Source organism: Salvelinus fontinalis, unplaced genomic scaffold (genome assembly GCF_029448725.1).
Source record: "Salvelinus fontinalis isolate EN_2023a unplaced genomic scaffold, ASM2944872v1 scaffold_0397, whole genome shotgun sequence".
In the NCBI taxonomy this organism is placed as follows: Eukaryota; Metazoa; Chordata; class Actinopteri; order Salmoniformes; family Salmonidae; genus Salvelinus; species Salvelinus fontinalis.
The window spans coordinates 17,211-89,299 of record NW_026600606.1 but is presented as its reverse complement, the minus strand read 5'-3'; the positions used below and the strand labels follow the sequence as shown (position 1 = coordinate 89,299).

General features: G+C 41.7%; 3 protein-coding genes and 1 long non-coding RNA gene across 4 annotated transcripts; 3 read left to right on the top strand and 1 right to left on the bottom strand.

The window, feature by feature from the left end:
• The first annotated feature begins 31,483 nt into the window (after positions 1 to 31,483).
• On the top strand, positions 31,484 to 33,856 carry LOC129845895 (sodium/potassium/calcium exchanger 5-like). Its single transcript, XM_055913818.1, has 2 exons — positions 31,484 to 31,611; positions 33,117 to 33,856. The coding sequence occupies exons 1-2, from the start codon at positions 31,539 to 31,541 to the stop codon at positions 33,437 to 33,439; spliced, it is 396 nt and encodes a 131-aa protein (XP_055769793.1). The 5' UTR covers positions 31,484 to 31,538; the 3' UTR covers positions 33,440 to 33,856.
• Positions 33,857 to 36,435: 2,579 nt separating this feature from the next.
• myef2 (myelin expression factor 2) lies at positions 36,436 to 53,020 on the bottom strand. Its single transcript, XM_055913819.1, has 17 exons — positions 52,839 to 53,020; positions 51,327 to 51,727; positions 50,459 to 50,511; positions 49,494 to 49,501; positions 48,041 to 48,134; positions 47,506 to 47,703; positions 47,010 to 47,163; positions 45,478 to 45,527; positions 45,067 to 45,127; positions 44,775 to 44,876; positions 44,326 to 44,370; positions 44,158 to 44,217; positions 38,351 to 38,455; positions 37,676 to 37,735; positions 37,330 to 37,478; positions 37,017 to 37,068; positions 36,436 to 36,812 (listed from the first exon to the last, which is right to left on the bottom strand). Exons 1-17 carry the CDS (start codon positions 52,922 to 52,924, stop codon positions 36,649 to 36,651), a joined length of 1,842 nt encoding a protein of 613 aa, XP_055769794.1. The 5' UTR covers positions 52,925 to 53,020; the 3' UTR covers positions 36,436 to 36,648.
• Positions 53,021 to 53,029: 9 nt separating this feature from the next.
• LOC129845890 (sericin-1-like) lies at positions 53,030 to 54,569 on the top strand. Its single transcript, XM_055913815.1, has 2 exons — positions 53,030 to 53,047; positions 54,189 to 54,569. Exons 1-2 carry the CDS (start codon positions 53,030 to 53,032, stop codon positions 54,567 to 54,569), a joined length of 399 nt encoding a protein of 132 aa, XP_055769790.1.
• A 14,059-nt stretch (positions 54,570 to 68,628) lies between these two features.
• On the top strand, positions 68,629 to 70,665 carry LOC129845891 (uncharacterized). The gene is made up of 2 exons (XR_008758140.1): positions 68,629 to 69,233; positions 69,504 to 70,665. It is a non-coding gene; the product is annotated as an uncharacterized LOC129845891 (long non-coding RNA).
• Positions 70,666 to 72,089: the final 1,424 nt, after the last annotated feature.

Below are 72,089 nucleotides of genomic sequence, written 5' to 3'. Positions count from 1 at the left end.
TTATCTCTACCTACATCATGTGTGTTATATCTACCTGTATCATGTGTGTTATATCTACCTGCATCATGTGTGTTATCTCTACCTGCATCATGTGTGTTATATCTACCTGTATCCTGTGTGTTATCTCTACCTGTATCCTGTGTGTTATCTCTACCTGTATCATGTGTGTTATATCTACCTACATCATGTGTGTTATATCTACCTACATCATGTGTGTTATATCTACCTACATCATGTGTGTTATATCTACCTGCATCATGTGTGTTATATCTACCTGTATCATGTGTGTTATCTCTACCTGTATCCTGTGTGTTATATCTACCTGTATCATGTGTGTTATCTCTACCTGTACCCTTTGTGTTATATCTACCTGTATCATGTGTGTTATATCTACCTGTATCCTGTGTGTTATCTCTACCTGTATCATGTGTGTTATATCTACCTACATCATGTGTGTTATATCTACCTGCATCATGTGTGTTATATCTACCTGTATCATGTGTGTTATCTCTACCTGTATCCTGTGTGTTATATCTACCTGTATCATGTGTGTTATCTCTACCTGTACCCTTTGTGTTATATCTACCTGTATCATGTGTGTTATATCTACCTGTATCCTGTGTGTTATCTCTACCTGTATCATGTGTGTTATATCTACCTACATCATGTGTGTTTTATCTACCTGTATCATGTGTGTTATATCTACCTACATCATTTGTGTTATATCTACCTACATCATGTGTGTTATATCTACCTGTATCATGTGTGTTTTATCTACCTGTATCATGTGTGTTTTATCTACCTGTATCATGTGTGTTATATCTACCTGTATCATGTGTGTTATATCTACCTGTATCATGTGTGTTATATCTACCTGTATCATGTGTGTTATATCTACCTGTATCATGTGTGTTTTATCTACCTGTATCATGTGTGTTATATCTACCTACATCATGTGTGTTATATCTACCTACATCATGTGTGTTATCTCTACCTGTATCCTGTGTGTTATATCTACCTGTATCCTGTGTGTTTTATCTACCTGTATCCTGTGTGTTATCTCTACCTGTATCATGTGTGTTATCTCTACCTGTATCATGTGTGTTATATCTACCTGTATCATGTGTGTTATCTCTACCTGTATCATGTGTGTTTTATCTACCTACATCATGTGTGTTATCAATCAATTTTTCAATTTTATTTTATATAGCCCTTCGTACATCAGATAATATCTCGAAGTGCTGTACAGAAACCCAGCCTAAAACCCCAAACAGCTAGAATGCAGGTGTAGAAGCACGGTGGCTAGGAAAAACTCCCTAGAAAGGCCAAAACCTAGGAAGAAACCTAGAGAGGAACCAGGCTATGAGGGGTGGCCAGTCCTCTTCTGGCTGTGCCGGGTGGAGATTATAACAGAACTATGCCAAGATGTTCAAAAATGTTCATAAGTGACAAGCATGGTCAAATAATAATCATGAATAATTTTCAGTTGGCTTTTCATAGCTGATCATTAAGAGTTGAAAAACAACAGGTCTGGGACAGGTGGCGGTTCCATAACCGCAGGCAGAACAGCTGAAACTGGAATAGCAGCAAGGCCAGGCGGACTGGGGACAGCAAGGAGTCACCACGGGCGGCAGTCCCGACGCATGGTCCTAGGGCCCAGGTCCTCCGAGAGAAAGAAAGAGAGAAGGAGAAAATTAGAGAGAGCCAAGATTTTCAAAATGTTCATAAATGACAAGCATGGTCAAATAATAATCAGGAATAAATCTCAGTTGGCTTTTCATAGCCGATCATTAAGAGTTGAAAACAGCAGGTCTGGGACAGGTAGGGGTTCCATAACCGCAGGCAGAAGAGTTGAAACTGGAATAGCAGCAAGGCCAGGCGGACTGGGGGCAGCAAGGAGTCACCACGGCCGGTAGTCCCGACGTATGGTCCTAGGGCTCAGGTCCTCCGAGAGAAAGAGAGAAGGAGAAAATTAGAGAGAGCCAAGATTTTCAAAATGTTCATAAATGACAAGCATGGTCAAATAATAATCAGGAATAAATCTGTTGGCTTTTCATAGCCGATCATTAAGAGTTGAAAACAGCAGGTCTGGGACAGGTAGGGGTTTCGTAACCGCAGGCAGAAACAGTTGAAACTGGAATAGCAGCAAGGCCGGGCGGACTGGGGACAGCAAGGTGTCAGCATGCCCGGTAGTCCTGACGTATGGTCCTAGGGCTCAGGTTCTCAGAGAGAAAGAGAGAACGAGAGAATTAGAGAGAGCATACTTAAATTCACCCAGGACACTGGATAAGACAGGAGAAGTATTCCAGGTATAACCAACTGACCCCAGCCCCCCGACACATAAACTACTGCAGCATAAATACTGGAGGCTGAGACAGGAGTGGTCAGGAGACACTGTGGCCCCATCCGAAGAAACCCCCGGACAGGGCCAAACAGGAAGGATATAACCCCACCCACTCTGCCAAAGCACAGCCCCCACACCACTAGAGGGATATCCTCAACCACCAACTTACAATCCTGAGACAAGGCCGAGTATAGCCCACAAAGGTCTCCACCACAGCACAACCAAGGGGGGGCGCCAACCCAGACAGGAAGTTCACGTCAGTAACTCAACCCACTCAAGTGACGCACCCCTCCTAGGGACGGCATGAAAGAGCACCAGCAAGCCAGTGACTCAGCCCCAGTAACAGGGTTAGAGGCAGAGAATCCCAGTGGAGAGAGGGGAACCGGCCCTGGAGAGACAGCAAGGGCGGTTCGTTGCTCCAGAGCCTTTCCGTTCACCTTCACACTCCTGGGCCAGACTACACTCAATCATATGACCTACTGAAGAGATAAGTCTTCAGTAAAGACTTAAAGGTTGAGACTGAGTCTGCGTCTCTCACATGGGTAGGCAGACTGTTCCATAAAAATGGAGATCTATAGGAGAAAGCCCTGCCTCCAGCTGTTTGCTTAGAAATTTTAGGGACAATTAGGAGGCCTGCGTCTTGTGACCGTAGCGTACGTGTAGGTATGTACGGCAGGACCAACTCGGAAAGATAGGTAGGAGCAAGCCCATGTAACGCTTTAAAGGTTAACAGTAAAACCTTGAAATCAGCCCTTGCCTTAACGGGAAGCCAGTGTAGGGAAGCTAGCACTGGAGTAATATGATCAAATTTCTTGGTTCTAGTCAGGATTCTAGCAGCCGTATTTAGCACTAACTGAAGTTTATTTAGTGCTTTATCCGGGTAGCCGGAAAGTAGAGCATTGCAGTAGTCTAACCTAGAAGTAACAAATGCATGGATTAATTTTTCTGCATCATTTTTGGACAGAAAATTTCTGATTTTTGCAATGTTACGTAGATGGAAAAAAGCTGTCCTTGAAACAGTCTTGATATGTTCGTCAAAAGAGAGATCAGGGTCAAGAGTAACGCCGAGGTCCTTCACAGTTTTATTTGAGACGACTTTACAACCATCAAGATGAATTGTCAGATTTAACAGAAGATCTCTTTGTTTCTTGGGACCTAGAACAAGCATCTCTGTTTTGTCCGAGTTTAAAAGTAGAAAGTTTTCAGCCATCCACTTCCTTATGTCTGAAACACAGGCTTCTAGCGAGGGCAATTTTGGGGCTTCACCATGTTTCATTGAAATGTACAGCTGTGTGTCATCCGCATAGCAGTGAAAGTTAACATTATGTTTTCGAATAACATCCCCAAGAGGTAAAATATATAGTGAAAACAATAGTGGTCCTAAAACGGAACCTTGAGGAACACCGAAATGTACAGTTGATTTGTCAGAGGACAGACCATTCACAGAGACAAACTGATATCTTTCCGACAGGTAAGATCTAAACCAGGCCAGAACTTGTCCGTGTAGACCAATTTGGGTTTCCAGTCTCTCCAAAAGAATGTGGTGATCGATGGTGTCAAAGGCAGCACTAAGGTCTAGTAGCACGAGGACAGATGCAGAGCCTCGGTCTGACGCCATTAAAAGGTCATTTACCACCTTCACAAGTGCAGTCTCAGTGCTATGATGGGGTCTAAAACCAGACTGAAGCATTTCGTATACATTGTTTGTCTTCAGAAAGGCAGTGAGTTGCTGCGCAACAGCTTTTTCTAAAATTTTTGAGAGGAATGGAAGATTCGATATAGGCCGATAGTTTTTTATATTTTCCGGGTCAAGGTTTGGCTTTTTCAAGAGAGGCTTTATCACTGCCACTTTTAGTGAGTTTGGTACACATCCGGTGGATAGAGAGCTGTTTATTATGTTCAACATAGGAGGGCCAAGCACAGGAAGCAGCTCATTCAGCAGTTTAGTTATATCTACCTGTATCATGTGTGTTATCGCTACCTGTATCATGTGTGTTATATCTACCTACATCATGTGTGTTATATCTACCTACATCATGTGTGTTATCTCTACCTGTATCATGTGTGTTATATCTACCTGTATCATGTGTGTTATCTACCTGTATCCTGTGTGTTTTATCTACCTGTGTCCTGTGTGTTTTATCTACCTGTATCATGTGTGTTATATCTACCTGTATCATGTGTGTTATCTCTACCTGTATCATGTGTGTTATATCTACCTGTATCCTGTGTGTTATATCTACCTGTATCATGTGTGTTATATCTACCTGTATCCTGTGTGTTATATCTACCTGTATCCTGTGTGTTTTATCTACCTGTATCATGTGTGTTATCTCTACCTGTATCCTGTGTGTTATATCTACCTACATCATGTGTGCTATCTCTACCTGTATCATGTGTGTTATATCTACCTGTATCCTGTGTGTTATCTCTACCTGTATCATGTGTGTTATATCTACCAGTATCATGTGTGTTATATCTACCTTTATCATGTGTGTTATCTCTACCTGCATCATGTGTGTTATATCTACCTACATCATGTGTGTTATCTCTACCTGTGTCCTGTGTGTTATCTCTACCTGTAACCTGTGTGTTATCTCTACCTGTATCATGTGTGTTATATCTACCTGTATCATGTGTGTTATCTCTACCTGTATCATGTGTGTTTTATCTACCTACATCATGTGTGTTATATCTACCTACATCATGTGTGTTATCTCTACCTGTATCATGTGTGTTTTATCTACCTACATCATGTGTGTTATATCTACCTACATCATGTGTGTTATATCTACCTGTATCCTGTGTGTTATATCTACCTACATCATGTGTGTTATATCTACCTGTATCATGTGTGTTATATCTACCTACATCATGTGTGTTATATCTACCTGTAACCTGTGTGTTATATCTACCTGTATCATATGTGTTATCTCTACCTGTATCCTGTGTGTTATATCTACCTGCATCATGTGTGTTATATCTACCTGTATCATGTGTGTTATCTCTACCTACATCATGTGTGTTATATCTACCTGTATCATGTGTGTTATATCTACCTGTATCATGTGTGTTATCTCTACCTGTATCCTGTGTGTTATATCTACCTGTATCATGTGTGTTATATCTACCTGTATCCTGTGTGTTATCTCTACCTGTATCATGTGTGTTATATCTACCTACATTATGTGTGTTTTATCTACCTGTATCATGTGTGTTATATCTACCTACATCATTTGTGTTATATCTACCTACATCATGTGTGTTATATCTACCTGTATCATGTGTGTTTTATCTACCTGTATCATGTGTGTTTTATCTACCTGTATCATGTGTGTTATATCTACCTGTATCATGTGTGTTATATCTACCTGTATCATGTGTGTTATATCTACCTGTATCATGTGTGTTATATCTACCTGTATCATGTGTGTTTTATCTACCTGTATCATGTGTGTTATATCTACCTACATCATGTGTGTTATATCTACCTACATCATGTGTGTTATCTCTACCTGTATCCTGTGTGTTATATCTACCTGTATCCTGTGTGTTTTATCTACCTGTATCCTGTGTGTTATCTCTACCTGTATCATGTGTGTTATCTCTACCTGTATCCTGTGTGTTATATCTACCTGTATCCTGTGTGTTTTATCTACCTGTATCCTGTGTGTTATCTCTACCTGTATCATGTGTGTTATATCTACCTACATCATTTGTGTTATATCTACCTACATCATGTGTGTTATATCTACCTGTATCATGTGTGTTTTATCTACCTGTATCATGTGTGTTTTATCTACCTGTATCCTGTGTGTTATATCTACCTGTATCATGTGTGTTATCTCTACCTGTATCATGTGTGTTTTATCTACCTACATCATATGTGTTATCTCTACCTACATCATGTGTGTTATATCTACCTGTATCATGTGTGTTATATCTACCTGCATCATGTGTGTTATCTCTACCTGCATCATGTGTGTTATCTCTACCTGTATCCTGTGTGTTATCTCTACCTGTATCCTGTGTGTTATCCCTGTATCATGTGTGTTATATCTACCTGTATCATGTGTGTTATCTCTACCTGTATCATGTGTGTTATCTCTACCTGTATCATGTGTGTTTTCTCTACCTGTATCCTGTGTGTTATCTCTACCTATATCCTGTGTGTTATCTCTACCTACATCATGTGTGTTATATCTACCTGTATCATGTGTGTTATATCTACCTGTATCATGTGTGTTTTATCTACCTGCATCGTGTGTTATCTCTACCTGCATCATGTGTGTTATATCTACCTGTATCCTGTGTGTTATCTCTACCTGTATCCTGTGTGTTATCTCTACCTGTATCATGTGTGTTATATCTACCTACATCATGTGTGTTATATCTACCTACATCATGTGTGTTATATCTACCTACATCATGTGTGTTATATCTACCTGCATCATGTGTGTTATATCTACCTGTATCATGTGTGTTATCTCTACCTGTATCCTGTGTGTTATATCTACCTGTATCATGTGTGTTATCTCTACCTGTACCCTTTGTGTTATATCTACCTGTATCATGTGTGTTATATCTACCTGTATCCTGTGTGTTATCTCTACCTGTATCATGTGTGTTATATCTACCTACATCATGTGTGTTTTATCTACCTGTATCATGTGTGTTATATCTACCTACATCATTTGTGTTATATCTACCTACATCATGTGTGTTATATCTACCTGTATCATGTGTGTTTTATCTACCTGTATCATGTGTGTTTTATCTACCTGTATCATGTGTGTTATATCTACCTGTATCATGTGTGTTATATCTACCTGTATCATGTGTGTTATATCTACCTGTATCATGTGTGTTATATCTACCTGTATCATGTGTGTTTTATCTACCTGTATCATGTGTGTTATATCTACCTACATCATGTGTGTTATATCTACCTACATCATGTGTGTTATCTCTACCTGTATCCTGTGTGTTATATCTACCTGTATCCTGTGTGTTTTATCTACCTGTATCCTGTGTGTTATCTCTACCTGTATCATGTGTGTTATCTCTACCTGTATCCTGTGTGTTATATCTACCTGTATCCTGTGTGTTTTATCTACCTGTATCCTGTGTGTTATCTCTACCTGTATCCTGTGTGTTTTATCTACCTGTATCCTGTGTGTTATCTCTACCTGTATCCTGTGTGTTATATCTACCTGTATCCTGTGTGTTTTATCTACCTGTATCATGTGTGTTTTATCTACCTGTATCCTGTGTGTTATATCTACCTGTATCATGTGTGTTATCTCTACCTGTATCATGTGTGTTTTATCTACCTACATCATATGTGTTATCTCTACCTACATCATGTGTGTTATATCTACCTGTATCATGTGTGTTATATCTACCTGCATCATGTGTGTTATCTCTACCTGCATCATGTGTGTTATCTCTACCTGTATCCTGTGTGTTATCTCTACCTGTATCCTGTGTGTTATCTCTACCTGTATCATGTGTGTTATATCTACCTGTATCATGTGTGTTATCTCTACCTGTATCATGTGTGTTATCTCTACCTGTATCATGTGTGTTATCTCTACCTGTATCCTGTGTGTTATCTCTACCTGTATCCTGTGTGTTATCTCTACCTACATCATGTGTGTTATATCTACCTGTATCATGTGTGTTATATCTACCTGCATCATGTGTGTTATCTCTACCTGCATCATGTGTGTTATATCTACCTGTATCCTGTGTGTTATCTCTACCTGTATCCTGTGTGTTATCTCTACCTGTATCATGTGTGTTATATCTACCTGTATCCTGTGTGTTATATCTACCTACATCATGTGTGTTATATCTACCTGTATCATGTATGTTATATCTACCTACATCATGTGTGTTATATCTACCTACATCATGTGTGTTATATCTACCTACATCATGTGTGTTATATCTACCTGTATCATGTGTGTTATATCTACCTGTATCATGTGTGTTATCTCTACCTGTATCCTGTGTGTTATATCTACCTGTATCCTGTGTGTTATCTCTACCTGTATCCTGTGTGTTATATCTACCTGTATCCTGTGTGTTATCTCTACCTGTATCCTGTGTGTTATATCTACCTACATCATGTGTGTTTTATCTACCTGCATCATGTGTGTTATATCTACCTACATCATGTGTGTTATATCTACCTGTATCATGTGTGTTATCTCTACCTGTATCCTGTGTGTTATATCTACCTGCATCATGTGTGTTATATCTACCTGTATCATGTGTGTTATCTACCTGTATCCTGTGTGTGTTATCTACCTGTATCCTGTGTGTTTTATCTACCTGTATCCTGTGTGTTATATCTACCTGTATCCTGTGTGTTATATCTACCTGCATCATGTGTGTTATATCTTCCTACATCATGTGTGTTATATCTACCTACATCATGTGTGTTATATCTACCTGCATCATGTGTGTTATATCTACCTGTATCATGTGTGTTATATCTTCCTACATCATGTGTGTTATATCTACCTACATCATGTGTGTTATCTCTACCTGTATCATGTGTGTTATATCTACCTGCATCATGTGTGTTATATCTACCTGCATCATGTGTGTTATATCTTCCTACATCATGTGTGTTATATCTACCTGCATCATGTGTGTTATATCTTTCTACATCATGTGTGTTATATCTACCTACATCATGTGTGTTATCTCTACCTGTATCATGTGTGTTATATCTATCTGCATCATGTGTGTTATATCTACCTGCATCATGTGTGTTATATCTTCCTACATCATGTGTGTAATATCTACCTGCATCATGTGTGTTATATCTACCTGCATCATGTGTGTTATATCTTCCTACATCATGTGTGTTATATCTACCTACATCATGTGTGTTATATCTACCTACATCATGTGTGTTATATCTACCTGTATCATGTGTGTTATATCTACCTGTATCATGTGTGTTATCTCTACCTGTATCATGTGTGTTATATCTACCTGTATCCTGTGTGTTATCTCTACCTGTATCCTGTGTGTTATATCTACCTGTATCCTGTGTGTTATATCTACCTGTATCATGTGTGTTACATCTACCTGTATCCTGTGTGTTATATCTACCTACATCATGTGTGTTATATCTACCTGCATCATGTGTGTTATCTCTACCTGTATCCTGTGTGTTTTATCTACCTGTATCCTGTGTGTTATATCTACCTACATCATGTGTGTTATCTCTACCTGCATCATGTGTGTTATATCTACCTACATCATGTGTGTTATCTCTACCTGCATCATGTGTGTTATATCTACCTGTATCATGTGTGTTATATCTACCTGTATCATGTGTGTTATCTCTACCTGTATCCTGTGTGTTATATCTACCTGTATCCTGTGTGTTTTATCTACCTACATCATGTGTGTTATCTCTACCTGTATCCTGTGTGTTATATCTACCTGTATCATGTGTGTTTTATCTACCTGTATCATGTGTGTTTTATCTACCTACATCATGTGTGTTATATCTACCTACATCATGTGTGTTTTATCTACCTGTATCATGTGTGTTATCTCTACCTGTATCATGTGTGTTTTATCTACCTGTATCATGTGTGTTTTATCTACCTGTATCATGTGTGTTATATATCTACCTGTATCATGTGTGTTATCTCTACCTGTATCATGTGTGTTTTATCTACCTGTATCATGTGTTATATCTACCTGTATCATGTGTGTTATATCTACCTACATCATGTGTGCTATCTCTACCTGTATCATGTGTGTTTTATCTACCTGTATCATGTGTTATCTCTACCTGTATCATGTGTGTTATATCTACCTACATCATGTGTGTTATATCTACCTACATCATATGTGTTATCTCTACCTGTATCATGTGTGTTATATCTACCTGCATCATGTGTGTTTTATCTACCTGTATCATGTGTGTTTTATCTACCTACATCATGTGTGTTATATCTACCTGTATCATGTGTGTTATATCTACCTGTATCATGTGTGTTATCTCTACCTGTATCATGTGTGTTATATCTACCTGTATCCTGTGTGTTATCTCTACCTGTATCCTGTGTGTTATATCTACCTGTATCCTGTGTGTTATATCTACCTGTATCATGTGTGTTATATCTACCTGTATCCTGTGTGTTATATCTACCTACATCATGTGTGTTATATCTACCTGCATCATGTGTGTTATCTCTACCTGTATCCTGTGTGTTTTATCTACCTGTATCCTGTGTGTTATATCTACCTACATCATGTGTGTTATCTCTACCTGTATCCTGTGTGTTATATCTACCTGTATCATGTGTGTTTTATCTACCTGTATCATGTGTGTTTTATCTACCTACATCATGTGTGTTATATCTACCTACATCATGTGTGTTTTATCTACCTACATCATGTGTGTTATATCTACCTACATCATGTGTGTTTTATCTACCTGTATCATGTGTGTTATCTCTACCTGTATCATGTGTGTTTTATCTACCTGTATCATGTGTGTTTTATCTACCTGTATCATGTGTGTTATATATCTACCTGTATCATGTGTGTTATCTCTACCTGTATCATGTGTGTTTTATCTACCTGTATCATGTGTTATATCTACCTGTATCATGTGTGTTATATCTACCTACATCATGTGTGCTATCTCTACCTGTATCATGTGTGTTTTATCTACCTGTATCATGTGTTATCTCTACCTGTATCATGTGTGTTATATCTACCTACATCATGTGTGTTATATCTACCTACATCATATGTGTTATCTCTACCTGTATCATGTGTGTTATATCTACCTGCATCATGTGTGTTTTATCTACCTGTATCATGTGTGTTTTATCTACCTACATCATGTGTGTTATATCTACCTGTATCATGTGTGTTTTATCTACCTGTATCCTGTGTGTTATATCTACCTACATCATGTGTGTTATATCTACCTACATCATGTGTGTTATCTCTACCTGTATCCTGTGTGTTATCTCTACCTGTATCATGTGTGTTATATCTACCTGTATCATGTGTGTTATATCTACCTGTATCATGTGTGTTATCTCTACCTGCACCATGTGTGTTATATCTACCTACATCATGTGTGTTATCTCTACCTGTAACCTGTGTGTTATCTCTACCTGTATCATGTGTGTTATATCTACCTACATCATGTGTGTTTTATCTACCTGTATCCTGTGTGTTATATCTACCTATATCATGTGTGTTATATCTACCTACATCATGTGTGTTATATCTACCTGCATCATGTGTGTTATCTCTACCTGTATCATGTGTGTTTTATCTACCTACATCATGTGTGTTATATCTACCTACATCATGTGTGTTATCTCTACCTGTATCATGTGTGTTTTATCTACCTGTATCATGTGTGTTATCTCTACCTGTATCCTGTGTGTTATATCTACCTGCATCATGTGTGTTATATCTACCTGTATCCTGTGTGTTATATCTACCTACATCATGTGTGTTATATCTACCTGTATCATGTGTGTTTTATCTACCTGTATCCTGTGTGTTATATCTACCTGTATCCTGTGTGTTATCTCTACCTGTATCATGTGTGTTATATCTACCTGTATCATGTGTGTTATCTCTACCTGCATCATGTGTGTTATATCTACCTGTATCCTGTGTGTTATATCTACCTGTATCATGTGTGTTATCTCTACCTGCATCATGTGTGTTATATCTACCTGCATCATGTGTGTTATATCTACCTACATCATGTGTGTTATCTCTACCTGTATCATGTGTGTTATCCCTACCTGTATCATGTGTGTTATATCTACCTACATCATATGTGTTATCTCTACCTGTATCATGTGTGTTATATCTACCTACATCATGTGTGTTTTATCTACCTGTATCCTGTGTGTTATATCTACCTACATCATTTGTGTTATATCTACCTACATCATGTGTGTTATATCTACCTGTATCATGTGTGTTTTATCTACCTGTATCATGTGTGTTATATCTACCTACATCATTTGTGTTATATCTACCTACATCATGTGTGTTATATCTACCTGTATCATGTGTGTTTTATCTACCTGTATCATGTGTGTTTTATCTACCTGTATCATGTGTGTTATATCTACCTGTATCATGTGTGTTATATCTACCTGTATCATGTGTGTTATATCTACCTGTATCATGTGTGTTATATCTACCTGTATCATGTGTGTTTTATCTACCTGTATCATGTGTGTTATATCTACCTACATCATGTGTGTTATATCTACCTACATCATGTGTGTTATATCTACCTGTATCATGTGTGTTTTATCTACCTGTATCATGTGTGTTATCTCTACCTGTATCCTGTGTGTTATATCTACCTGCATCATGTGTGTTATATCTACCTGTATCCTGTGTGTTATCTCTACCTGTATCCTGTGTGTTTTATCTACCTGTATCCTGTGTGTTTTATCTACCTGTATCCTGTGTGTTATCTCTACCTGTATCATGTGTGTTATATCTACCTGTATCATGTGTGTTATCTCTACCTGCATCATGTGTGTTATATCTACCTGTATCCTGTGTGTTATATCTACCTGTATCATGTGTGTTATCTCTACCTGCATCATGTGTGTTATATCTACCTGCATCATGTGTGTTATATCTACCTGCATCATGTGTGTTATATCTACCTGTATCATGTGTGTTATATCTACCTGCATCATGTGTGTTATCTCTACCTGCATCATGTGTGTTATATCTACCTGTATCCTGTGTGTTATCTCTACCTGTATCCTGTGTGTTATCTCTACCTGTATCATGTGTGTTATATCTACCTGTATCCTGTGTGTTATATCTACCTGTATCATGTGTGTTATCTCTACCTGTATCCTGTGTGTTATATCTACCTACATCATGTGTGTTATATCTACCTGTATCATGTGTGTTATATCTACCTACATCATGTGTGTTATATCTACCTACATCATGTGTGTTATATCTACCTACATCATGTGTGTTATATCTACCTACATCATGTGTGTTATATCTACCTACATCATGTGTGTTTTATCTACCTACATCATGTGTGTTTTATCTACCTACATCATGTGTGTTATATCTACCTACATCATGTGTGTTTTATCTACCTACATCATGTGTGTTATATCTACCTGTATCATGTGTGTTATATCTACCTACATCATGTGTGTTATATCTACCTGTATCATGAGTGTTATATCTACCTACATCATGTGTGTTATATCTACCTACATCATGTGTGTTATATCTACCTACATCATGTGTGTTATATCTACCTGTATCATGTGTGTTATATCTACCTGTATCATGTGTGTTATCTCTACCTGTATCATGTGTGTTTTATCTACCTGTATCATGTGTTATATCTACCTGTATCATGTGTGTTATATCTACCTACATCATGTGTACTATCTCTACCTGTATCATGTGTGTTTTATCTACCTGTATCATGTGTTATCTCTACCTGTATCATGTGTGTTATATCTACCTACATCATGTGTGTTATATCTACCTACATCATATGTGTTATCTCTACCTGTATCATGTGTGTTATATCTACCTGCATCATGTGTGTTTTATCTACCTGTATCATGTGTGTTTTATCTACCTACATCATGTGTGTTATATCTACCTGTATCATGTGTGTTTTATCTACCTGTATCCTGTGTGTTATATCTACCTACATCATGTGTGTTATATCTACCTACATCATGTGTGTTATCTCTACCTGTATCCTGTGTGTTATCTCTACCTGTATCATGTGTGTTATATCTACCTGTATCATGTGTGTTATATCTACCTGTATCATGTGTGTTATCTCTACCTGCATCATGTGTGTTATATCTACCTACATCATGTGTGTTATCTCTACCTGTAACCTGTGTGTTATCTCTACCTGTATCATGTGTGTTATATCTACCTACATCATGTGTGTTTTATCTACCTGTATCCTGTGTGTTATATCTACCTGTATCATGTGTGTTATATCTACCTACATCATGTGTGTTATATCTACCTGCATCATGTGTGTTATCTCTACCTGTATCATGTGTGTTTTATCTACCTACATCATGTGTGTTATATCTACCTACATCATGTGTGTTATCTCTACCTGTATCATGTGTGTTTTATCTACCTGTATCATGTGTGTTATCTCTACCTGTATCCTGTGTGTTATATCTACCTGCATCATGTGTGTTATATCTACCTGTATCCTGTGTGTTATATCTACCTACATCATGTGTGTTATATCTACCTGTATCATGTGTGTTTTATCTACCTGTATCCTGTGTGTTATATCTACCTGTATCCTGTGTGTTATCTCTACCTGTATCATGTGTGTTATATCTACCTGTATCATGTGTGTTATCTCTACCTGCATCATGTGTGTTATATCTACCTGTATCCTGTGTGTTATATCTACCTGTATCATGTGTGTTATCTCTACCTGCATCATGTGTGTTATATCTACCTGCATCATGTGTGTTATATCTACCTACATCATGTGTGTTATCTCTACCTGTATCATGTGTGTTATCCCTACCTGTATCATGTGTGTTATATCTACCTACATCATATGTGTTATCTCTACCTGTATCATGTGTGTTATATCTACCTACATCATGTGTGTTTTATCTACCTGTATCCTGTGTGTTATATCTACCTACATCATTTGTGTTATATCTACCTACATCATGTGTGTTATATCTACCTGTATCATGTGTGTTTTATCTACCTGTATCATGTGTGTTATATCTACCTACATCATTTGTGTTATATCTACCTACATCATGTGTGTTATATCTACCTGTATCATGTGTGTTTTATCTACCTGTATCATGTGTGTTTTATCTACCTGTATCATGTGTGTTATATCTACCTGTATCATGTGTGTTATATCTACCTGTATCATGTGTGTTATATCTACCTGTATCATGTGTGTTATATCTACCTGTATCATGTGTGTTTTATCTACCTGTATCATGTGTGTTATATCTACCTACATCATGTGTGTTATATCTACCTACATCATGTGTGTTTTATCTACCTGTATCATGTGTGTTATCTCTACCTGTATCCTGTGTGTTATATCTACCTGTATCCTGTGTGTTTTATCTACCTGTATCCTGTGTGTTATCTCTACCTGTATCCTGTGTGTTATATCTACCTGTATCCTGTGTGTTTTATCTACCTGTATCATGTGTGTTATATCTACCTGTATCATGTGTGTTTTATCTACCTACATCATATGTGTTATCTCTACCTACATCATGTGTGTTATATCTACCTGTATCATGTGTGTTATATCTACCTGCATCGTGTGTTATCTCTACCTGCATCATGTGTGTTATATCTACCTGTATCATGTGTGTTATATCTACCTGCATCATGTGTGTTATCTCTACCTGCATCATGTGTGTTATATCTACCTGTATCCTGTGTGTTATCTCTACCTGTATCCTGTGTGTTATCTCTACCTGTATCATGTGTGTTATATCTACCTGTATCCTGTGTGTTATATCTACCTGTATCATGTGTGTTATCTCTACCTGTATCCTGTGTGTTATATCTACCTACATCATGTGTGTTATATCTACCTGTATCATGTGTGTTATATCTACCTACATCATGTGTGTTATATCTACCTACATCATGTGTGTTATATCTACCTACATCATGTGTGTTATATCTACCTACATCATGTGTGTTTTATCTACCTGTATTATGTGTGTTATATCTACCTACATCATGTGTGTTATATCTACCTGTATCATGTGTGTTATATCTACCTACATCATGTGTGTTATATCTACCTACATCATGTGTGTTATATCTACCTACATCATGTGTGTTATTGTCATAGCTGTCGCTCTCCTCATCCTCGGAAGAGGTGAGGAGAGAAGGATCTTCTGACCAAAATGCGGAGTCTGGGAAATATGCCATCTTTATTATTAATTACGATGGTCACGAAACAAAAACACTTTAACAAACTACAAAATAAGAAAACGACGTACAACGGAACCTGAACATAAACTTACATGGACAAACGTAAACTCACGAACAGGAACGGACATCAAAACGAACGAACAGCCAAACAGCTCCATATGTGAAAAAACATCGACAACACGATAGACATCACAGGAGACAATCACCCACCAACACACAGTGATAATGCCCTACCTAAATATGACTCTTGATTAGAGGAAAATGCAAACCACCTGCCTCTAATCAAGAGCCATACCAGGCAAACCGAAACCAACATAGAAACAGATAACATAGACTGCCCACCCAAAACACATGCCCTGACCAAAAACACATAAAAACTAACATAAATAGGTCAGGACTGTTACAGTACCCCCCCCCAAGGTGCGAACGCCGGGCGCACCAGCACAAAGTCCAGGGGAGGATCCGGGTGGGCAGTTGACCACGGTGGTGGTTCCGGCTCAGGACGCTGTCCCCATACCACCATAGTCACTCCCCTCTTCTGTCTACCCCCTCTAATGACCACCCTAACACTACCCTCCCCTAAATAAACAGCTAACACCGGGACAAGGGGCAGCACCGGGACAAGGGGTAGCACCGGGACAAGGGGCAGCACCGGGACAAGGGGCAGCACCGGGACAAGGGGCAGCACCGGGACAAGGGGCAGCACCGGGACAAGGGGCAGCACCGGGACAAGGGGCAACACCGGGACAAGGGGCAGATCCCAGCTGAAGGACTCTGGCAGGTCCTGTTTGGACGGCTCTGGCAGGTCCATGCAGGCTGACGGCTCTCGACGCTCATGGCAGACTGACGGCTCTCTACGCTCATGGCAGGCTGACGGCTCTCGACGCTCATGGCAGGCTGACGGCTCTCGACGCTCATGGCGCTCTGACGGCTCTGGCTGCTCATGGCTCTCTGACGGCTCTGGCTGCTCATGGCTCACTGACGGCTCTGGCTGCTCATGGCTCACTGACGGCTCTGGCTGCTCATGGCTCTTTGACGGCTCTGGCTGCTCATGGCTCTCTGACGGCTCTGGCTGCTCATGGCTCTCTGCCAGCTCTGGCAGATCCTGTCTGGTTAGCGGCTCTGGCAGATCCTGTCTGGTTGGCGGCTCTGGCAGATCCTGTCTGGTTGGCGGCTCTGGCAGATCCTGTCTGGTTGGCGGCTCTGGCAGATCCTGTCTGGTTGGCGGCTCTGGCAGATCCTGTCTGGTTGGCGGCTCTGGCAGATCCTGTCTGGCTGACGGCTCTAGCGGCTCCTGTCTGGCTGATGGCTCTAGCGGCTCCTGTCTGGCTGACGGCTCTGTAGGCTCATGGCAGACGGGCGGCTTTGCAGGCTCATGGCAGACGGGCGGCTTTGCAGGCTCCTGGCAGACGGATGGCTCAGATGGCGCTGGGGAGACGGATGGCTCAGATGGCGCTGAGGAGACAGATGGCTCAGATGGCGCTGGGGAGACGGATGGCTCAGATGGCGCTGGGGAGACGGATGGCTCAGATGGCGCTGGGGAGACGGATGGCTCTGGCCGGATATGGCGCACTGTAGACCTGGTGCGTGGTGCCGGAACTGGAGGCACCGTGCTAATGATAAGCACCTTCCTACTAGTGCGGGGAGCAGAGACAGGGCACACTGAACTCTCAAAGCGTACTCTATACCTGGTGCGTGGTACCGGCACTGGTGGCACCTGGCTGAGGGCACGCACCTCAGGACTAGTACGGGGAGAAGTGACAGTGTGTACAGGACTTGGGAGACGCACAGGTGGCTTAGTGCGTGGGGCCGGAACTGGAGGCACCGAACTGGATACACGCACTATAGGGAGAGTGCGTGGAGGAGGAACAGGGCTCTGGAAATGCACTGGTAGCCTAGTGCGTAATATAGGCACTGTAGGTACTAGGCTGGGGCGTGGAGGTGGCGCCGGAAATACCGGACCGTGCAGGCGTACTGGCTCTCTTGAGCATTGAGCCTGCCCAACCTTACCTGGTTGAATGCTCCCGGTCGCCCTGCCAGTGCGGCGAGGTGGAATAGCCCGCACTGGGCTATGCAGGCGAACCGGGGAAACCATGCGTAAGGCAGGTGCCATGTATGCCGGCCCGAGGAGACGCACTGGAGACCAGACGCGTTGAGCCGGCCTCATGACACCTGGCTCAATGCCCAATCTAGCCCTACCAGTGCGGGGAGGTGGAATAACCCGCACTGGGCTATGCACACGTACAGGAGACACCGTGCGCTCTACTGCGTAACACGGTGTCTGCCCGTACTCCCGCTCTCCACGGTTAGCCTGGGAAGTGGGCGCAGGTCTCCTACCTGCCCTTGGCCCACAACCCCTTAGCCCCCCCCCAAGAAATTTTTGGGAGTTACTCACGGGCTTTTCGGGCTTCCGTGCAAGACGTGTCCCCTCATAATTCCGGTTACTCCATCCACGTCTCCTAGCTGCCTCCTCATACCAGCGCTCCTGGGCTGTGGCTGCCTCACTCTTCTCACGAGAGCAGCGATTTCCTCCAGTTTGCGCCCAGGGTCCTCTACCAGACAGGATCTCCTCCCAAGTCCAAAAGTCCTTGTTGCTCCGTCGATTTTTCCCATACCGCTTGGTCTCTGTATTTTGGTGGGTGATTCTGTCATAGCTGTCGCTCTCCTCATCCTCGGAAGAGGTGAGGAGAGAAGGATCTTCTGACCAAAATGCGGAGTCTGGGAAATATGCCATCTTTATTATTAATTAAGATGGTCACGAAACAAAAACACTTTAACAAACTACAAAATAAGAAAACGACGTACAACGGAACCTGAACATAAACTTACATGGACAAACGTAAACTCACGAACAGGAACGGACATCAAAACGAACGAACAGCCAAACAGCTCCATATGTGAAAAAACATCGACAACACGATAGACATCACAGGAGACAATCACCCACCAACACACAGTGATAATGCCCTACCTAAATATGACTCTTGATTAGAGGAAAATGCAAACCACCTGCCTCTAATCAAGAGCCATACCAGGCAAACCGAAACCAACATAGAAACAGATAACATAGACTGCCCACCCAAAACACATGCCCTGACCAAAAACACATAAAAACTAACATAAATAGGTCAGGACTGTTACAGTTATATCTACCTGTATCAAGTGTGTTATATCTACCTGTATCATGTGTGTTATCTCTACCTGTATCCTGTGTGTTATATCTACCTGTATCCTGTGTGTTATCTCTACCTGTATCCTGTGTGTTATATCTACCTGTATCCTGTATGTTATATCATGTTATATCTACCTGTATCCTGTGTGTTATCTCTACCTACATCATGTGTGTTTTATCTACCTGCATCATGTGTGTTATATCTACCTACATCATGTGTGTTATCTCTACCTGTATCATGTGTGTTTTATCTACCTGTATCATGTGTGTTTTATCTACCTACATCATGTGTGTTATATCTACCTACATCATGTGTGTTTTATCTACCTGTATCATGTGTGTTATCTCTACCTGTATCATGTGTGTTTTATCTACCTGTATCATGTGTGTTTTATCTACCTGTATCATGTGTGTTATATCTACCTGTATCATGTGTGTTATCTCTACCTGTATCATGTGTGTTTTATCTACCTGTATCATGTGTTATATCTACCTGTATCATGTGTGTTATATCTACCTACATTATGTGTGCTATCTCTACCTGTATCATGTGTGTTTTATCTACCTGTATCATGTGTTATCTCTACCTGTATCATGTGTGTTATATCTACCTACATCATGTGTGTTATATCTACCTACATCATATGTGTTATCTCTACCTGTATCATGTGTGTTATATCTACCTGCATCATGTGTGTTTTATCTACCTGTATCATGTGTGTTTTATCTACCTACATCATGTGTGTTATATCTACCTGTATCATGTGTGTTTTATCTACCTGTATCATGTGTGTTATATCTACCTGCATCATGTGTGTTATATCTACCTGCATCATGTGTGTTATATCTTCCTACATCATGTGTGTTATATCTACCTACATCATGTGTGTTTTATCTACCTACATCATGTGTGTTATATCTACCTGTATCCTGTGTGTTATCTCTACCTACATCGTGTGTTATATCTACCTGTATCATGTGTGCTATCTCTACCTGTATCATGTGTGTTATATCTACCTGTATCATGTGTGTTATCTCTACCTGTATCATGTGTGTTTTAACTACCTACATCATGTGTGTTATCAATCAATTTTTCAATTTTATTTTATATAGCCCTTCGTACATCAGATAATATCTCGAAGTGCTGTACAGAAACCCAGCCTAAAACCCCAAACAGCTAGAATGCAGGTGTAGAAGCACGGTGGCTAGGAAAAACTCCCTAGAAAGGCCAAAACCTAGGAAGAAACCTAGAGAGGAACCAGGCTATGAGGGGTGGCCAGTCCTCTTCTGGCTGTGCCGGGTGGAGATTATAACAGAACTATGCCAAGATGTTCAAAAATGTTCATAAGTGACAAGCATGGTCAAATAATAATCATGAATAATTTTCAGTTGGCTTTTCATAGCTGATCATTAAGAGTTGAAAAACAACAGGTCTGGGACAGGTGGCGGTTCCATAACCGCAGGCAGAACAGCTGAAACTGGAATAGCAGCAAGGCCAGGCGGACTGGGGACAGCAAGGAGTCACCACGGGCGGCAGTCCCGACGCATGGTCCTAGGGCCCAGGTCCTCCGAGAGAAAGAAAGAGAGAAGGAGAAAATTAGAGAGAGCCAAGATTTTCAAAATGTTCATAAATGACAAGCATGGTCAAATAATAATCAGGAATAAATCTCAGTTGGCTTTTCATAGCCGATCATTAAGAGTTGAAAACAGCAGGTCTGGGACAGGTAGGGGTTCCATAACCGCAGGCAGAAGAGTTGAAACTGGAATAGCAGCAAGGCCAGGCGGACTGGGGGCAGCAAGGAGTCACCACGGCCGGTAGTCCCGACGTATGGTCCTAGGGCTCAGGTCCTCCGAGAGAAAGAGAGAAGGAGAAAATTAGAGAGAGCCAAGATTTTCAAAATGTTCATAAATGACAAGCATGGTCAAATAATAATCAGGAATAAATCTGTTGGCTTTTCATAGCCGATCATTAAGAGTTGAAAACAGCAGGTCTGGGACAGGTAGGGGTTTCGTAACCGCAGGCAGAAACAGTTGAAACTGGAATAGCAGCAAGGCCGGGCGGACTGGGGACAGCAAGGTGTCAGCATGCCCGGTAGTCCTGACGTATGGTCCTAGGGCTCAGGTTCTCAGAGAGAAAGAGAGAACGAGAGAATTAGAGAGAGCATACTTAAATTCACCCAGGACACTGGATAAGACAGGAGAAGTATTCCAGGTATAACCAACTGACCCCAGCCCCCCGACACATAAACTACTGCAGCATAAATACTGGAGGCTGAGACAGGAGTGGTCAGGAGACACTGTGGCCCCATCCGAAGAAACCCCCGGACAGGGCCAAACAGGAAGGATATAACCCCACCCACTCTGCCAAAGCACAGCCCCCACACCACTAGAGGGATATCCTCAACCACCAACTTACAATCCTGAGACAAGGCCGAGTATAGCCCACAAAGGTCTCCACCACAGCACAACCAAGGGGGGGCGCCAACCCAGACAGGAAGTTCACGTCAGTAACTCAACCCACTCAAGTGACGCACCCCTCCTAGGGACGGCATGAAAGAGCACCAGCAAGCCAGTGACTCAGCCCCAGTAACAGGGTTAGAGGCAGAGAATCCCAGTGGAGAGAGGGGAACCGGCCCTGGAGAGACAGCAAGGGCGGTTCGTTGCTCCAGAGCCTTTCCGTTCACCTTCACACTCCTGGGCCAGACTACACTCAATCATATGACCTACTGAAGAGATAAGTCTTCAGTAAAGACTTAAAGGTTGAGACTGAGTCTGCGTCTCTCACATGGGTAGGCAGACTGTTCCATAAAAATGGAGATCTATAGGAGAAAGCCCTGCCTCCAGCTGTTTGCTTAGAAATTTTAGGGACAATTAGGAGGCCTGCGTCTTGTGACCGTAGCGTACGTGTAGGTATGTACGGCAGGACCAACTCGGAAAGATAGGTAGGAGCAAGCCCATGTAACGCTTTAAAGGTTAACAGTAAAACCTTGAAATCAGCCCTTGCCTTAACGGGAAGCCAGTGTAGGGAAGCTAGCACTGGAGTAATATGATCAAATTTCTTGGTTCTAGTCAGGATTCTAGCAGCCGTATTTAGCACTAACTGAAGTTTATTTAGTGCTTTATCCGGGTAGCCGGAAAGTAGAGCATTGCAGTAGTCTAACCTAGAAGTAACAAATGCATGGATTAATTTTTCTGCATCATTTTTGGACAGAAAATTTCTGATTTTTGCAATGTTACGTAGATGGAAAAAAGCTGTCCTTGAAACAGTCTTGATATGTTCGTCAAAAGAGAGATCAGGGTCAAGAGTAACGCCGAGGTCCTTCACAGTTTTATTTGAGACGACTTTACAACCATCAAGATGAATTGTCAGATTTAACAGAAGATCTCTTTGTTTCTTGGGACCTAGAACAAGCATCTCTGTTTTGTCCGAGTTTAAAAGTAGAAAGTTTTCAGCCATCCACTTCCTTATGTCTGAAACACAGGCTTCTAGCGAGGGCAATTTTGGGGCTTCACCATGTTTCATTGAAATGTACAGCTGTGTGTCATCCGCATAGCAGTGAAAGTTAACATTATGTTTTCGAATAACATCCCCAAGAGGTAAAATATATAGTGAAAACAATAGTGGTCCTAAAACGGAACCTTGAGGAACACCGAAATGTACAGTTGATTTGTCAGAGGACAGACCATTCACAGAGACAAACTGATATCTTTCCGACAGGTAAGATCTAAACCAGGCCAGAACTTGTCCGTGTAGACCAATTTGGGTTTCCAGTCTCTCCAAAAGAATGTGGTGATCGATGGTGTCAAAGGCAGCACTAAGGTCTAGTAGCACGAGGACAGATGCAGAGCCTCGGTCTGACGCCATTAAAAGGTCATTTACCACCTTCACAAGTGCAGTCTCAGTGCTATGATGGGGTCTAAAACCAGACTGAAGCATTTCGTATACATTGTTTGTCTTCAGAAAGGCAGTGAGTTGCTGCGCAACAGCTTTTTCTAAAATTTTTGAGAGGAATGGAAGATTCGATATAGGCCGATAGTTTTTTATATTTTCCGGGTCAAGGTTTGGCTTTTTCAAGAGAGGCTTTATCACTGCCACTTTTAGTGAGTTTGGTACACATCCGGTGGATAGAGAGCTGTTTATTATGTTCAACATAGGAGGGCCAAGCACAGGAAGCAGCTCCTTCAGCAGTTTAGTTATATCTACCTGTATCATGTGTGTTATCGCTACCTGTATCATGTGTGTTATATCTACCTACATCATGTGTGTTATATCTACCTACATCATGTGTGTTATCTCTACCTGTATCATGTGTGTTATATCTACCTGTATCATGTGTGTTATCTACCTGTATCCTGTGTGTTTTATCTACCTGTATCCTGTGTGTTTTATCTACCTGTATCATGTGTGTTATATCTACCTGTATCATGTGTGTTATATCTACCTGTATCATGTGTGTTATCTCTACCTGTATCATGTGTGTTTTATCTACCTGTATCATGTGTGTTATATCTACCTACATCATGTGTGTTATCTCTACCTGCATCATGTGTGTTATCTCTACCTGTATCATGTGTGTTATATCTACCTAAATCATGTGTGTTATCTCTACCTGTATCATGTGTGTTATCTCTACCTGTATCATGTGTGTTATATCTACCTGTATCATGTGTGTTATATCTACCTGTATCATGTGTGTTATATCTACCTACATCATGTGTGTTATCTCTACCTGTATCATGTGTGTTATCTCTACCTACATCATGTGTGTTATCTCTACCTGTATCATGTGTGTTATCTCTACCTACATCATGTGTGTTATCTCTACCTGTATCATGTGCGTTTTATCTACCTGTATCATGTGTTATCTCTACCTGTATCATGTGTGTTATATCTACCTACATCATGTGTGTTATATCTACCTGTATCATGTGTGTTATATCTACCTGTATCATGTGTGTTATATCTACCTACATCATGTGTGTTATATCTACCTGTATCATGTGTGTTATCTCTACCTGTATCATGTGTGTTATATCTACCTGCATCATGTGTGTTTTATCTACCTACATCATGTGTGTTATATCTACCTACATCATGTGTGTTATATCTACCTACATCATGTGTGTTATATCTACCTACATCATGTGTGTTATATCTACCTACATCATGTGTGTTATATCTACCTGTATCCTGTGTGTTTTTTATCTACCTGTATCATGTGTGTTATATCTACCTGTATCATGTGTGTTATATCTACCTGTATCATGTGTGTTATATCTACCTGTATCATGTGTGTTATCTCAACCTGTGTCATGTGTGTTATATCTACCTGTATCCTGTGTGTTATATCTACCTGTATCCTGTGTGTTATATCTACCTGTATCCTGTGTGTTTTATCTACCTGTATCCTGTGTGTTATCTCTACCTGTATCATGTGTGTTATATCTACCTGTATCCTGTGTGTTATATCTACCTGTATCATGTGTGTTATATCTACCTGTATCATGTGTGTTATATCTACCTACATCATGTGTGTTATATCTACCTACATCATGTGTGTTATATCTACCTACATCATGTGTGTTATATCTACCTGTATCCTGTGTGTTTTATCTACCTGTATCATGTGTGTTATATCTACCTGTATCATGTGTGTTATATCTACCTGTATCATGTGTGTTATATATCTACCTGTATCATGTGTGTTATCTCAACCTGTGTCATGTGTGTTATATCTACCTGTATCCTGTGTGTTATATCTACCTGTATCCTGTGTGTTATATCTACCTGTATCCTGTGTGTTTTATCTACCTGTATCCTGTGTGTTATCTCTACCTGTGTCATGTGTGTTATCTCTACCTGTATCCTGTGTGTTATATCTACCTGTATCATGTGTGTTATATCTACCTGTATCATGTGTGTTATATCTACCTGTATCATGTGTGTTATATCTACCTGTATCATGTGTGTTATATCTACCTGTATCCTGTGTGTTATATCTACCTGTATCATGTGTGTTATATCTACCTGTATCATGTGTGTTATCTCTACCTGTATCATGTGTGTTATATCTACCTGTATCATGTGTGTTTTATCTACCTGTATCATGTGTGTTATATCTACCTGTATCCTGTGTGTTATATCTACCTGTATCATGTGTGTTATATCTACCTGTATCCTGTGTGTTATCTCAACCTGTATCATGTGTGTTATATCTACCTGTATCATGTGTGTTATATCTACCTACATCATGTGTGTTATATCTACCTACATCATGTGTGTTATATCTACCTGTATCATGTGTGTTATCTCTACCTGTATCCTGTGTGTTATATCTACCTGTATCATGTGTGTTATATCTACCTGTATCCTGTGTGTTTTATCTACCTGTATCATGTGTGTTATATCTACCTGTATCATGTGTGTTATATCTACCTACATCATGTGTGCTATCTCTACCTGTATCATGTGTGTTATATCTACCTACATCATGTGTGTTATCTCTACCTGTATCCTGTGTGTTTTATCTACCTGTATCATGTGTGTTATATCTACCTGTATCCTGTGTGTTTTATCTACCTGTATCATGTGTGTTATATCTACCTGTATCATGTGTGTTATATCTACCTGTATCATGTGTGTTATCTCTACCTGTATCATGTGTGTTTTATCTACCTGTATCATGTGTGTTATATCTACCTACATCATGTGTGTTATCTCTACCTGCATCATGTGTGTTATCTCTACCTGTATCATGTGTGTTATATCTACCTAAATCATGTGTGTTATCTCTACCTGTATCATGTGTGTTATCTCTACCTGTATCATGTGTGTTATATCTACCTGTATCATGTGTGTTATATCTACCTGTATCATGTGTGTTATATCTACCTACATCATGTGTGTTATCTCTACCTGTATCATGTGTGTTATCTCTACCTACATCATGTGTGTTATCTCTACCTGTATCATGTGTGTTATCTCTACCTACATCATGTGTGTTATCTCTACCTGTATCATGTGCGTTTTATCTACCTGTATCATGTGTTATCTCTACCTGTATCATGTGTGTTATATCTACCTACATCATGTGTGTTATATCTACCTGTATCATGTGTGTTATATCTACCTGTATCATGTGTGTTATATCTACCTACATCATGTGTGTTATATCTACCTGTATCATGTGTGTTATCTCTACCTGTATCATGTGTGTTATATCTACCTGCATCATGTGTGTTTTATCTACCTACATCATGTGTGTTATATCTACCTACATCATGTGTGTTATATCTACCTACATCATGTGTGTTATATCTACCTACATCATGTGTGTTATATCTACCTACATCATGTGTGTTATATCTACCTGTATCCTGTGTGTTTTTTATCTACCTGTATCATGTGTGTTATATCTACCTGTATCATGTGTGTTATATCTACCTGTATCATGTGTGTTATATCTACCTGTATCATGTGTGTTATCTCAACCTGTGTCATGTGTGTTATATCTACCTGTATCCTGTGTGTTATATCTACCTGTATCCTGTGTGTTATATCTACCTGTATCCTGTGTGTTTTATCTACCTGTATCCTGTGTGTTATCTCTACCTGTATCATGTGTGTTATATCTACCTGTATCCTGTGTGTTATATCTACCTGTATCATGTGTGTTATATCTACCTGTATCATGTGTGTTATATCTACCTACATCATGTGTGTTATATCTACCTACATCATGTGTGTTATATCTACCTACATCATGTGTGTTATATCTACCTGTATCCTGTGTGTTTTATCTACCTGTATCATGTGTGTTATATCTACCTGTATCATGTGTGTTATATCTACCTGTATCATGTGTGTTATATATCTACCTGTATCATGTGTGTTATCTCAACCTGTGTCATGTGTGTTATATCTACCTGTATCCTGTGTGTTATATCTACCTGTATCCTGTGTGTTATATCTACCTGTATCCTGTGTGTTTTATCTACCTGTATCCTGTGTGTTATCTCTACCTGTGTCATGTGTGTTATCTCTACCTGTATCCTGTGTGTTATATCTACCTGTATCATGTGTGTTATATCTACCTGTATCATGTGTGTTATATCTACCTGTATCATGTGTGTTATATCTACCTGTATCATGTGTGTTATATCTACCTGTATCCTGTGTGTTATATCTACCTGTATCATGTGTGTTATATCTACCTGTATCATGTGTGTTATCTCTACCTGTATCATGTGTGTTATATCTACCTGTATCATGTGTGTTTTATCTACCTGTATCATGTGTGTTATATCTACCTGTATCCTGTGTGTTATATCTACCTGTATCATGTGTGTTATATCTACCTGTATCCTGTGTGTTATCTCAACCTGTATCATGTGTGTTATATCTACCTGTATCATGTGTGTTATATCTACCTACATCATGTGTGTTATATCTACCTACATCATGTGTGTTATATCTACCTGTATCATGTGTGTTATCTCTACCTGTATCCTGTGTGTTATATCTACCTGTATCATGTGTGTTATATCTACCTGTATCCTGTGTGTTATCTCAACCTGTGTCATGTGTGTTATATCTACCTGTATCATGTGTGTTATATCTACCTGTATCCTGTGTGTTATCTACCTGTATCATGTGTGTTATATCTACCTGCATCATGTGTGTTATCTCTACCTGTATCATGTGTGTTATCTCTACCTGTATCCTGTGTGTTTTATCTACCTGTATCCTGTGTGTTATATCTACCTGTATCATGTGTGTTATCTCTACCTGTATCCTGTGTGTTATATCTACCTGTATCATGTGTGTTATCTCTACCTGTATCCTGTGTGTTATATCTACCTGTATCATGTGTGTTATATCTACCTACATCATGTGTGTTATATCTACCTACATCATGTGTGTTATATCTACCTACATCATGTGTGTTATATCTACCTGTATCCTGTGTGTTTTATCTACCTGTATCATGTGTGTTATATCTACCTGTATCATGTGTGTTATATCTACCTGTATCATGTGTGTTATATCTACCTGTATCATGTGTGTTATCTCAACCTGTGTCATGTGTGTTATATCTACCTGTATCCTGTGTGTTATATCTACCTGTATCCTGTGTGTTATATCTACCTGTATCCTGTGTGTTTTATCTACCTGTATCCTGTGTGTTATCTCTACCTGTATCATGTGTGTTATCTCTACCTGTATCCTGTGTGTTATATCTACCTGTATCATGTGTGTTATATCTACCTGTATCATGTGTGTTATATCTACCTGTATCATGTGTGTTATATCTACCTGTATCATGTGTGTTTTATCTACCTGTATCCTGTGTGTTTTATCTACCTGTATCATGTGTGTTATATCTACCTGTATCATGTGTGTTATCTCTACCTGTATCATGTGTGTTTTATCTACCTGTATCATGTGTGTTTTATCTACCTGTATCATGTGTGTTATATCTACCTGTATCCTGTGTGTTATATCTACCTGTATCATGTGTGTTATATCTACCTGTATCATGTGTGTTATATCTACCTGCATCATGTGTGTTTTATCTACCTGTATCCTGTGTGTTATATCTACCTGTATCATGTGTGTTATATCTACCTATATCATGTGTGTTATCTCAACCTGTGTCATGTGTGTTATATCTACCTGTATCATGTGTGTTATATCTACCTGTATCCTGTGTGTTATCTCAACCTGTGTCATGTGTGTTATATCTACCTGTATCATGTGTGTTATATCTACCTGTATCATGTGTGTTATATCTACCTGTATCCTGTGTGTTATCTCAACCTGTGTCATGTGTGTTATATCTACCTGTATCATGTGTGTTATATCTACCTGTATCATGTGTGTTATATCTACCTGTATCATGTGTGTTATATCTACCTGTATCCTGTGTGTTATCTCAACCTGTATCATGTGTGTTATATCTACCTGTATCATGTGTGTTATATCTACCTACATCATGTGTGTTATATCAACCTACATCATGTGTGTTATATCTACCTGTATCCTGTGTGTTATCTCAACCTGTATCATGTGTGTTATATCTACCTGTATCATGTGTGTTATCTCTACCTGTATCCTGTGTGTTATATCTACCTGTATCATGTGTGTTATATCTACCTGTATCCTGTGTGTTATCTCAACCTGTGTCATGTGTGTTATATCTACCTGTATCATGTGTGTTATATCTACCTGTATCCTGTGTGTTATCTACCTGTATCATGTGTGTTATATCTACCTGCATCATGTGTGTTATATCTACCTGTATCATGTGTGTTATATCTACCTGTATCCTGTGTGTTATATCTACCTGCATCATGTGTGTTTTATCTACCTGTATCATGTGTGTTATCTCTACCTGTATCCTGTGTGTTATATCTACCTACATCATGTGTGTTATATCTACCTGTATCATGTGTGTTATATCTACCTACATCATGTGTGTTATATCTACCTACATCATGTATGTTATATCTACCTACATCATGTGTGTTATATCTACCTGTATCATGTGTGTTATATCTACCTACATCATGTGTGTTATATCTACCTGTATCATGTGTGTTATCTCTACCTACATCATGTGTGTTATATCTTCCTACATCATGTGTGTTATATCTACCTGTATCATGTGTGTTATATCTACCTACATCATGTGTGTTTTATCTACCTGTATCATGTGTGTTATATCTACCTACATCATGTGTGTTATATCTACCTACATCATGTGTGTTTTATCTACCTGTATCATGTGTGTTATATCTACCTACATCCTGTGTGTTTTATCTACCTGTATCATGTGTGTTATATCTACCTGTATCATGTGTGTTATATCTACCTGTATCATGTGTGTTATATCTACCTACATCATGTGTGTTATATCTACCTACATCATGTGTGTTTTATCTACCTACATCATGTGTGTTATATCTACCTACATCATGTGTGTTTTATCTACCTGTATCATGTGTGTTATATCTACCTACATCATGTGTGTTATATCTACCTACATCATGTGTGTTTTATCTACCTGTATCATGTGTGTTATATCTACCTACATCATGTGTGTTATATCTACCTACATCATGTGTGTTTTATCTACCTGTATCATGTGTGTTATATCTACCTATGCTCTCTGTTTTAGGATAGACCCTGGGTGTCCCAGATACAGTGATGGGCCTGACTGCGATGTATGACATATCTGATCCTGTGTTGTATCTGACCCTGTGTTGTGTTCTATCTGACCCAGTGTTGTGTTCTATCTGACCCTGTGTTGTGTTCTATCTGACCCTGTGTTGTGTTCTATCTGACCCAGTGTTGTGTTCTATCTGACCCTGTGTTGTGTTCTATCTGACCCAGTGTTGTGTTCTAACTGACCCAGCGTTGTGTTGTATCTGACCCTGTGTTGTGTTCTATCTGACCCAGTGTTGTGTTCTAACTGACCCGGTGTTGTGTTCTAACTGACCCAGTGTTGTGTTCTATCTGACCCAGCGTTGTGTTGTAACTGACCCAGTGTTGTGTTCTATCTGACCCAGTGTTGTGTTCTAACTGACCCAGTGTTGTGTTCTATCTGACCCAGTGTTGTGTTCTATCTGACCCAGTGTTGTGTTCTATCTGACCCAGTGTTGTGTTCTATCTGACCCAGTGTTGTGTTCTATCTGACCCAGTGTTGTGTTCTATCTGACCCAGTGTTGTGTTCTATCTGACCCAGTGTTGTGTTCTAACTGACCCAGTGTTGTGTTCTATCTGACCCAGTGTTGTGTTCTATCTGACCCAGTGTTGTGTTCTATCTGACCCAGTGTTGTGTTCTCTCTGACTCAGTGTTGTGTTCTATCTGACCCAGTGTTGTGTTCTATGTCTGAGATGTAACAGGAGAGACTCTGGGTATCCCACACAGTGATGGGCCTGACTCAATGTCCTGTGTATCTGACGGTGTGTTCTCTGTGTTGTATATAATAGGAGAGACTCTGGGTATCCCAGACACAGTGATGGGCCTGACTCTGTTAGCTGCAGGGACCAGTATACCAGACACAGTGGCTAGTGTCATGGTCGCCAGAGAAGGTAACTACTACTGTAGCTTCATTTCTAATCCTTTCTGACCTTTAGTCCCCCTGAGATACATCTCTTTTCTAGGTCAGTAGATACATAGAGACATATTACTTCAGAGCGAAATGGAGCCCACAGCTGCAACTTATTCCACTAGATGTCCCCCTTATCATAATCGTTCAAGTCATACTTAAGTCCCATCTCTCTCTTACACTATATACACAAAAGTATGTGGACACCCCGTTGCTGACAGGTGTATAAAATTGAGCACACAGACATGCATTCTCCATAGACAAACATTGGCAGTAGAAAGGCCTTACTGAAGAGCTCAGTGACCTTCAACGTGGCACCGTCAGGATGTCACCTTTCAAACAAGTCAGTTTGTCTCATTTCTGCCCTGTTAGAGCTGCCCTGGTCAACTGTAAGTGCTGTTATTGTGAAGTGGAATGTCTATGAGCAACAACGGCTCAGCCACGATGTGGTGGGCCACATAAGCTCACAGACCTGGACCGCCGAGAGCTGAAGCACCTAGTAAAAATTGTCTGTCCTTGGTTGCAATACTCACTACCTAGTTCCAAACTGCCTCTGGAAGCAACGTCAGCACAAAAACTGTTCGTTGGGAGCTTCATGAAATGGGTTTCCATGACCGAGCAGCTGCACACAAGCCTAAGATTACCGTGCGTAATGCCAAGCGTTGGCTGGAGTAGTGTGAAGCTCGCCGCAGTTGGACTCTGGAGCAGTGGAAACGCGTTCTCAGGACTGATGAATTACGCTTCACCAGCTGGCAGTCCGATGGATAAATCTGGGTTTGGCGGATGCCAGGAGAACGCTACTTGCCAGAATGCATAGTGCCAACTGTAAAGTTTGGTGGAGGAGGAATAATGGTCTGGGCTGTTTTTCATGGTTCGGGCTAGGCCCCTTAGTTACATTGAAAGGAAATCGTAACGCTACATCATACAATGACATTCTAGACGATTCTGTGCTTCCAACTTTGTGGCAACAGTTTGGGAAAGGCACTTTCCTGTGTCATCATGACAATGGCCCATGCACAAAGCGAGGTCCATACAGAAATGGTTGGTCAAGATCAGTGTGGAAGAACCTGACTGGCCTGCACAGAGCCCTGACCTCAACCCAATAGAACATCTTTGGGATGAATTGGAATGCCGACTGCGAGCCAAGCCTAATTGCCCAACATCAGTGTTCAACCTCATTAATGCTCGTTGTTGAATGGAAGCAAGTCCCTACAGCAGTGTTCTAACATCTAGTGGAAAACCTTCCCAGAAGAGTGGAGGCTGTTATAGCAGCGACTACATATTAATGCCCGACGAGCAGGTGTCCAAATGCTTTTGGTCATGTAGTGTAAGTAAAACAGACATGTACAACATAGTGTTATATGTCATCTTACTTGTCCCCTCTCTCCTCTCCTCTCTCTCCTCCGCTCGCTCCTCCTCTCTCTCTCCTCCCCTCTCTCCTCCTCTCTCTCCCCCCTCTCTCTCCTCCCCTCTCTTGCTCTGTTCCAGGTAAAGCCGACATGGCCATGTCCAACATCGTGGGTTCTAATGTGTTTGACATGCTGTGTCTGGGTCTTCCCTGGTTCATTAAGACAGTGTTTGTGGACACGGTCAACCCTGTGGAGGTCAACAGCACCGGTCTGGTTTTCATCTCCGCCACCCTCCTCCTCTCCATCGTCTTTCTCTTTGTGGCAGTCCATATAAACGGCTGGAAGCTGGACTGGAAGCTGGGGATCGTCTCTCTGTTCTGCTATGTTGTTTTTGCCACTCTGGCCATCCTCTACGAACTGGGCATCATAGGGAACAACCCTGTCAGACTGTGCGGCGACTGATACACTGATAAACACGCAGAGACCTACAATAACACACACAGTAGCACACACACAGCGCTGCTGCAGGCTGCACTCATCAGACTGTGTAGTGGCTGAGTGGCAGCGATGGAGTCCACACTGCAGCCCTCCCCAGAACCAGACCACCCAGAACCAACCTCTTGACACTCAGACCATTTATACAGAACCCAAATACAAGGTCCAGATTCACAGAGTCTCAGAGTAAGAGTACTGATATAGGATCAGGTCCACCGTGTCCATGTCCTCTTATTCATTATGATCTAAATCAGTGGTATTCGAAGTCGGGTCGCGACCCCACTAGCAGTTGGTTTTGTGGAAAGATTAGGAGTGTTGGAACACCAAATTCAAATACATTAAAATATATATATAGATTTACAAAAATAACAGTATAAATTATTGTATGGGACACTATACAAACATTTTTGAGAAAGTTAATTTGAAAAATAAAATTGTATTGAGTAAATGTATTTATTGGTTTCTTTTTGTTTTGATAAGAGATGAAAATACAATGAATTGAAGGTTATTTGCTGATGTATTGGTGGAGTCGTGAGAAATGATGGTGAAAAAAATGCGTGCCCCGCTGAAAAAGTTTGAATACCACTGATCTAAACTGGTCCGAGACCAACACTCCTACTGACACACTTTATGAATACAGGCCCAGGACTGGGTGCCAAGATCATGATCCAAGATAAAGGCTACATCTCTTTATGAATACAGGCCCAGGACTGGGTGCCAAGATCATGATCCAAGATAAAGGCTACATCTCTTTATGAATACAGGCCCAGGACTGGGTGCCAAGATCATGATCCAAGATAAAGGCTACATCTCTTTATGAATACAGGCCCAGGACTGGGTGCCAGGACCAGGATCCAAGATAAAGGCTACATCTCTTTATGAATACAGGCCCAGGACTGGGTGCCAGGACCAGGATCCAAGATAAAGGCTACATCTCTTTATGAATACAGGCCCAGGACTGGGTGACAAGATCAGGATCCAAGATAAAGGCTACATCTCTTTATGAATACAGGCCCAGGACTGGGTGCCAAGATCAGGAACCAAGATAAAGGCTACATCTCTTTATGAATACAGGCCCAGGACTGGGTGCCAAGATCATGATCCAAGATAAAGGCTACATCTCTTAATGAATACAGGCCCAGGACTGGGTGCCAAGACCAGGAACCAAGATAAAGGCTACATCTCTTTATGAATACAGGCCCAGGACTGGGTGCCAAAATCATGATCCAAGATAAAGGCTACATCTCTTTATGAATACAGGCCCAGGACTGGGTGCCAAGACCAGGATCCAAGATAAAGGCTACATCTCTTTATGAATACAGGCCCAGGACTGGGTGCCAAGATCATGATCCAAGATAAAGGCTACATCTCTTTATGAATACAGGCCCAGGACTGGGTGCCAAGACTAGGATCCAAGATAAAGGCTACATCTCTTAATGAATACAGGCCCAGGACTGGGTGCCAAGACCAGGATCCAACATAAAGGCTACATCTCTTTATGAATACAGGCCCAGGACTGGGTGCCAGGACCAGGATCCAAGATAAAGGCTACATCTCTTAATGAATACAGGCCCAGGACTGGGTGCCAGGACCCAAGATAAAGGCTACATCTCAAATGACACCTTCCCCAAAATTAAATCTCTGGCCAAAAGAAGTAAACTTAAATGTATGTAGGGCAGGGTTATTCAACTCTTACTCTATGAGGTCTGGAGCCTGCTGGTTTTCTGTTCTACCTGATTATTAATTGCAGCCATTCCTAAATCATTTTCTGATTAGAAAAACTGCCGTGGAACTGGCTTCACTGTCCAGAGTTGAGTTTGACGGGTGCAGGGTGTGATTTGAGATGCAGCCCCACACAGACTTCATACTACCTGTGAGTGAGACTGACCCAGCAACACTGCCTTTCACCTCTTAAGTCAGGAAATAAAGCTGTTTTTTAATATTCAACAGGACTCCTCTGACCTTATCTTGTCATTACCAGAGAGGAAGAGGAAAAGCGAGAGGGATAACTGGGCCAAAAATCTGTCACCAGCAGGTGGCATTTACTTCATTTTTTCACACAAGCCTAGTTTTTGTATGGAGGTCAATGATTGTCACATTTGGTCAACAAAAAAAAAAAATGGAATGGCTTTCTTGCCACATGAGGTTAATTTGATCAAATAGTAGTTTTGTGATGCTTAGATTATGAGTGTACTGGTAAGTATGACACATGACTTCCCAGCAACTTTATATAGGAGTTGTGCCTGTTCACGCGTCTCTGCCCTCTCAATGGCTAGAATGGGCCCACCTGAGCTTGCCTCCTCCCGACTGCATTCCAATTTTAAAGACATCTTTCATTGTTAGAGCAGCCACTCGTCTGGTCAATATAATGGATAACCTGTCATTACTCAATGCTGGTGAAGAGGAAGGGGGTATTGTCCAGGTAGAACAGATAAGCGTTTACAAGCAGCCTGTGTTGCTCAACAGTAAGGAGTGAGGACAAGCTCATAAAGAGAAGAAACCCAAAAGTTTCCACTGGTCTTGACTGTCAGGACAGAAACTGTTTAAGATGAAGGCAATAAAGTATCCAATCAGTTGTCCACTTGTCATGAACACCATTTCAGTTGGTGCACAGTTCCAGCTGGTAGAGCTGGTTTAAGACTCCCAGTGTATACTAACCAAAGATCCTATTACATTGCAATAGTAGCAAACTAAACATTTATGGACACTAGTTTCACATATTTTGTCAACATGAGTCATATCAGTTAACTTCACTAGATGATTCTCTTACATCATTCTGGTCTGGTTTCCTCCGGTGTAGAAAAGGTCTTTAGTTAGGGATATTCTGGCTAGCTCCAGAGGACATTTTATTTATGGTGTCTTACCTGCAATTAACCTTTGTATTCAATTAAACACACCCACACAACCCTTCTGTCAACTGGCCAGTAGCTTTGATCCCACAGTAACATTTTACAACAACGGTGAAAAATTAAAATGTTTATTCATTCAAATAAACGTATGACCCCCCCAAAAAATGTCTTAGAAAAAAAAAAAACTACGGAAGATTAAAAGAAAAACAGACCTTATACACATCCAAAAGTCATGGAAACGCGGATACGTGGAAAATGTGTTTTTAAAACAAAACAAAAGCAGTTGGAGATGGAAGGAGCAGTTGTCGTGACCGTGTATGTGTGACTCTAGGCGTTGCGGTCGATGCGGACGTCAACCTCGCGACCGCTGATCTTGGTTCCGTTCATCATCCTGCAGGCCTGGTTAGCGCTCTCTGGGGAGTCAAACCTGACCGTACCACAGCCCTTAGACTTTCCTCCCTCCATCTTAATCTCTGCAAACATCACCTGGCCTGGAGAGGGAGTAAGAAAAATGTGTGATGAGAGAGAAGAGGGGGAGAAAGAAAGATGTGTGATGAGAGAGAAGAGGGGGAGAAAGAGCAGTAGACCGTGTTTAAGCACAGACACTGCTATAGCCATTTCATTACTGCAGATCAAAGCTACATTCAATCCATCTGCAGGTTATTGAGTACAGTAGACTGATTGAAGAGGCTTACCACAGACACTGAACTTCTCCTTCAGTTTCTGCCAGGTCAGGTCATAGGATAGCTACAACACAGGACATTAGAACACAGGGTCATAAAACTACTTTAGGGACATTTTCACAGAGCTAGACGATGCCTACTACCTCGTCTGAAAGTGCTTCCAATTCACGCTACTTAATCTGTGTCCATGATGTAAATCCCCAGCAGTACATATAGTGGATTTGATCAGCCTTATTAATGTGTTAGGTGCTTTAATGTGCTTAAAAAGGGGTGTGCACATCATGTCATAATGCACATTTATACAGTATTTATTTATAAAACGTACATTTCTGACAAAGATCTGACATCCACCCTTGGCTCTGTCAGACATGGCTCCTCCTCCGTAGCCCCCGAAACCTTGGCTCATGGCCATGCCCCCCCCCATACGGTCATAGCCAGAGCCCATCCGCTCCATGGACCGGTTGCCCAAACCACCTAGTAGAGGACAGGGAATATGAGTGAGCACCTCAGATCGGAATCCCTAACGTAATGGTAATAAGGGGTTGTGCAGGCTTTAGTTCCAACCCAGCACTCCCACACATCAAATCAAGGTCAAGCACAGTGAAACATTGGCAGTATGAAATGGGTGTGCTAACAGACAGTGAGAGATGTTAATGTAATGTTCGGTGTACCTAATCCTCCCCCAATGGGCCCCATGCCAAAACTGCTCATGTCTCCTCCATAACCTCCTCCTGATGGAGAGAACGCACGGCATCACACACACACACACACACACACACGTTACCACAACACAAACAAGTTACAGCACTGTCAGTCTGAATGCTAACTTGACCAGTGTTGTGTTACCCATACAGGAGTTGTGATTCAGCTCTTAGTACAGTCCACCTGCAGGTTCCAGTTCCAAGCTACAACAGGCCCAGTGGAATGCCCAGTGGAACGCCCAGTGGAACGCCCAGTGGAACGCCCAGTAGAACGCCCAGTAGAACGCCCAGTAGAACGCCCAGTGGAACGCCCAGTGGAACGCCCAGTGGAACGCCCAGTGGAACGCCCAGTGGAACGCCCAGTGGAACGCCCAGTGGAACGCCCAGTGGAACGCCCAGTAGAACGCCCAGTAGAACGCCCAGTAGAACGCCCAGTGGAACGCCCAGTGGAACGCCCAGTAGAACGCCCAGTAGAACGCCCAGTAGAACGCCCAGTAGAACGCCCAGTAGAACGCCCAGTAGAACGCCCAGTAGAATGCCCACCACTGACCATGCTGTTAGTGGATGGATATATGAGGACTAAGGAATGGATTATACCTATGATGACTGACAGTGACAGGTGAGAGTGAGTGAGAAACTACTCACCCATTCCTCCAAAGGAGTCTCCGAAGCCTCTGCTCATGGACATGTCACTGCGACCAAAGTCTCTGTCCATCCCTCCTCCCATACCCCCTGACCGGTAGGACATGTCTGGAGAGAGGGAAGTAAAGAGAAGGAGAGAGGACAATGGCAGTCAGAAATATACTCAGTGGAAAGTTGACATTAAACTTCAGGAGCATTGAAACAGTTTGAGAGAATTACACTGCTCCAAAAAATAAAGGGAACACTTAAACAACACAATGTAACTCCAAGTCAATCACACTTCTGTGAAATCAAACTGTCCACTTAGGAAGCAACACTGATTGACAATAAATTTCACATGCTGTTGTGCAAATGGAAGACACAAAAGGTGGAAATTATAGGCAATTAGCAAGACACCCCCAAAAAAGGAGTGATTCTGCAGGTGGTGACCACAGACCACTTCTCAGTTCTTATGCTTCCTGGCTGATGTTTTGGTCACTTTTGAATGCCGGCGGTGCTCTCACTCTAGTGGTAGCATGAGACGGAGTCTACAACCCACACAAGTGGCTCAGGTAGTGCAGCTCATCCAGGATGGCACATCAATGCGAGCTGTGGCAAGAAGGTTTGCTGTGTCTGTCAGCGTAGTGTCCAGAGCATGGAGGCGCTACCAGGAGACAGGCCAGTACATCATGCACATTTGTGGCCTGCTGGAGGTCATTTTGCAGGGCTCTGGCAGTGCACCTCCTGGCACAAAGGCGGAGGTAGCGGGCCTGCTGCTGGGTTGTTGCCCTCCTACGGCCTCCTCCACGTCTCTTGATGTACTGGCCTGTCTCCTGGTAGCGCCTCCATGCTCTGGACACTACGCTGACAGACACAGCAAACCTTCTTGCCACAGCTCGCATTGATGTGCCATCCTGGATGAGCTGCACTACCTGAGCCACTTGTGTGGGTTGTAGACTCCGTCTCATGCTACCACTAGAGTGAGAGCACCGCCGGCTTTCAAAAGTGACCAAAACATCAGCCAGGAAGCATAAGAACTGAGAAGATGTCTGTGGTCACGACCTGCAGAATCACTCCTTTTTTGGGGGTGTCTTGCTAATTACCTATAATTTCCACCTTTTGTCTATCCATTTGCACAACAGCATGTGAAATTTATTGTCAATCAGTGTTGCTTCCTAAGTGGACAGTTTGATTTCACAGAAGTGTGATTGACTTGGAGTTACATTGTGTTGTTTAAGTGTTCCCTTTATTTTTTGGAGCAGTGTATTTTGTCCTTAGTGGTGATGGGGGGGTGGGTTCTATAGTTACATAGCAATATTATTTTGGATGATATTATATTGATACTTTGACTCCACGTATAGTTTTTTGCTAGGTAGCGTTAGCTAGCGCTAGTCGGCTGTACCTGCACCAAACGCCGGGATTTTTTATCTTATAGCTTGTTCTCATCTTTTTAAAATAGCGAGTCAACAGGTTCAGCACTTATATATTTCCCTGATTGATCAAAACTCGTTTTCTCATACGGTCTCATGTCTACAACAGACATATCATGAGCAATATGTTTTGTAACATCAAATCCCAGTATCGAATCACAAAGCATATATAGATCTACATAAGATTTTTTATTTTTTTTTGCTGCAGATACGGAGCCCCACCGGGCCTTCACGATTGACTGCCGACGTTATCTGCCCGAGGGAGTTATCCAACTGGCACCTCCGTCGCGACGTTACCTGAACGCTCACCTGGGGCCCGCTAATCGTTAGCTGTCTTATCGGCTGCTATCTTAATAAGTATTTCGGACAATTTTTTTTATTTTTTTTCTTGGGTCACTATATCTATTTTGCCAATTGGATTGATCCCCTCTACAAGACACGGAACCCCACTAATCTACCGACGGAAACGCACGAGGTGTCTAAAAATAGACCTCCATCCTATGCTATCTTGCTACCGATAGCCATCTACCTGGCCAGCTGTCTGGATCGCCGTGACCCCAACCAACCTCTACTCACTGGACCCTTATTGATCACTCGATTAAGCATGCCTCTCCTTAATGTAAATATGCCTTGTCCACTGCTGTTCTGGTTAGTGTTTATTGGCTTATTTCACTGTAGGGCCTCTAGCCCTGCTCACTATACCATATCCAACCTTTCATTTCCACCACCCACATATGCGATGACATCACCTGGTTTCAATGATGTTTCTAGAGACAATATCTCTCTCATCATCACTCAATACCTAGGTTTACCTCCACTGTATTCACATCCTACCATACCTTTGTCTGTACATTATTCCTTGAAGCTATTTTATCGCCCCCAGAAACGTCCTTTTACTCTCTGTTCTAGATGCTCTAGACGACCAATTCTCATAGCTTTTAGCCGTACCCTTATCCTACTCCTCCTCTGTTCCTCTGGTGATGTAGAGGTGAATCCAGGCCCTGCAGTACCTAGCTCCACTCCTATTCCCCAGGCGCTCTCTTTTGATGACTTCTGTAACCGTAATAGCCTTGGTTTCATGCATGTTATCATTAGAAGCCTCCTCCCTAAGTTTGTTTTGTTCACTGCTTTAGCTCACTCTGCCAACCCGGATGTTTTAGCCGTGTCTGAATCCTGGCTTAGGAAGACCACCAAAAATTCTGACATTTTCATCCCCAACTACAAGATTTTCAGACAAGATAGAACGGCCAAAGGGGGCGGTGTTGCAATCTACTGCAAAGATTGCCTGCAGAGTTCTGTTTTACTATCCAGGTCTGTTCCCAAACAATTTGAACTTCTACTTTTAAAAATCCACCTCTCTAAAAACAAGTCTCTCACCGTTGCCGCCTGCTATAGACCACCCTCTGCCCCCAGCTGTGCTCTGGACACCATATGTGAACTGATTGCCCCCCATCTATCTTCAGAGCTAGTGCTGCTAGGCGACCTAAATTGGAACATGCTTAACACCCCAGCCATCCTACAATCTAAGCTTGATGCCCTCAATCTCACACAAATTATCAATGAACCTACCAGGTACCACCCAAATTCCGTAAACACGGGCACCCTCATAGATATCATCCTAACCAACCTGCCCTCCAAATACACCTCTGCTGTTTTCAACCAAGATCTCAGCGATCACTGCCTCATTGCCTGCATCCGTAATGGGTCAGCGGTCAAACGACCTCCACTCATCACTATCAAACGCTCCCTGAAACACTTCAGCGAGCAGGCCTTTCTGATCGACCTGGCCGATGTATCCTGGAAGGATATTGATCTCATCCCGTCAGTAGAGGATGCCTGGATATTTAAAAAAAATGCCTTACCATCTTGAATAAGCATGCCCCATTCAAGAAATTTAGAACCAGGAACAGATATAGCCCTTGGTTCTCTCCTGACCTGACTGCCCTTAACCAACAGAAAAACATCCTATGGCGTTCTGCATTAGCATCGAACAGCCCCCGTGATATGCAACTTTTCAGGGAAGCTAGAAACCAATATACACAGGCAGTTAGAAAAGCCAAGGCTAGCTTTTTCAAGCAGAAATTTGCTTCCTGCAACACAAATTCAAAAAAGTTCTGGGACACTGTAAAGTCCATGGAGAATAAGAACACCTCCTCCCAGCTTCCAACTGCACTGAAGATAGGAAACACTGTCACCACCGACAAATCCACTATAATTGAGAATTTCAATAAGCATTTTTCTACGGCTGGCCATGCTTTCCACCTGGCTGCCCCTACCCCGGTCAACAGCACTGCCCTCCCCTCTGCTACTCGCCCAAGCCTTCCCCATTTCTCTTTCTCCCAAATACAGTCAGCTGATGTTCTGAAAGAGCTGCAAAATCTGGACCCTTACAAATCAGCCGGGCTAGATAATCTGGACCCTTTCTTTCTAAAACTATCTGCTGAAATTGTTGCCACCCCTATTACTAGCCTTTTCAACCTCTCTTTCGTGTCGTCTGAGATTCCCAAAGATTGGAAAGCAGCTGCGGTTATCCCCCTCTTCAAAGGGGGGGACACTCTTGACCCTAACAGCTACAGACCTATATCTATCCTACCCTGCCTTTCTAAGGTCTTCGAAAGCCAAGTCAACAAACAGATTACCGACCATTTCGAATCCCACCATACCTTCTCCACTATGCAATCTGGTTTCAGAGCTGGCCATGGGTGCACCTCAGCCACGCTCAAGGTCATAAACGATATCTTAACCGCCATCGATAGGAAACAATACTGTGCAGCCGTATTCATTGACCTGGCCAAGGCTTTTGACTCTGTCAATCACCACATCCTCATCGGCAGACTCGACAGCCTTGGTTTCTCTAATGATTGCCTCGCCTGGTTCACCAACTACTTCTCTGATCGAGTTCAGTGTGTCAAATCGGAGGGTCTGTTGTCCGGACCTCTGGCAGTCTCTATGGGGGTGCCACAGGGTTCAATTCTTGGACCGACTCTCTTCTCTGTATACATCAATTATGTCGCTCTTGCTGCTGGTGATTCTCTGATCCATCTCTACGCAGACGACACTATTCTGTATACTTCTGGCCCTTCTTTTGACACTGTTAACAACCCTCCAGGCGAGCTTCAATGCCATACAACTCTCCTTCCGTGGCCTCCATTTGCTCTTAAATACAAGTAAAACTAAATGCATGCTCTTCAACCGATCGCTGCCTGCACCTGCCCGCCTGTCCAACATCACTACTTTGGACGGCTCTGACTTTGAATATGTGGACAACTACAAATACCTAGGTGTCTGGTTAAACTGTAAACTCTCCTTCCAGACTCACATCAAACATCTCCAATCCAAAGTTAAATCTAAAATTGGCTTCCTATTCCCAACAAAGCATCCTTCACTCATGCTGCCAAACATACCCTTGTAAAACTGACCATCCTACCAATCCTCGACTTCGGTGATGTCATTTACAAAATAGCCTCCAAAACCCTACTCAATAAATTGGATGCAGTCTATCACAGTGCCATCCGTTTTGTCACCAAAGCCCCATTTACTACCCACCACTGCGACCTGTACACTCTCGTTGGCTGGCCCTCGCTTCATACTCGTCATCAAACCCACTGGCTCCAGGTCATCTACAAGACCCTGCTAGGTAAAGTCCCCCCTTATCTCAGCTCGCTGGTCACCATAGCAGCACCTACCTGTAGCACGCGCTCCAGCAGGTATATCTCTCTGGTCACCCCCAAAACCAATTCTTCCTTTGGCCGCCTCTCCTTACAGTTCTCTGCTGCCAATGACTGGAACGAACTACAAAAATCTCTGAAACTGGAAACACTTATCTCCCTCACTAGCTTTAAGCACCAGCTGTCAGAGCAGCTCATAGATTACTGCACCTGTACATAGCCCATCTATAATTTAGCCCAAACAACTACCTCTTTACCTACTGTATTTATGTATTTATTTAGCTCCTTTGCACCCCATTATTTCTATCTCTACTTTTTTCTATCTCTACTTTTACTTTTTTTACTTGCTATATTGTATTTACTTCGCCACCAAGGCCTTTTTATATTTTTATTTATTTATATATATTTTGTTTGCCTTCACCTCCCTTATCTCACCTCACTTGCTCATATTGTATATAGACTTATTTTTCACTGTATTATTGACTGTATGTTTGGTTTACTCCATGTGTAACTATATGTTGTTGTATGTGTCGACCTGCTTTGCTTTATCTTGGCCAGGTCGCAATTGTAAATGAGAACGTGTTCTCAATTTGCCTACCTGGTTAAATAAAGGTGAAATAAAATAAATAAAAATAAAATAAATAAAACATCTACATAAGATAGTATTGGCACCTAAGTATCGGTATAATATCGTAAGGTCCCTGGCAATTCCCAGCCCTAGGTGTCCCCTTACCTCCCATCCGTCCCATGTCTCTGGCTCCGAATCCCCCCATACTGTCCATGCCACCGAACCCTCCAGGACACACACAGGATTATTATATTAATGGAGTCACAACAACCCATGTGTTGTCCAGTCATGTAACAGAGTGATCCAGTAGAGATGTATTATCTAGGACCTTACCTCCTAGTCTGCTCATCCCTCCATACCCAGGTCCTCCCTCCATACCTGACAGACAGAATCACACACTGATTTGTTTTGTACTAAAGCTCAGTGGTCGAGGGGGCGTCGAGGGGTCGTCAGGGGGCGTCAGTGGTCGAGAGGGGGCGTCAGTGGTCGAGAGGGGGCGTCAGTGGTCGAGAGGGGGCGTCAGTGGTCGAGAGGGGGCGTCAGTGGTCGAGAGGGGGCGTCAGTGGTCGAGAGGGGGCGTCAGTATGTGATGTAAGTGCTTGGAGAAGGTACAGGAACAACAGGCATCAGAGGGTTTAAAACAAACAGCTACTCTTCACAACCAATAACTATCGTATGTATGAACCGACTGGCTCCTCCTGACCTGCAGTCTCTGTGTGTGGTTTAAATAGTAACAGTGTGTTTGCTGGAGTATTATGGCGAGGTTAGGGGTCAGTACTAACCTGCAGGGCCCATGTTGCCCATTCCCCCTCCACCACTCAGCCGGTTGGCATTGATAGGTTGTCCTCCTGGTCCCAGGCCCATCCCAATCCCTCCCAGACCCCCTACACACAGAGGACACACAGAGTTGGAGTTTGTTTGACCACACAAACATAATATCCCTTATGTAATGCCTTGGTTCACTGGAGAACAAAACAGCTGACAACATGACCCATTTCTGATAGAGATAATACTGAAGTCAAGTCATTCTAGGTGTTCTAGAGATAGTCAGAAAGGGACAGGATGTGTACTCACGTGGTAACTGAGGAGCTTTCTCCACCGGGTGGAAATCATCAGCTGGCATAGACTTGTCATCCTGAAACACACAGAAAGAACATATCAAGAGGTGGTTCTCACACAACATATTACCACATCAACATGTAACAACCTCCATTTTATTTAACTTGGCAAGACAGGTAAGAACAAACTCTTATTTTCAATGACAGCCTAGGAACACCGGGTTAACTGCCTTGTTCAGGGGCAGAATTACAGATTTTTACCTTGTCAGCTCGGGGATTCGTTCTTGCAACCTTTCGGTTACAAGTCCAACGCTCTAACCACTAGGCTACCTGCCACCCCAATGACCTCTGACCTTCCACACACATTAACAGTACAGTGTTAGAGGGTTTAGAAATCAGAAACATGCCAATAACAAAGCACACGTACCATCTTAACATGCATCTGTCTGTCAAACAGCATTTGGCCGTTGAACATGGCTAGAGAACAGAGTTAAGGAATGCCATCAATAAAAATACAATGGTCATGTGCTTCCTAAACTAACAGTGAAATGCTTACTCATGGGTCCTTTTCTAACCATGTAGACTTAAAGATAAAAATAGTGACAATAGTGAATAATAATAACAGCCAGGACATGTATAAAGAGTTGAGACTATTAGGCCAGCATAAAGAGATCTTCTTCTGCAGTATAAGTGTAGAGGGATAGATAGAATCTGCAGCCTGTTGGAAGGTGGGTGTGTTCTGCAGTAGTATATAATATATAAAGATACAGATAGAATGTGCAGCCTGTTGGAAGGTGGGTGTGTTCTGCAGTAGTATATAATATATAAAGATACAGATAGAATCTGCAGCCTGTTGGAAGGTGGGTGTGTTCTGCAGTAGTATATAATATATAAAGATACAGATAGAATGTGCAGCCTGTTGGAAGGTGGGTGTGTTCTGCAGTAGTATATAATATATAAAGATACAGATAGAATCTGCAGCCTGTTGGAAGGTGGGTGTGTTCTGCAGTAGTATATAATATATAAAAACACAGATAGAATCTGCAGCCTGTTGGAAGGTGGGTGTGTTCTGCAGTAGTATATAATATATAAAGATACAGATAGAATCTGCAGCCTGTTGGAAGGTGGGTGTGTTCTGCAGTAGTATATAATATATAAAGATACAGATAGAATGTGCAGCCTGTTGGAAGGTGGGTGTGTTCTGCAGTAGTATATAATATATAAAGATACAGATAGAATGTGCAGCCTGTTGGAAGGTGGGTGTGTTCTGCAGTAGTATATAATATATAAAGATACAGATAGAATCTGCAGCCTGTTGGAAGGTGGGTGTGTTCTGCAGTAGTATATAATATATAAAGGATACAGATAGAATGTGCAGCCTGTTGGAAGGTGGGTGTGTTCTGCAGTAGTATATAATATATAAAGATACAGATAGAATCTGCAGCCTGTTGGAAGGTGGGTGTGTTCTGCAGTAGTATATAATATATAAAGGATACAGATAGAATGTGCAGCCTGTTGGAAGGTGGGTGTGTTCTGCAGTAGTATATAATATATAAAGATACAGATAGAATCTGCAGCCTGTTGGAAGGTGGGTGTGTTCTGCAGTAGTATATAATATATAAAGATACAGATAGAATCTGCAGCCTGTTGGAAGGTGGGTGTGTTCTGCAGTAGTATATAATATATAAAGATACAGATAGAATCTGCAGCCTGTTGGAAGGTGGGTGTGTTCTGCAGTAGTATATAATATATAAAGATACAGATAGAATCTGCAGCCTGTTGGAAGGTGGGTGTGTTCTGCAGTAGTATATAATATATAAAGATACAGATAGAATCTGCAGCCTGTTGGAAGGTGGGTGTGTTCTGCAGTAGTATATAATATATAAAGATACAGATAGAATCTGCAGCCTGTTGGAAGGTGGGTGTGTTCTGCAGTAGTATATAATATATAAAGGATACAGATAGCCTGTACAGCTTCCAGGGCCTGTTCAAAGGTAACAGTCCCCATCCCTCTGCTCTTCCCATCCTTATCCTCCTTCACGTCAGCCCTCTTCACTGTTCCTGCCATACCAAACACCTCCTTCAGCTTCTTCCAGCCCACCTTGAAGTCCAGCTGGGAGGAGACAGCACAGACGGGAGGGACCGGGTTAACATAGAAACAACCGTTACCACACAACACATCTAAACAGACAGGAGGGGACCGAGTTAGCAATAGCATAGAGAACAGTGAAACTAACAAGGTCAACATGGAACTTCAAGTTCTAGGAAGATGCCGTTGGACTTGAGATTTAGAGTGCACCGCTCAAGTTGTCTTCAATTGGTAAACAGGAATATTGGTAGGTTAACTTGGGACTTCAATACAGCAGATACAAATCTAGTGAGGGGAGATGGTCAGAGACAAAGGCACAGAGAAGAGAGACCGACGTCAGAGAGTAGTGTGTATGCTTGTCCTCACGTTGGCTACGAACACAGTGGTCCCTAGGCGTCCGACCCGTAGGGAGCTGATGACCTCATGGGGGACGTTGGGGTTGTTAGCGATGGAAGGGGGTACACCTACACCGCCCGGTCCCCCCTCCTGCCCCCTGCCTCCCCCTCCAGGGTACATCCCCCCTGTACGCTGCAGCACGCGCCGAGCACGCTCCCCATCAGGATCCTGAAAGAGGTAAAACAGAACCCCTAAACTTTGACCTATTACTTCAATTCTGAGCTTTAGCCCTCTACACCAGGGTTCTGGAGCAGGGAAACAAGGGGTTAAACACAGATGGCTCATCCTTTGACCTCTGACCTATAATTACAACTCTAACATTTGATGTTAACTAGGTCTAGTTCTCAGTGATTACAGTTAAGACAGTCTCAGAGATCAACATTACAAACCATGTTAATGTAAGCACATTTCCGGAACAGGCTGGATTAAAGTGCAGATTTGGCACACCACTGAGTTTAACCTCTCAACACCGCGTGGTGCCTACAGAGTGTGAACAGGTCCTTACCGCCATGATATTGAGGGGTCTTCCATTCAGATCATATTTGTTCATGACTTCTATGGCCTTCTTCACAAACTCCTCATCTTTGAACTCCACAACACTGCAGGACAGACAGTCAGTGGATGAAGACATGTATAAAAATGACTCATGAAGTTAGGTGTGTCTGAAATGGACCCTATTCCCCATGTTATAGTACACTACTTTTGACCAGAACCGTATTAGCCGCCCCACGTGACTCTGGTCAAAAGTAGTGTACTGAATGGGGAATATAGGGCCCTACACGAGGACGGAACCACGGAATTCAGACAATAAAACAAAATTTAAAAATGTATTGAACTTAGTAGGGAATCAACTAAATGTAAAAATAATAATAATAATATTAATTTGCCCATCATAATACATTAACAAAATGCATCAATGATTCGTATTTCCTGCAACTTTCTGAAGAGGCAACAAGAATTCCCCCCACCTGTGCGTGCAGCTACCCCTTTATGTAGCCGTTAGCGACAATGCTAATAAACTCTTCTGGTAGATGGAAAGGCTTACCCAAAAACCTTCTACACTAAAATGTTCACTACAAAGCAGCCTATGCTTACCTGGCTGAATAATTATTTGCATAAATCCAGTGGGTATTTGTTTGGCAAACACTACCATCACGTGCACTACAAAAACAAAGCAAAATAAAAGCCTCTTGCTAGGTGCTGTGTATACCCCCAAAAAATTGACATTGAAGTGTTTTCCCCAGGCCTCAAAATTGGCCTGCTGAGGTGGTTTAAGCATTGAGCGAAAACCTGAAAAGACTGAAACGTGGACAAACAAAAACTGAATTTGGGGAGAAGCAAAACGGAGTCACGCAATAAAATTCATACAGACTGTATAGGGCCCTAGGAATAGGGTGTCATTTGAGACGCACTGTGTCAGCCTGGTCTCAGACTAGATTTAACATATTACAAGTAAATCCGGGACACTGAAATTAGTATGACTTGACACTTTTTACATGAAACAGAAGTTTACTTAAGGCAAAAAACTAAATGGTGGTTGGTTGGGGTGGATATAACATCTAGCAACCCAAAGGTTGCATGTTCGAATCTCAAGGACACCTTTAGCAACTATTTACTACTTTTTAGCTACTTAGCATGTTAGCTAAACCTAACCCGTTAACCTAACCCTTAACCTAGCTACTGTTAGCCACCTAGCTAGCATTAGCCACAAATTGGAATTCGTAACATATACACATTGCAAATTCATAACATATTGTACAAATTGCCTATACGTAACATAATACAAACTGCAATTCATAACATATGCAAATTGTAATTAACATTTCATATGAAATTAACACATAACATACGAAATGTAAAATGTCATTAAAGGGAGTGCATCAGATTTACGTAAAGAATCATACGAAATGTACTGAGACCATGTTGCAAAGTTAGACAGGTAAAGTTTGGTTCCTTACCCACATCCCTGTACAGATAACACCAGGGGATCCAGAGACACAGATCCATAACAGAGGGAATGAACAAAGACAGTGATTAGACTGACAACAGTTATCATTATTACACATTTGACATCATGCTATTAGTGGATTACATCCATCTTGAAGGGCCAGCTAACAGGCCTTGATGTGGGGAGTGTGTTTTGCTTGTATCCAAGGTAAAAAGTTAAGTGAATTTAAAAGACATTGACTTGGTTTGCAATAGACTTGTTTTTTTGTTCCCAGTAGAGACATAGTACCCTTACCGTCTTCAGTGGAATAAAAAGGACTCAGGATATACTTACAAATATGTCCGTTCTGTGTCTACGTTTGTTTAGGAGTATATACTATACAGTCCGTTTGTCAAACTACATGTTACATTAACTGGATGAATTGAATGCATTCACAACCTAGTTAGCAAATTCCTGGCTGCATCATAATATTACAGATGAATAAACGATGGTGAGATTTTACTGTGAGCCGCTGGAGAAAGAAGAAAGTTACTTTATACAAAACCTACAATAGTTTAGAAATAATTAGTTTTTTCATTAAGAGATAATTGTGCCATTGATCCAAATAAAAAGGTAACAATTTGAAGACCAAAAAGTAAAATGTCAATCAATAAGACATCAAAATCCCTTTGAGAAATGGTCAACTGCCAAACTTTGACACCAATTGAGAAAACTACAACAACGTAAAAACAAATGTGTACTAAGTTTCAGATGAATTCAAGTTAGTGTTCCAGAATCAACAAGAAGACATCCTCCATCACTCTACAGCCAACTAGGCTATAACAGGCTCTAGCTAACAGCCACCAACATATCATCCCATAGACATACATGGATAACCCCTTGGATCAGTGCCTTACAGAACACTTGGTAAATAAAGATATACTGCAGTGGAGGGCATTTAAAACCTCGTGCAGTGAGTTGGTCCACATCACTTACCCTTGACTTTCCTTCAGCATCCTTAAAGAGCTCCACGTATGTAACCTCACCAACTTCATGAGACATACAAAGGAAAAATACCAAGAGAACAAAAGGCATTTAAAATCACCAGTCGACTGTTGAACCACCACTCTCGCTCCAGGGCAGGCCGTTGCCTTGGTTATGCCGTTACGATGCTTCCCCATGATTGGTCAACAGTGAGCCCAGACCAACAGTCACCACACAACCCCTTCCAATGCCTTCCTGGGCTCGACTGAGACAGACACACAGTCAGTCAACTACTGTCAACCTGGGAATTCAGATCACACTTCAGTATAGAAGAACAGTTTGGTCAACACGGTTCCTGTCAACATAGCAAGAAGTCACTACAGTTTAAAAGGTGTCCTTTTCACCTTGAAAAAAGACTTTGTAAAGAGCTAAAGACCCAATAGTTCAGTGCACAGAAAGACAATGGTTTCATTCATACAAAACAATCATTTATCACCTTAACACAGGTTCAACTGAATCAAGTAGTCAATACTACTACTTGTCTGAGGTTACATTTTGGAGCTGTAAGTCAATATCATAAAACCAATAGTAGCTAACTACATAACAACTTTAACAAGCACAGACATTTCAATTCAATCCAAGCTAAATTGGTGTCCACCCAGGAGTAAAAAATGAAAAATCCAGAAATGTCTATTCTACTGACTTAATAATATCTGCAATACAATAACATGTTGCCTCAAAAGAAGAAACTACAAGAAGATATGGCTAGGTCTATGTTCTGGTCACAAAGAGAGGACTGAGAAAGCTCCTGTTGAGCTGGAAAGAATAGGGCTCATGTCTATAGGGAGAAGCAGCATGGCCCTGTGTGTGGATGGATTACCTTTCTCTCTCATCAGATCTTTAATAGCCTGCCACTTCGTGTCATAGGGGATATTGCTAATGAACACACGGTTCCTGTGACCCCCTCCTCCGCCCTTCTTGTCCCCGGTGACCTGCTTCTCTTTGTAGGGGTGGAAGCGGTTCCCTTTGCGACCTCCTCCGGACACCTTTTCTTTGAGCTCAGACTTGGTATTTTGGGTTGGGACGGTTTCAGGGGCATCAGTAGGATCATCTGCAAGGGTTTCGGCATCATCGATAGGGGTGTCATCAATAGGGTCGCCATCTAGAGGGGTATCATCATCACCAAGGACCTCATCTCCAAGGACCTCATCATCACCCAGGCCTAGGTCCTCTTCTTCTGCAGGGGCATCTTCACCAAGAACCTCATCTTCTTCTGGCTCTCTGAAGAAAACAGAAGAGTACAGTATTGATGGATGCAGCTAGCTTGTCTGCTATAGGTAATGTTACCTAAACCTACATGGACATTTCACCCATGTTCCAAATAACAAAGATGTGCACATAAGTTCATGCAACTTCAATCTCCCATAACTAACATGGGTTTATAGACACAAACGGCTAGTTAGCTACAAAGTCATCTCTTCACCCAACTGGAGGGTGGCAGAGAGGAGAGGAAAGTTACTGTAGGCAACTCTCAAACCAGTCTAATAGGAATGGATGGAGGTATAATCCAGATTTTACTTATGTAGTAAAAGAAAAGGCATGTGACATATCTGAAATGCTGTAATATAATTGCCAAAATAAAATATTGCCATATTATACAGGTCATATTAGTTTTATACAAATGTTCTGTATAAAGAGACTAATTACAATTTTAGATATATATGTGTGTATGTGTATATACACAAAACATACACATAAAACAGACCTTAATGTCTAAATGTTTGTTTTCTTAGAAAGCAATTTTAGTAACGTTACTTGTTGCATTGATAATTTGTCTAAATCCCATCAACTGATTTCAGCCAGTTGATGGCTGTGGATTGACTGCATTGTTTGAATGGAATGTTGGCATTCCAAAAAAATATGGAATCATTCCTCTAAAATTAGGTTACCATACAGTAAGGATACATTTCTCAAATTCATTATTTACAGTATTTTCACAGTACTGGCAAACAATGGTTAACCAACTCCCTGCCCAAAATGGCTGACCTTTATCCGCAAAACGGTTCACGCAAGTTCTAGGATGATAATTCTATGAGTTAAACGCACTAACGTTAGCTAGCTACACATGGTTGGATGGATAAAACTAATTTAGTTATCTGCATAACTACCTAGTAAAATAACGATATATTACACAAATCTAAAAACAAATTTGACGATCAATGAAGACGACAACCAACAATTGAGTTAACTAGTTAGCAAGCAAAGTAGCAACTAGATAGCAAGCCGTAGCTAGTTTGATGCTAGCTTTAATGCTAGGCTAACATTAGCTAGCCTCCATCTTGCCTGTGAGTGCAGCACAGATTGTGTCAGAAAAATACGATATTTTAGTTACATTTTCAGGCCATTCGTGCCATCCTGAGATGTTCCCTCTGTCTCAGCCTCGATGGGTTCAATAATATCCTGGACAATATCTGCCATATTCGTCGGTTTGCAGAAAAAGCTAATTCAATCGAGAGATGCGCCTCCGCTAACACTGCGCAGTTTAAAATTTGTGACGCTCCAGGCCTCCACCAACGCGAGAAAATGCGAGAATTTGGCCTGGTTGTCTTCATAGCCTAAACACCCGTAGGTTTCCCGCAATTTATATATTTCTACAGTTTCGATTTGGTTTTAGTCATTTCAATATATATAAATATATTTTTTATATATATATATATATACACAGTACCAGTCAAAAGTTTGGACAGTAATTTCAACAACAAACAAATATTTAACTAGGCAAATTAGTTAAGAACAACCAGGGAACAGCCTTGTACAGGGACAAAAGTACATATTTGTACTTTGTGAGCTCAGGGATTCGATCCAGTAACCTTTCAATTACTGGCCCATCACTCTAACCACTAGGCTACCTGCCGCCCCATTCAAGGGTTTTTCTAAATTTTTTACTATTTTCTACATTGTAGAATAATAGTGAAGACATCAAAACTATGAAATAACAGAATTTGTTCTTAACTGACTTGCCTAGTTAAATAAAGCTAACATTTAAAAAATGAGGGTCTGATTCACACAGTCTCCTCTGAACAGTTGATGTTGAGACGTGTCTGTTACTTGTGAAGCATTCATTTGGGCTGCCATTTCTGAGGCTGGTAACTCTAATGAACTTATCCTCTGCAGCAGAGGTAACTCTGAGTCTTCCTTTCCTGTGGCGGTCCTCATGAGAGCCAGTTTCATCATAGCGCAAGATGGTTTTTGCGACTGCACTTGAAGAAACTTTCAAAGTTCTTGAAATTTTCCGCATTTACTGACCTTCATGTCACGCCTGCTCCCGCTCTCCCTCTCTGGCGCTCGAGGGCACCAGGCTGCCCTTCGTTACGCACACCTGTCACCATCATTATATGCATCAGCGCTCACTGGACTCCTTGACTTTGTTGATTTCCCCAGCTATATCTGTCTGTTCTTCCAGTGGTTCCCCATGTCAGCATTAATGTCGTTGTGTTTTCTTGTCCAGACGCTGTCCTGTCCTGTTCCATGTCCGTTGTTAATTAAATGTTCACTCCCTGTACCTTATTCTCGTCTGCCAGCGTCGATCCGTACAGAATGCTGACACCAATATGTGAAGCATCAGGGAGTTTTTGTTCTTTTGTTTTTGTTGGTGACGTCGGCGGGGGTGCCTCAGCTGGCTCGTCTGGCTTTTACGCCTTAGCTGGCTCGAGAGGTTTTCTTGCCTTGGTTGGTTCGGCAGGTTCCCATCCCACGTCACACCTCAGCCAGTTCATCGGGCTCCCATGCCCCAGCCGGCTTGTCAAGCTCCCACGCCTCAGACGGATCATCGGGCTCCCACGCCTCAGCCGCCTTGCCGGGCTGCCATGCCTCTGCCGGCTCGTCGGGCTCCCACGCCTCAGCCGGCTCGTTGGGCTGCCACGCCTCTGCCGGCTCGTCAGGCTGCCACGACTCTGCCGGATCGTCGGGCTCCCACGCCTCAGCCGCCTTGCCGGGCTGCCACGCCTCTGCCGGCTCGTCGGGCTCCTGCGCACCTGCCGGCTTGTCCAGCGCCTATGTCTCGTCCGGCCCGTCAGGCTCGCCCAGGTACTGTCATGTCTGCTCCCTCTCTGGCGAGATGTAGAAAATAGTAAAAAATAAAGAAAAACCCTTAAATGAGTAGGTGTGTCCAAACTTTTGACTGGTACTGTATGTATATATATATATACACACACACATAGGCCCACCACTTGGGAGCCAGGCACACCCACTGAGGAGCAAGGCACAGCTAATCAGAATGAGCTTTTCCCAACAAAAGGGCTTTATTACAGAAACAAACTCCTCAGTTTCATCAGCTGCCTGGGTGGCTGGTCTCAGACTATCCTGCAGGTGAATAAAAATGGATGGGGAGGTCTTGGGCTGGCGTGGTTACACGTGGTCTGCTGTTGTGAGGCCAGTTGGACGCACTGCCAAATTCTCTAAAACAACGTTGGAGGTGGCTTATGGTAGAGAAATTAACATTCAATTCTCTGGCAACAGCTCTGGTGGGCATTCCTGTAGTCAGCATGCCAATTGCACGCTCCCTCAAAACTTGAGCCATCTGTGGCATTGTGTTGTATGACAGAATTGCACATTTTAGTGACCTATTATTGTCCCAAGCTCAAGGTGCACCTGTGTAATGATCATTCTGTTTAATCAGCTTCTAGATATGCCACACCTGTCAGATTGATGGATTATCATGGCGAAATGCTCACTAACAGGGATGTAAACACATTTGTGCACAAAATTTGATATATTATATACAATTTGTGTGTGCATGGAACATTTCTGGGATCTTTAATTTCAGCTCATGAAACATGGGACCAACACTTCACATGTTGCATTTATATTTTGTTCAGCGGCATTATGTTTGACACCCCTTCTTTAGCCTCTCTGCATCTCTCTCACATTCTCTCTCTCTGTCTCTCTCTCGCTTTCTCTCTGAACCTAAGGCCCTTTAACTTTGTACATTCATAACAGTCCAAAAAACCTCTTTCTTCTATGAATTGATAACATATTTCCAATCAATATAACCATATAAATATGATTCATTAACTGAACATCAATAATATAATAATGATTAAAAAAAAATTTGATTAAACTTCTAACCAGGTCCAAAGTGTTATGTTGAACAGCCAGAAGCCCAAATATATATCTGACCATGTGCTTGTTGCGTCAAGTTGATATCTTTGGGTTCTGAGAGGGAGCCAGAGATGTTTGGCAAGTGGATGTTGTTATCAGGTCCACAACCAAACGGGCACCCTCCAGGGGCCCATAACCCTTGTAGAATTGCAGGAAATTAGCTTTAAAACTGCATAATTTTCTCTCAGCCTAATGGCAAAATGTGAAGAATAGTATGATATACTGTTTCTCTCTGTCCCATGGCAAAATGTGTAGAATTGCAGAAAATGTGCTTAAAAACGGAAAAATTATCTCTCTGCCCCATGGTAAAATGTGTTGAAATGCAGGAAGTTAGCTATTTTCCCCCCCAAAAAATATGTTTTCCTAAAAAAAAGGAGGTAGGTGCCCCGGGGCCCCAAATGTGGTAGTCCGGCCCTGATCATTCAGTGACACTGACACTTCTCACTATTTGAGGTCTGCATGCGACTTGTGTAATGTACCTTGTACATACACTAATAACAGTGAAGTGATGCCACTGAAGGCCCACTGTAGAATAATGTGAATGTAAGTGGTCAGGTGATGCCACTGAAGGCCCACTGTAGAATAATGTGAATGTAAGTGGTCAGGTGATACCACTGAAGGCCCACTGTAGAATAATGTGAATGTAAGTGGTCAGGTGATGCCACTGAAGGCCCACTGTAGAATAATGTGAATGTAAGTGGTCAGGTGATACCACTGAAGGCCCACTGTAGAATAATGTGAATGTAAGTGGTCAGAGAGGAGCATGAGGGGTGTGGCTGTATTTTGCAGATATAAAACCAGTAAGCCTAATAAAGATGTCTCAGCAACTGAGCTCTGATTGGAGAGAGTGCAGACTGCGTCTCTGTTCCTAATGTCTCTGTAAGTCAATAACCAAATAACCATTACCACAGGACTCTCTGTAATGACCCAACGGGACACAGGCCAGAGAATGATGTGATTACATTCATCATGAAAAACATCAGCCTGTCTCAAGGGAGAGAGAGAGAGTGAAAGAGAGTGAGAGAGAAGAGAAAGAGAGAAAGAGAGAAATAGAGCAGAGAGAGAGAAAGAAAGAAAGAGAGAGATCAAATAGAGCAACGAGAAAGGGAGAGAAAGATGTACCTGGTCTAAAGGTTACATTAGCACTGAGCCAAAGATCAAAGTGCACTAATGAGTCTAGTAATGTGGGGCGGCAGGTAGCCTTGTGGTTAGAACATTGGGCCAGTAACCGAAAGGTGACAAGGTAAAAATCTGTCGTTCTACCCCTGAGCAAAGAAGTTAACCCACTGTCGATTAAGGCAGCCCCCCGCACCTCTCTGATTCAGAGGGGTTGGGTTAAATGCGGAAGACACATTTCAGTTGAAGGCGTTCAGTTGTACAACTGACTAGGTATCCCGCTTTCCCCTCCTTAATAATGTTCCCCTCTCCTGACGTTCACTACATGATCAAAAGTATATGGACACCTGCTTGTTGAACATCTCATTCCAAAATCATGGGCATCAATATGGAGATGGTCCCCCCTTTGCTGCTATAACAGCCTCCACTCTTCTGGGAAGGCTTTCCACTAGATGTTAGAACATGGCTGAATGGAAGCAAGTCCCCACAGCAACGAGAGCATTAGTGAGGTCAAGCACAGATGTTGGGTGATTAGGCCTGGCTCGCAGTCTGTGTTCCAATTCATCCCAAAGGTTTTCGATTGGGTTGAGGTCAAGGCTTTGTGCAGGCCAGTCAAGTTGTTCCACACCGATCTCAACAAACCATTTCTGTATGGACCTTGCTTGTGCACAGGTGCATTGTCCTGCTGAAACAGGAAAGTGCCTTCCACAAACTGTTACCACAAAGTTGGAAGCACAGAATCGCCTAGAACAGGGGTTCTTAAACTTTTTCAGCCTGGGACACAAATTAGAAATTCTGTGTATTTCTGGCTACTAAGCTTAGGAAAATATGCAACTATACGTAAATATCGGAACATTTCATTGCCCTTATGCCTAAAAAAAAAAAAAGCAAAAACAAATAACAATGAAATACCCATAAATATATTTTCATGTTTATTTTCCCCCATTAAAAACACTCTTACATACCTGTCTAGGTTGGAACTAATGCTGTTAAAACACAAGAAAAATTTCATTCTGAACTGGAATAAACAGATTGATCACATCACACAGATGAATAACAGAACACACACAGGCTTTTTGATAGTGCAACCCTAAGTAACAGTACAGATAAAACATTCTGGCTTACTGTACATCTTACTGTATAAATTATTGTTGATAGAAAGTCCAGTTTGGAATCTGTTGCTCTTAAAATATATATATTTTTATTCTGAACTGGAATAAACTGATTGATCACCTAACACAGATGTAGACCAGAAAACAAGTTGGTTGAAGTTTTCAACAAGCATGTCTATTCTGGGTTCAGTTTTTGACTGCAACACGGAGGTCATGCTCAGCATTGAGTCTGTTCCTGTACTTGAGAACCCTGACTTGCATAGGTATGTGGTGCCAAACTGGATCAGAACATCTACTGCTTTCTCAGTCAGGCAGGAGACTGCTTCCTGCTGCAGATGAGCAACCCAGAACTGTGTGAGTGTTTTCCTCAAAAAGCATCTTGCTTCAATCAGTTTATTCCAGTTCAGAATAAAATGTATTACTAGTAACAGCAACAGTTCCAACCTAAACTTGTTTTCAGCAATCATTTCTACAGTAAAATGTACAGTAGGCCTGAATTTTTCATCTGTACTGTTTCTTAGGGTTGCACTATCAGTAGCTAGTTAGCTTGCTTTGGCTAACGTTAGCTATTAGCTGTGTAACGCTACAAGGCCAGGGGATTGTTTGAAAGAGAAACTCACATCTACTACTATGAGAGATAGTACTCCCTTATTTCTGCTTTTCTGCTTACCTGTTATAAAATGACAATGCCTTGCTAATTGACTTACTTTTTCACTTTCGAAGCACTGTTTCCTGAAGCATTCTACCCTGTTCTGAAATAACTCCCTGTTTAACGTTACTGTCATGTTGTGTCAGGACATGTCGTTTTATTAATTTGGTTGTGTCGAGAGACTCATTACTAAGCACTTCCCCACACAAAACAGATTGTGGGCACTCCTCGATATTTCTCAAAGTTTGTATGAAAGAGACAAAAAGTCATCACTGTATTTGCGTTTCATGACGATTGAGCTGAGTCAGAACTTGTGGCTAGCATGAGTCCATTTACTGAATTTTCTGGACTTTAAATAATACTTTTAAGATCAATTGGATAAAACAATTCCTAAGAAGATCCACTTCTATCTGGAATTTTATTCCTCATCGTGTCTTCTCTACTTTTGGTGGCCTTAACTTCATGTTGTTGTGGTGCAATTATAATATTGACAAAATTCCAGTGAAACTTTCTGCTTTTCATCGGCAGGTTTTCTTGTCATGGTCCTTAATTTATAAACACAATTTTTCTCCACACAGATATTATATATGGAATAATCGGGATATATTGTATAAAAATACTTTGTTTTTAGAATATTGGTTCTGAAATAATATCCTATTGGTGAGCCAACTGGTAAATGCAGAGGGTCTTTAACTCAGGTATAAGGAATTCTTATCACTTTACAAGGTCCCTGTAACACCTAAAGATTTTGCAATTGTTTTAGACGCCATTCCCTCAGGTGTTGCTCTGTTATTCAGGAACGTGTCAAGACCTGACCCTCAGAGCCTACCTTCCATTGACCCTGTTGACTCATCAGTAGGAAAGATTTGTTTCTCTTTTGGTCCATTCAACAACAGAACGATACGAACCTTGTTTCAGCAGGATGTTGTATCTATACCTTATGTCATGCCTTATTGGAATGGATTTATTGATAATATCTGTTGGGGAAAAGTTTGGATGTTGCCACACACATACCTACTTGTTAACAAAATTAAGGAAGTTTCCTTTAAAATTATTCATAAATATTATCCTGCCAACCATTATATGAAGAAGTTTAAGGAAAACATCAACTCAAATTTCTCTTTTTGTAATGACCACCCAGAAACAGTGTTGCATCTTTTTTGGCATTGTATTCATGTAAGAAAACTGTGGCAAGACATCAGTAGATTTATAATTGAACACATTTATGAAGATTTTACACTATTGTGGAGAGATGTACTGCTTGGATTCTTTACATACGATAAAAATAAGCTGAAACATTTTTATGTAATTAATTTCATTATTCTTTTGGCCAAATTTCTTATTCACAAATGTAAATTTACTAACAAAAACACATTTTCTTACCCTACAAAAAGAAATTGAACTGTATTTTAAGACAGTTAAATACTCTACTAACAAAAAAGCTGTTAGAATTGTAAGTTTATGTATGTCCCTTTATTAAGGTCCTTGTGTAATTGTAATGTGATATTGTACCCCCTAGCTCGATTGTCCATTGTATATCATCTATATATACTTGTGTTCTCTTATGTACTTTCTGTTTTGATTTGTTGTTAATAAAAAATAAATAAAAAATATATATATATATATATATTAAAAAATAGCATGAGCCCATTTCATGATAAATAGCATGAGCCCATTTCATGATAGCGGTGTGTGATGGCGAGTGGGAATACCAAGTCAGTGGCTTGAACGACAGCGCTGCAGCGTGTGGGTCGCGGAGTGATCTTCAAGAAAACTGCAGAAAAAAGATCCGGTAAACAGCGAAGCACATGGGCATCTCCCTCTACAACCTCTCCCCAAACTGAGCAGAGACCGCTGATAAGCAGAGAGTGCACTGAACGGAGAGCGCCGTTACACTTGTCCAAATTAATTCAATTAATGAAATAATTATACATTTACGTCGCGACCAACCATTAACAGGTCCGCGACACATACTTTAAGAAACGCTGGTCTAGAATGTCATTGTATGCTGTAGAGTTAAGATTTTGCTTCACTGGTCACATTGGCAGTAAACCTACCCTAACCAGAAACCGTGGATAGATGGCTGTCAATGTTTGTCTATGGAGATTGCATGGCTGTGTGCTCGATTTTCTATACCTGTCAGCAACAGGTGTAACTGAAATAGTCAAATCCACTCATTTGAATGGGTGTCCACATACTTGTGTATATATAATGTATCTTCTACTTATTATGAGATTAATCTCATCATTGACAACCCAATATTTCCACTGCTGATAATATGCTATGTGTGCATACAGTATCTGCTCATTCTGCAAAGGTATCTGGCACGATCAAATATCAATCTACTAATGTTCTATTGTAATTACTTAGGACTTTCATTATATTTCTTTAGGGGGTAGATCAGCTTTAATATTGCAGATAGTTTGTAGCTTCCATCAATGCAATTGTCTGCATATTTTCCAATCCCCCATTTTTTGGGGGGGTAAATATATATATATATATATATATATATACATATACACACAAACCCACATATATATAAACATACATACACATACATATATACATATTTAAAATATATATATTTTCCTTTATTATTTCCTGCAAACCCTACCACCCCTCCCCTAATTGGAGTAAACTAATAAACAATAACACTTATGCTTCTACTTCCAGCTTATATATGTACATTTATGTACATTTTACAGACACAATCTATTTTACAATAGTTATATTTTGTTTGTTTTTAGTCCTGACCTTCATCTATTTCTGATGTCCATACAATTTGATTTCTATTTGCCATATATTTTTAATTGTGCTATTTTACAAAAGTTCTGAACCTATATACATTTTACAGACACTGTATATTTTACAATTACTTTGGACTATCCTGGAGTAGGCTACAATATGCAGTGTTATCAAAAAAGGACATCTTAAAACGGGATCAGCAGTAAAGGTTTGGTCACACAGATTGAGGATGTGAATACAGTTGCCTACTCAAGGCCCAAAGGTCATTTACTAGGTAAAAGTTGAGTGGGAGCACATTCTCTCTTGTACAGTAGCCTAATGACCTGGAGAAGAAAGGCAGAGCATGATAATATGCATACAGTGGCTTGCGAAAGTATTCACCCCCATTGACATTTTTCCTATTTTGTTGTCTTACAACCTGGAATTAAAATTGATTTTTGGGGGGGTTGTATCATTTCATTTACACAACATGTCTACCACTGTGACACAAACAAGAAATAAGACAAAAAAAAAACAGAAAACTTGAGCGTGCATAACTATTCACCCCACCCAAAGTCAATACTTTGTAGAGCCACCTTTTGCAGCAATTACAGCTGCAAGTCTCTTGGGGTATGTCTCTTTTAGCTTGGAACATCTAGCCACTGGGATTTTTGCCCATTCTTCAAGGCAAAACTGCTCCAGCTCCTTCAAGTTGGATGGGTTCCGCTGGTGTACAGCAAGCTTTAAGTCACAGCACAGATTCTCAATTGGATTGAGGTCTGGGCTTTGACCAGGCCATTCCAAGACATTTAAATGTCTCCCCTTTAACCACTCGAGTGTAGCTTTAGCAGTATGCATAAGGTCATTGTCCTGCTGGAAGGTGAACCTCCGTCCCAGTCTCAAATCTCTGGGAGACTGAAACAGGTTTCCCTCAAGAATTTCCCTGTATTTAGCCCCATCCATCATTCCTTCAATTCTGACCAGTTTCCTTGTCCCTGCCGATAAAAAATGGAATGGTGTTCTCTGGGTAATGAGAGGTGTTGGGTTTGCACCAGACATAGCGTTTTCCTTGATAGCCAAAAAGCTACATTTTAGTATCATCTGACCAGAGTACCTTCTTCCACATGTTTGGGGAGTCTCCCACATGCCGTTTGGCAAACACCAAATGTGTTTGCTTATTTTTTTCTTTAAGCAATGGCTTTTTTTCTAGCCACTCTTCAGTAAAGCCCAGCTCTGTGGAGTGCACGGCTTAAAGTGGTCCTATGGACAGATACTCCAATCTCTGTTGTGGAGCTTTGCAGCTCCTTCAGGGTTATCTTTGGTCACTTTGTTGTGGTGCCATAATCTTTCCATTTTTTAATAATGGATTTAATGGTGCTCCGTGGGATGTTCAAAGTTTCTGATATTTTTTTATAACCCAACCCTGATCTGTACTTCTCCACAACTTTGTCCCTGACCTGTTTGGAGAGCTCCTAGGTCTCCATAGTGCCGCTTGCTTGGGGGTGCCCCTTGCTTAGTGGTGTTGCAGACTCTGGGGCCTTTCAGAACAGGTGTATCTATACTGAGATCATGTGACAGATCATGTGACACTTAGATTGCACACAGGTGGACTTTATTTAACTAATTATGTGACTTCTGAAGGTAATTGGTTGCACTAGATGTTATTTAGGGACTTCATATCAAAGGGGGTGAAAACATGCACGCACCACTTTAACTATTTTTTTATTTATTTTTTTCATTTCACGTCACAAATTTGGACTATTTTGTGTATGTCCATTACATGAAATGCAAATAAAAATCTATTTAAATTACAGGTTGTAATGCAAAAAAATAGGAAAAACACCAAGGGGGTGAATACATTTGCAAGGCACTGTAGTATTGTAAGAAGCAGCAGGTGATGCTGCAGTGATTGTTTTACAGTTGATTATGTCAGTGACCCGCTGTCCAGCTCTCTCTGATAAAGACACTCAATTCAATTTAAATTTAAATTCAAAGGGCTTTATTGGCATGGGAAACATATGTTTACATTGTCAAAGCAAGTGAAATATATAATAAACAAAAGTGAAATAAACAATATCAAATGTACAGTAAACATTACACTCACAAAAGTTCCAAAAGAATAAAGACATTTCATGTGTCATATTATGTCATATACAGTGTTGTAATGATGTGCAAATAGTTAAAGTACAAAAGGAAAATAAATAAACATAAATATAGGTTGTATTTACAATGGTGTTTGTTCTTCACTGATTGCCCTTTTCTTGTGGCAACAGGTCACAAATATTGCTGCTGTGATGGCACACTGTGGTATTTCACCCAATAGATATGGGAGTTTATCAAAATTGGATTTGTTTTCAAATTATTTGTGGGTCTGTGTAATCTGAGGGAAATATGTGTCTCTAACATGGTCATACATTTGGCAGGAGGTGAGTAAGTGCAGCTCAGTTTCCACCTCATTTTGTGGGCAGTGTGCACACAAAATGTCTTCTCTTGAGAGCCAGGTCTGCTTTTGGCGGCCTTTCTCAATAGCAAGGCTATGCTCACTGAGTCTGTACATAGTCAAAGATGTCCTTAATTTAGGTCAGTCACAGTGTTCAGGTTTTCTGCCACTGTGTTTAGGGCCAAATAGCATTCTAGTTTTTTGTAAATTCTTTCAATGTGTCAAGTAATAATTTGTTTGTCTTCTCATCATTTGGTTAGGTCTAATTGTGTTGCTGTCCGGGGGCTCTGTGGGGTCTGTTTGTGAACAGAGCCCCAGGACCGGCTTGCTTAGGGGACTCTTCTCCAGGTTAATTTCTCTGTAGGCGATGGCTTTATTATGGAAGGTTTGGGAATCACTTCCTTTTAGGTGGTTGTAAAATTTAACTTCTCTTTTCTGGCTGGTATCGGCCTAAATCTGCTCTGCAAGCATTATTTGGTGTTTTACGTTGTACACAGAGGATATTTCTATTGTCAAAGATTCACTTGCGGGTGAAGCACATTCTAGATAACGAATCTGATAACAGTGATTCTATTCTGACTAAACAAGCCACAGGGTTCTTTAAAAGCCCATCCCTCTATCCCTACATCCCTCTGTTCCTCCACCTTGCCATCGCATCATCAATTCATCCCTCCATTCCTACATCCCACCATCCCTCTGTCATCAGGCAGCGTCTGGTAATGAGTGTTTAATTAGATGGGCTGTTTCAATTATCAGCCAGCCAACAGTAGCACCAATTACACTACATATTATACAACCCATTGGGGTGGATACTTGCTTAAGTAGCGGCATACCTACAGGGTGAATATGAACTCATAGTGTAGCAGTATACCTACAGGGTGAATATGAACTCATAGTGTAGCAGTATACCTACAGGGTGAATATGGCCTCATAGTGTAGCAGTATACCTACAGGGTGAATATGAACTCATAGTGTAGCAGTGTACCTACAGGGTGAATATGGCCTCATAGTGTAGCAGTATACCTACAGTGTGAATATGAACTCATAGTGTAGCAGTATACCTACAGGGTGAATATGAACTCATAGTGTAGCAGTGTACCTACAGGGTGAATATGGCCTCATAGTGTAGCAGTATACCTACAGGGTGAATATGAACTCATAGTGTAGCAGTATACCTACAGGGTGAATATGAACTCATAGTGTAGCAGTATACCTACAGGGTGAATATGGCCTCATAGTGTAGCAGTATACCTACAGGGTGAATATGAACTCATAGTGTAGCAGTATACCTACAGGGTGAATATGAACTCATAGTGTAGCAGTATACCTACAGGGTGAATATGGCCTCATAGTGTAGCAGTATACCTACAGTGTGAATATGAACTCATAGTGTAGCAGTATACCTACAGGGTGAATATGGCCTCATAGTGTAGCAGTATACCTACAGGGTGAATATGAACTCATAGTGTAGCAGTATACCTACAGGGTGAATATGAACTCATAGTGTAGCAGTATACCTACAGGGTGAATATGAACTCATAGTGTAGCAGTATACCTACAGGGTGAATATGAACTCATAGTGTAGCAGTATACCTACAGGGTGAATATGAACTCATAGTGTAGCAGTATACCTACAGGGTGAATATGAACTCATAGTGTAGCAGTATACCTACAGGGTGAATATTAACTCATAGTGTAGCAGTATACCTACAGTGTGAATATGAACTCATAGTGTAGCAGTATACCTACAGGGTGAATATGGCCTCATAGTGTAGCAGTATACCTACAGGGTGAATATTAACTCATAGTGTAGCAGTATACCTACAGGGTGAATATGAACTCATAGTGTAGCAGTATACCTACAGGGTGAATATGAACTCATAGTGTAGCAGTATACCTACAGGGTGGATATGGCCTCATAGTGTAGCAGTATACCTACAGGGTGAATATGAACTCATAGTGTAGCAGTATACCTACAGGGTGAATATTAACTCATAGTGTAGCAGTATACCTACAGGGTGAATATGGCCTCATAGTGTAGCAGTATACCTACAGGGTGAATATGGCCTCATAGTGTAGCAGTATACCTACAGGGTGAATATGAACTCATAGTGTAGCAGTATACCTACAGGGTGAATATGGCCTCATAGTGTAGCAGTATACCTACAGGGTGAATATGGCCTCATAGTATAGCAGTATACCTAGAGGGTGAATATGGCCTCATAGTGTAGCAGTATACCTACAGGGTGAATATGAACTCATAGTGTAGCAGTATACCTACAGGGTGAATATGAACTCATAGTGTAGCAGTATACCTACAGGGTGAATATGAACTCATAGTGTAGCAGTATACCTACAGGGTGAATATGGCCTCATAGTGTAGCAGTATACCTACAGGGTGAATATGAACTCATAGTGTAGCAGTATACCTACAGGGTGAATATTAACTCATAGTGTAGCAGTATACCTACAGGGTGAATATGGCCTCATAGTGTAGCAGTATACCTACAGGGTGAATATGAACTCATAGTGTAGCAGTATACCTACAGGGTGAATATGAACTCATAGTGTAGCAGTATACCTACAGGGTGAATATGAACTCATAGTGTAGCAGTATACCTACAGGGTGAATATGGCCTCATAGTGTAGCAGTATACCTACAGGGTGAATATGAACTCATAGTGTAGCAGTATATCCTGCAGCTTAACAGAGCAGTACCTATAGAGATCAGTAACTGGAGGGGCCTGCATGCAAAAGCATCACATTCCTCATATTCGGAGGGATCTAGAAAATAAAAATAAAGAAGAGGAGAAGGAGTGGGAAAGGAGGAGGGGGAGAAGCAGTGGTGGAGAAAGAGGAGGAGGGAGAGGAGGGTTGTTGCTGCAGCCCCAGTACTAGTGCAGCAGAGGGAGAGAATATATGCGTGTGTGTGTGTCTGTGTGTGAGAGAGAAAGAGAGAGAGAGAAACAGCAGACTGACTGGCTGTGTGAGACTAACAAATGGTTGCCATGCAGCAGGAGGGGGGAACGTGCTTTTGGAGGGAGAGGTAGAGAGACAGAATGATAATGAAGAGGAGGAGGAGGAGGAGGCAGGGGACCTGATGCTGAGCCATCTGACCAGCAGATGGGGGTTAGTCTTGTGTATCTAATGAGAGGACTATGGATGGAGAGATAGGTTTACAGATGGAGGGATGGACGAGGGAGGGCTGTGTGTGCGTAGCGTGCTCTAGGAAACAGCAGTTCTCCAGTAGAGACAGAAACAGAACAGCAGCAACAGGTCGGAAAGCATGTCACGACAGCCTGTCGTCCTGCTGCCTACCTCTTCTCTACCCAACCACATCACATCTTCTGTCAACAGCACATTATCTATCTCTCTCTCTCTACCTCTTCTCTACCCAACCACATCACATCTTCTGTCAACAGCACATCATCTATCTCTCTCTCTCTCTCGCTATAACTCTCATTCTCTTACACTCTCTCTCCCACTATCTTCTCCCCCTCTCTCTCTCTCTCTCTCTCTCTCTCTCTCTCTCTGATCCCTCTTTCTCATTTTCTCATCTATCCCTCTCTCCCACTATCTTCTCTCTCTCCTCTCTCCCCCCCTCTTCCCCACCCCTCTCTCACTTGCCACCTGCTGCTCAGTCATACCCCAGGCAGAAAGAGGCTAGTGTTGGTATCGTATGAGAGGTCTGTGAGGAATGAGGACTGCTCTGTCTTTTCTCCTTTCTGTTATCATGTGTTGTCAGTCTCCATCACCTCCTTTTGTGATGAGATTACACCATCTGGCCAGCTGCTCCTCACAACAAGCAACAGGTACAGAGGCTTTCTCCTTATTATATTATGCATCACAATGCATGTGTGATGTCAGGTTTTTGTTTGATATCCTATCGCTTATATGGTTTATGCCATGATGCATTTTCATTTAGTTATGGCATCAATGGAGAATAAGTGGAATTGAATTGGACATAGGCTTTGAACCACATGTTATTGTTGTGCGGACTGTGTGTTTTTGATGTTATGACTGAACGTTAGATTGTCGTATATCTGTCTGTCTTCCTCTGTCTCTCTGGTGTGTATGTCCATGTTAGCGGTCTGCCGACTTCAGTTATGTGTAGGATGAACAGAGAAGCTGGAGCGTGTGGATGTTTTAACGTTGTGTTTGATTAGATATTTACAGAGGAGCTATTTATAGATTACTATTTATTAATGTTTAATTTCATTCAGTTCAATCATATGGATGTCCATTGGGTGGTTTCAATATGTACAGTTGCCAAAGTAAATCATTTATATTAAATTGTATGTTATAGTAAATTATAAACAGTACAGGAATTTCATCTCCTTATGGGATCCTTTTATGACAAAACATGCAGATATACAGTGAACAATCTAAGGTAAACGATTCCAACACAGCACCAACCCCCCCCCCCCCCCCCCTTCTTCCTCTGCTCTCTCTCTCTCTCTCTCTCTCTCTCTCTCTCTCTCTCTCTCTCGCTCTCTCTCTCTCTCTCTCTCTCTCTCCAGGTAGCATGCAGGCTTCTCCCCGTCTGGGCGTGTGTTCACCATGTGAAGCTAGCTTCCTGCTATGAGCGTGTGTTCACCAGGGTCATATTCATTAGTGTACACTGTAGCAAAATGGAAAACAAAAACAAGTGTTTCTCATTGGACAAGTCCAGGTAGTCCCCCCCTGTTTCAGTCCGTTTTCTTCAGTTTGGTGCTAGTGAACACCACCCATGTGTAGCCTCCATTATAACCACTCCCCGACTGCTATGAGTGACAGTGAAATGCTTCTCAACTCCTTGATCCTGTCGGAGCAGAAGGCAGCATTTGCCTTCATAGGGATGTTGCTGCTGGTCCTTGGCCTGCTCATAGTCCGGTGTTTCAGGATCCTTCTGGACCCCTACAGTAGCATGCCCTCCTCCAACTGGTCTGACGGGATAGAGGGGCTGGAGAAAGGGACATTTGAATACGCACTGACCTAACATAGAAGGATACACACATCACATACATTGATTGCAGAGGCATGTATGCACGTACACAAGCATGCACACAGGAACGAGTATGCATTCATGCACGTGCACGCAGAAAACACACACACACACACACACACCACACATTAGATCCCAGCAGCCCCTGAAAACTGGAATGAATGAGCTGAAGTTGAAGCTGTTTCTGTGAGCTTTTACTGAAACTGTCCAGCTCATTGTCTTAGGTAGGCTTTGCTTTCGTCGTTCGAGGGACTACAGCGTCACGTAGGACTGACGCCACCTGTGGAAAGACAATGCGTTCCACATGGGTAACATGTTGGTATTGAGCCTGGTTAGAGAGGCCGCAGAGAACCATGCCTGTGGAAAGACAATGCGTTCCACATGGGTAACATGTTGGTATTGAGCCTGGTTAGAGAGGCCACAGAGAACCATGCCTGTGGAAAGATGGAGGTCTCAGGGAAAACCACCCATCTAGGGATTCATTTGGAGAAAGATGAGAACGGACTCATCCTGATCCTGATTCAGACAGGAGTAACATGGAGGAGAGGATCCCATCTTTCACATGGCTCTGCTCTACACAACAATGTACGGATGGAAACAGGGTAAGACAAGGATACCATACCAGAGCTAATCAACCATCAAAGTGCTGTTTGCCTGTCATCCTAATGGATTGTTGTGTAGTAAATTAGGACGGTCCTATAGAACAAGATTGTTATATTACAGTAAGACTGATGTTGACTGACCAACATTGTTCTCAGTTTCAAACTGATGATGTTAATAATGTTGATGATGATGGCGAAGATGAGGAGAAGGAGGAGGATGATGATGATAATGATGATGATATTTTTTTAATTTACCCTTTATTTATCTAGGCAAGTCAGTTAAGAACAAATCCTTATTTACAATGACGGCCTACTTGGGCCAAACCCGGACGACGCTGGGCCAATTGTGGGACAATTATGCGCCGCGCTATGGGACTCCCAATCACGGCCGGATGTAATACAGCCTGGATGATGATGATGATGGTGATGATAACATTGATGATGATGATGATGATGATGGTGGTGATGATGATAATAATGATGACGATGATAACATTGATGATTATAATGATAATGATGATAATGATGATAATGGTGATGACTAGTGCATTACATGTGTGTCATGTTCTTTTGTAAACCTACTGACCTGGCAGAGAGATACTATGTCTGCACTGTGATTTTTCTGGACATGGTGTACGGAACTGTTTCTAATCAATGCAACAATGGTCTTCAGAGTGAGTACTGTATGTATGTACTGTTGATGAGAGAAGAGAAGAGAAGAGAAGAGAGGAGAGGAGAGGAGGCTGTCATCTCTGAGACAAAGGTTTTTAACTTGGGAGAGTCTGTCACTGGCTGTCTGCTGAGGGAAAGGTTACTGGGATAATGATGGCGGAGGAGTGTTTATCCACACTGCACACGCCTCACCCTTCCTCACACCTCCTGCCCTGCACAGTCTCATCCCCTCCTCACCCATCCTCCCCTGCACAGGAGTCCCTCTCTCACCCCTCCTCACCCCTCCTCCCTTGCACAAGACTACCTCTCTCACCCCTCCTCACGCTTCCTACCCCTTCCTTCCTCTCCTTTATCTACTCACCCTTCCTCCTCCTCACCCATACTCACACCTCCACACCATCCTCCTCACTCTTCCTCACTCCTCCTAACCCCTAGGAATGGAGGAGAGAGCCCTCACCCAGACAGAAACAGAATGTTCATCTCAGAATGTTCATCTCAGTGCTGTGAACCTGCCTTACTGTGACCTATGGGTTTACGTGCCTTTGTTTAGAAATATTTGCCCATGTGTGTGTGCACATGCTTGTGTGTGTATCTGTGTGTGCATGCACGTGTGTGTGATCATGCGTGTATGTGTGCGTGCGTATGTAACGATGACTGATGATGGTGTATCTACTCACCTGTTGCTCAGAGCCAGAGGAAGAGACAACTCATTGCTGTTGGAATAAATCATGTCAAATAAAAACTACTTCATTTAAACAAATTCATTATTAATGCTTCCTGTGTCTACAAAATATATGATAAAACAATTCACACATCTATTCAATCACTTGTAGTCTTGAATACTAACATTGAAGTGATTAATGCATTACTGATATATGGACTAAAACGGATACCACAATGGCCCTCAAAGAACTTCACTGGACTTTATGCAAACTGGAAACCACATATCCTGAGGCTGCATTTATTGTAGCTGGGGATTTTAACAAAGCAAATTTGAGGAAAAGGCTCCCGAAATTCTATCAACATATTGATTGTTGTACTCGAGCTGCTAAAACCCTCGACCGTTTCTATACTACCTTCCAGAAAGCATATAAGGCCCTCCCCTGCCCTCCATTCGGCAAATCGGACCACGATTCCATCTTGCTTCTCCCCTCCTATAGGCAGATACTCAAACAGGAAGCACCCGTAGTGAGGACTATTCAACGCTGGTCTGACCAATTGGAATCCACGCTTCAAGATTGTTTTGATCACGTGGATTGGGATATGTTCAGAGTAGCTTCAGAAAATAATATCAACACATATACCAATACGGTGAATGAGTTTATGTATTACTGATATATAGCTCTCGCCAGTTCGTACAACACTACTGTTTCCAAGATGGCGTATCAGTCAGACGTCTTTGTCTTGTCTCATCCCATGTATATATCTTTTCCTTCACATTTTTTTGATATTTTTCCTAAACCTCAACTTCAAAATACTCTCCTGCAACCCGCCTCACCCAATGTGGTGTGGATCTGTTTTTTTTCTAAAGTATTTCTATTTACCTCCGAAACTGGAATACCTCAACTGAAGCTAGCTAGCTAACTAGCTACCAGCTATCAGCTATCAGTCAGCTAACCACTGCCAGCGGTCATCAGCTAACCTTTAGCTTGGAAAGCTCTCGCCAGTTCGTACAGCGCGTTTCAAACCAGAGCATACCAGACCTATTTTTCTCTCCATATCCCCGGATTCCTACCGCAAACTCTGAACCTTTTCATCTGGATCATGGCAGCTAGCTAACCGCAACCCGGGTTGACTAATCCTGGCTAACGTTTCCGTCCCGGAGCAAGCACCAACTAGCCTGGAGCTAGCCCATGCTAGACCCATCTCCCGGCTAGGGCTCCTGGGCTACTCCTGAAGCACACTCCTCGGCTACAATATCCGGACCCCTTCTACTGCCGGTACGGGGCACGGAACCCCACCGATCCTTCACGACTGGAATACCGACATAATCTGCCCGAGGATCCCAACAGGCCCCTCAGGCGCGACATCCCCTGAAGGCCCATTCTGCTAACTGCGGCCTGCTAGCTATCTATAGCATATTGGACTGTTAGCTGATCCATCGGCCAGTTTCTTGGACCACTATACCCATTTTGCCAATTGGACTTGGACTCCTCTGCTACTTGGAACCCTACTAATTCCATG

What these genes read in the sequence shown, in the direction of transcription:
- myef2 (XM_055913819.1), bottom strand. Translation starts at nt 52,924, where the DNA reads ATGGCAGATATTGTCCAGGATATTATTGAACCCATCGAGGCTGAGACA. An exon ending in GGGCAACATGGGCCCTGCAG is followed by an intron (nt 44,371 to 44,774) that starts GTTAGTACTGAC and finishes TCTGTCTGTCAG; the next exon opens with GTATGGAGGGAGGACCTGGG. An exon ending in GCCCATTGGGGGAGGATTAG is followed by an intron (nt 37,479 to 37,675) that starts GTACACCGAACA and finishes GTCCTCTACTAG; the next exon opens with GTGGTTTGGGCAACCGGTCC.
- LOC129845895 (XM_055913818.1), top strand. Translation starts at nt 31,539, where the DNA reads ATGGGCCTGACTCTGTTAGCTGCAGGGACCAGTATACCAGACACAGTG. An exon ending in TGTCATGGTCGCCAGAGAAG is followed by an intron (nt 31,612 to 33,116) that starts GTAACTACTACT and finishes GCTCTGTTCCAG; the next exon opens with GTAAAGCCGACATGGCCATG.